Raw genomic sequence first — 72089 nt, 5'->3', positions numbered from 1 at the left:
TATAACATCTAAGGCTGAGCGCGGTGGCTCACACCTGTAATCCCAGCACTTTGGGTGGCTGAGGCGGGCGGATCACCTGAGGTCAGGAGTTCAAGACCAGCCTGTCTAACATGGTGAAACCCTGTCTCTACTAAAAATACAAAAATTAGCTGGGCAAGGTGGCAGGCACCTGTAATCCCAGCTACTTGGGAGGCTGAGGCAAGAGAATCACTTGAACCCGGGAGGCGGAGGTTGTAGTTAGCTGAGATCGTACACTGCACTCCAGCCTGGGGGACAAGAGTGAGACTTCATCTCCAAAAAAATAAAAATAAAAATAAAACATCTGAAAAATGGGAAATACTTTGAGAGAAATTTATTCCCTTAAATACGTATACTAGAAAAGAAGATTGAAGATCAATGAACTAAATTAAGAAGTTAGAAAATAACAAAGCCAAAGGAATGAGAATAAAATGAATAATAAAGAAAAAGCTAGAAATTAATATAATAAAAAGCAAACAAAATAGAATTGATTTAAAAAGTCCAAAAAAGATTATTTTAAAAGAATACAATTAATAAATCCCTAGCAAGCATGATCATTGAAAAAAAAGGAGAAGCCACGAACAATTAAATCTCAATGATGAGAAAGGAGACATAAATACAGGTCTTACAAAAGATAAGAAGTGGATCTTATGAACAAATTTATTCACATGTATTTGAAATTTTATATAAAATAGACTCTTCACATAAAAGGACAATTTACTTAAACTAGACAAGAAGGAACAGTATATCTAAATTTTCCTAAAGAAAAAGAATCTATAATTTAAAATTTTGCACAAAGTCCCAGATGAAGTCACTACACAGGTGAATTATTCTCACAGTTATGAAAGAATTTGTAGCCAATCTTACACAATCCTCTACTTAATATTTTAAAAGGGACAATAATCCTGAACACATTTTATGTGTTCAAATCCTTACAAGAACACTACAACAAAGAAAAAGTATAGACCAATTGTTAGTAGTGGCAGAGATCTAAGTTATCCCAAGTTACTGGAGGTGTATCCATATGGGTTTGTAGCAACTTCAGTCTTTGTATCCTCAGAAGAAAGGATTTGACTGAAAGGTATAAAGGAGAAGATACCAAGGCAAGTTTCAGTGCAGGAGTGAAAGTTTATTAAAAAGCTTTAGAACAGTAAGGAAAGGAAGGAAAAGAAGGAAAGTACGACTTGCAAGAGGGCAAAGCAAGCAGGCGACTGGACAAACCAAGTGCACAGTCTGACCTCTTGACTTCAGGGTTTTATATGTTTGCATACTTCTGGGATCTTATTGGGAAGCTGCTGATCAGTTTCAGGTGTTTTCTATCTATTAGGCGCCTGCCTTTCCCTGGTGCCAGCTGTGACCAATTATTACTTTAGAGAAACAGTTAACCACCACCTGACCATCACCTGTTGGTTGCCCAACACTCTTGGTGTGTGAGTTATGGAGAGCCCTCTCCTGCCCTGCTCATACCTGACTAGCTACCTCCTGTAATACAGTCTTATTCATGAACAAAGATGAAAAATAATTAAATAAAATATTATTAAACTGAATCAAAAAATTAATTAAAAATAATACATCATGATCAAAGCTTAGCATGACAAGCATGGAAGGTTAACATTTGAAAACTCAATAAATATAAATGTATCATCTTAAGAGAATAAAGAAAATCATATGAGCAACTCAATCATTGCAGAAAACATCTGACAAAGTTCAACATCTATTCATAATGAAAATTATTAATCAGAGTTTTTAGTAGGTAACTGATAATAAAAACAATATACAAAAATGTTACTTGACACTGAATGGTGAAATGTTAAAGTAAGAAAGCTTGCTATCACTACTTCTAATTAACATTTTGCTCTAGATACCACTGCAGTATGTCAACAAACATAAATATCTAAAATATAAGGATTGGAAAGGAAGAAAAATTGTCATTATTTACAGATCACATAATTTGTATGTATAAAGTCCCAAAGAGTCTTTAGATAAACTCCAAAATTAATGAATAAGTTTAGCAAGGTTTGCTGGACACTGATTAGTATGTAAAATCAATGTATTTCCATCTCTCTGCCACAAATAATTAGAAAATAAAATACTTTCAAACACACTATATACAATAGTACTAAAAAATAATATATAAGAATAAATCTAGTAAAAGATATACCCAATTTCTGCAAAGAAAACTAATAAAATTTTTGAAAAAGTGGTTATACTATGTCTATAATTTGGAAGAGTGAGTATTTTAAGGAATTTTAATTCTCCCCAAATTGATTCATAGATTTAAAGCACTTACAATCAAATTCCAGCAGATATTTTTTGAAAACTGAGATGTTAGCTGTGAAATATATGTGGAGAAGATAAGTGACAAGTATAGACAAGATAAACTCCAATAAGAGGAACAAAGTAGGAGAATGTGCTCTATCACATTCCAAAATATATTATGAGGCTACAGTAACTGTGACAGGCCATATTGGTGCAGAAAAAGAGATCAGGGGAATGCAGTAGAAAACCCAGAAACAGGCCAGGCATGGTGGCTCACGCCTGTAATCCCAGCACTTTGGGAGGCCGAGGCAGGCGGACCACGAGGTCAGGAGATCGAGACCATCCTGGCTAACATGGTGAAACCTCGTCTCTACTAAAAATACAAAAAATTAGCCGGGTGTGGTGGCGAGCGCCTGTAGTCCTAGCTACTTGGGAGGCTGAGGCAGAAGAATGGCGTGAACCTGGGAGGCGGAGCTTGCAGTGAGCCCAGATCGTGCCACTGCACTCCAGCCTGGGTGACAGAGCAAGACTCTGTCTCATAAAAAAAAAAAAAAAAATAGAACACCCAGAAACAGATTCACTTCACTTGCACATGGACACTTGACTTTGACACACAAAGAATAATGAAGAAAGAATGGCATATTCATTCAATGATGAGTCAGTTAGGTAGCCACATGGAAAAAAATGAAAATTTACCTCTCCTTTAAACCATAATAAAAATATCAATCTTAGATGGATTATTGATACAAATGTGCAACAGCAACAGAGCTTCTATAATACAATTTAGAAAAACATCTTCATGACTTGCAGTGGGAAACTATTTCTTTATACATATTGGGCTGCATTAAAATTAAAAACATTGGCTATCAAAAATGTCTCTCTCAGACTGAGGAGAAAAGCTTAAAAACTTAGAGGAGTTATTTGTAATACAACCAATAAAGAATTAATATCCAAAATATAATGACAACTAAATAAGGAAAGGAGCAGAGCCTAAAAGAAAAAATGAGCCAGAGACTTGAGTAAGCATTTCACAAAAGAGAATATCAAAATGGCCAATAAACATATGAAGAGATGCTCAACCTCATTAGTCATCAGAGAAACGCGGATGAAAACCTCTATGCGATACCTTCATAAACTCATCAGAGCAGCTGAAGTTAAAAACTCTGACAAGACCAAGGAATAGCAAAGATATGGAACAAAAGGAACTCTAATTCCATGCTGATAGGAGCATAAATTGGTATATCTTGGAAATACGTAGTGCCACTTGAAGATTTGAACATGAATATAACCTATTATCTGACAATTCTTGTCTCTTAGATACATACTGAATAAAAATTTGTCCATACTTACGCCAAGAAACATGTATAGAAATGTTCATGCCATTGTAACTTATAATAGCTAATTACCAAAATGTCCATCATTAGTTTAGTGTATGTATAAACATTTATATCTTCATATAACAGAAAGCAACACAACAGTGATAAAAATGAACAAATTCCTGGTATGTAAAACAACATGGATGAATCTCATAAACATGATATTGACAAAAACTAGACACAAACCAGTATATACCATATGATTTCAATTAGGTAAAGTTCACGAACAGGCAAAATCATAATGTTAGAAATTCAAGAGACTGTTTATTTTTAGGAAGGGAAGAAATTGTTAGGTATTAAGGAAATAAAAATGTATAAGATAGGGTCTCTTTCCTTAATCTCACAGTATAATGAGCTTATGTACGTAAAAGTGATCATGTACATAAAAATCTGAAAACGAATAAACCATTATAATTTAATTAGTGTATAGTTAACCAAGCTGACACCTAATGTTTATTCTGATATTTAGTCAAACAGACAACAAGTATTTCACTAGCTGAAATTCATTAAGTAAGTAAGTAAGAGTTGAGTTTCTATCAAGAGTCTATGGCAGGTGGGACAGAATGAATTTTCATTGTATCTCATTTCTCCTCATTTCATCTGAATGCAGCCTAAATGACTTTTTCAAGTCAGCAGGAGGAAATTACAGAATAACTCTGATAATGGGAACTCGATGTGTTTATTTAATCATTGTTCTGTGTCTTTGTCTGGGAAAAAACTCAAGCAGCCATAACTTCATCTCTGAGACCAGGAAAACTATGACTTATTTTTAAAAAGCAAATTGTACTAATAACGACAAAACCAGTAACAGAAGCAACAATAACACCCTCCTAATCAGTTTCCGAGTTCGTGTCCCATTAGTAAAATATTCATAGAAAATCATAAGCACACTAATAGGAAATTGTGCTTACCTTCCACAAGTGAGAAAGCAACTTGTCAAACTGAAAACTTGAAAAGCTATGACTTTGCAAATACTTCATTTGTAGCACAAAAGAGCTATAACATTACCAATAAATGCAAAATCTTTTCTTTATGTCTTAGTCTGCTTTAAATTTGCCTGATTATCTTTACAGGGCAATACATCGTTTTTATTTATTTATTTATTTTTATTTATTTGTTTTTGAGATGGAGCTAGCTCTGTAGCCCAGGCTGGAGTACACTGGTGCAATCTCGGCTCACTGTAAGCTCTACCTCCCGGGTTCATGCCATTCTCCCGCCTCAGCCTCCTGAGTAGCTGGGACTACAGGCGCCCGCCACCATGCCCTGCTATTTTTTTTTAAGTTTTATTTTTTATTTTTTATTTTTAGTAGAGACGGGGTTTCACTGTGTTCGCCAGGATGATCTCATCTCCTGACCTCGTGATCCGCTCACCTCGGCCTCCCAAAAGTGCTGGGATTACAGGTGTGAGCCACCGCGCCCGATCCATCGTTTTTATTTTTAACAGGGTATGTGTTGCCATCTGGGTTTTGTTACTTTCATATTAAGGTAATCAAGATTATAATCGTACTAAAAGGGTTTCCAAAGGACCATGCATCCTTAGCTGGAAACATAGTATTACTTAAATGGAGGTTCTAATTCTGTAAAGTTCAAAAGAGTATGAAATACAAAGATACCAAATGACTGAAAACTAAAGAACTGTTTTTTCTCCTTAATAGTGGTTACTATGTCGTGGAATACAAACTGTATTTCAGTCAGGCTGATTTCCCCTTTTGCTTCTAGGCAAACAATATTCCATCTTTAAGGACAGAAAAACAAGAAGTACCTCTACTTTTTCACCATTTCCACCCCTCAAAGCCTAATTAGCCAGTATACTAAGATTTTGGTCAATTGCATTTGAAAGATGGTGTCTTCTTTTCTGATTCCTGGAATAGTCCAGGAAAAAATCTTTGGAGGTGACAAAGCTATTATAAATAATAATGCTGTGAACATTCTTCTGCACAAGTTTTCTGGGGTATTTGCAAAGAAATATTAATAGAATTATGGGTTTAAGGGTGTGCCTGCTATGTGAGCTTTAGCAAATAGTGCCTGGATGTCCTCCAGGTTGGTTATGTCAATGGACTCTCTTCAGGTCTATTTCAATTATTTTTATCTTGATGTTGTTGTCGACTGAATGGTTGTGTCTCCCGAAAATTTGAATGTTGAAATCCCCAGGGCGATGGTACTGGGAGATGGGAGCGTTAGGAGGTGAATAGGTCATGAGGGTGGAGCCCTCATTTATATAGGATTAATGCCCTTATAAAAGAGACTGCAGAGAGATCTCCAGCTTTCTTTCCACCATGTGAGGATATGAAGAAAAGCTGGCTGTCTGCATCCTGGGAGAGGGCCGGCACCAGAATGGAACCAGGCTGGCATCCTGATCTCAATCTTCCAGCCTCCAGAACTGTGAGAAATACGTGTTCATTGTTTAAGCCAACTAGTCTATGGTAATTTGTGATAGCAGCCCAAACTAAAGTAGACATTATTGTAAATGGTATACATTTTTTAGTTTTTATTTTATAAGTATGACTAGTATAAACTGCAATTACTTTTGCACCAACCTCATATATAGAAATACTACTGATTTTTCTGTATGAACCCTGTAGTTCATGCTAAATTTACATATTAATTTAATCAGTTACCTACAGATTTTAATGTTTTTTTCCCTAAATATATAATCATACCTTCTGAGAAAAAAAAATTTATTTCTTCCTTTCTAATCATAATAACTTTTAACTTTTTTGCCTTATTGCATTGGCTTAAATCTTAGTACTGGTCTTGAAGAAAATGTTTTTAATCTAATATCATTAAATATGATATTTCTATATGTAATTTTTTGTAAATCCTAAGTTCCCAGTCCTAGGTTGCTGAAAGTGTTTATCATGAATAGATGTTACATTTTATCAAATGCTTTGTATAAATAAATTGAAATGATTATTTTTTTTCTCATTTGTCCCAACAAGATAGTGTATTATATTAATTGATTTTCTAATGGTAAACCAAACTTTCATACTTGGAATAATTCCAACTTACTCCTGATGAATTATACTCATTAAATATAGTTAAATTTACTAGTATTTTGTTTAAGATTATTATATCTATGTTTATGAGAAAGATTGATCCACAATTTAAATTTCTTATCATATCCTTGTCAAGTTTTGGTGTGAAGATAAGACTTGCTTCATAGCTGGGATTAATTCTCTTTGTTCTATTCTTTCAAAAAAGTGTATAAAATTATTTCATTCTTAAATATTTGAAATATTTTACTAATGAATCAGTTTAGGACTGGAGTGTTATATTAGATTTTCATTTTTTTTTTTTCATTTTTGTCTTGAGGGGAAGAATTTAACTTAAAATTATTTAGTATATATAGTATTATTTAGATTTTCAATTTATTCTTGGTGTTCTTTGGCAAGTTTTGTTTTATCCAATTTATTTATTTATTTTTTAGATGTTCAACTTTATTGGCACAAAGCCGCTAATAATTTCTTGTTTTATATTTTTAATTTCTTTAGGTTCTATAGTAATGTCTGGTTTTTTTTTTGTTGTTTTTTTTTTTTTCATTTCTAGCATTGATTATTTGTGCCTTGGCCTTTTCTTTTAATCAATCATACCAGAAATTTATCAATTTTGTTCATATTTTAAAAAATCAGCTTTAGCTTTGTTGAATTTTTCTATTACACAGAATTTTTTATTTCATTGTTTTATACCTTTTATGAATTGTTTCTTTTATCTGTTTCAAAAATAATGTGTTGTTTTTCTAGCTTCTTGAGATGGATGCTTATATCATTGTCTTTCAGTCTTCATTCCTAATATATGAATTAAAGACTATAATTGCTTCTTTAACCACAGTTGTGTCTAAATCTCACAAGATTTTATGTATCATGTTAGTATTACCATTCAGTCTAAAACATGCTCTTATTTTTATTGTAATATCTTTTTGAACCCACAGGTTATTTACAAAGAAATTCCTTATTATTAATAAGTATTAATTAATGAATTAGTATGTCGGGATTTCCTAGGAATCATTTAATTATTCCAATTCACACCTAATATGGCCAGAACTCAAATCCAAATTCTGTGTAATTTGTTGAAATTTGTTGTATGGTCCTTTATTAATAAGCGATCCACATGTACTTCAAAATACAGAGTGCTCAGAAACCTGAGGCAGAATGTTCTGTATATACATTTAGGTCAGGTTTGTTAATTACCTGTTCAAATTCTCCATGGATCTTGCTCCTTTTGTTTGTAACTGAGAAGAATGTGTTAAAGCATTCCATTATGGTTGCAGATTTTTTTCCTTTTAGTTCTGCTGGAGATATACATATATATACACACACATATATATATGTACACACATACTTTTATATACACACGTATATAGCAAATATGTATGTGTGTATATAAAAGTATGTATATTTATAAGTGTATATGTATACAATATATAATACATATATATATTTTTTAGACTATGCTATAAGAAGCCTACCAATTATGAAATGTTATGTCTTTCCAATATATGACCCTTTTATTATTATAGAATGTATTTATCTCTAGTATTATTGCTTTCATTAAAGCCAGTTTTGCCTGTTAGTATAGTTTTAACAGCCTTCTCTTGGTTATTTTTTATGATTTATCCATCCTTTTATTTTCAACTGTTCTATGTTTTTATATTTATGTGACAAGCATCATATAGTTGGGTTTTGTATTATTATCCAATCTGAAAATATTAGTCTTTTAATTGACTTATCTTTATTTTTTTATCTTTCATTTGCCTAAATAATGTGCTTTATTATTTCTTTTAAAGGCTTAATGACGATGAATTTTCTCCTTTTTTTAATTGTCAAAAATATCTTCACTTTACCTCTATTTTTAAGAATCTTTTGACAAAGCAAAGAATGCATGATTGACAGTTGTATTATCTTAGCATTTTAGTGATATAATTCCATTGTCATTTGTCTTCTTTTAATTCTGTGGGAAAATCAGCCCTTGATCTTATTGTTCTTCCTTGGAAGGTTTTATCATTTTCCTCTGCATGCAAAAGAAAAGATTAATCTTTTCTCTTTGATCTTTAGCAGTTTACCATGATATGCCTATATGTGGATTTATTTGATTTATCCCAGTGCCGTTTTATAGAACTTACTAAATGAGTGGTTTGAATCTTTCACATCTTGGAAGAATTATCTAGTATTTCCTCTCGTTTTGCTGTGTCCTTCTCTCCTCTCCAGTTACACCTACTTTCGATTTGTACTTACGTCCTACATGTCTATTACATTCTGTATTTTTCATTCCTTTGTTATGTGTCCTTTAGTTTGAGTATTTCCTCTTGACCTAGCTTCTGCTTCACCAAATACTTTTCCTGCTGAGTCAAATTTCCTCTTAAATTCATCTCTTATTAATTTCAGTTAACGTGCTTTTCCAACATAGAATAATTACCATTTGACTTTTTTTATGGATCCCAATTCTCTGGCTAGTCTTCATTGTATAGTTTATCTTTTGAACATATTTGTCACTGCTATTGCCAGGTCTGAATCCTAAACTTTAATATCTAGATCACATGTAGGTCTATTCCTAATAGATTTTCCTGCTCTTGGTTTTGGTCTTTTGGACATTTCCTGACACGTAAAATTTTTGCTTAAGTGTTGGACATTATGCAACATTTCAGGGACTCTGACATGATCTTTCTACAGAAAGGACTGAATTGTCTTCTGTTAGGCAGTCAGGAGTTGTAGGGCATGGATTGATCTATTGATTGAGATGACTCAAGACGGATTCCGTCCATTGTCAGGTTTTGTCCATTTTGGTTTTCCCAGAGTTTATCCTTTCAAGGGTATCTGCTGAAAGTCTGGAGCGATTACTAGAAATTCTCTTTTTGGCAAGCTATAAACTCAAACTTTTGTGTCCTTGTTCCCATGAGATGACCTGAAGCTCTGCTTTGGGCTTTGCCCCTTCACGGCTACCCTCTACCTAATTTTGTCCTCCCATCCCATGAAGTATAGGAACTGGTGAATGCTTCAAGGGAGAAAGCAGTTGTAAAATGATGGACTTAATTCTCCAGGATCCAATTTTGTACAGAATTTTGGTCCCTCAAGTCCTGGCTGCCTTTACAACTTTGAACTCCCATTATTTTCTTCCAAGGTCACCGAGACTATCAAATGCTGAGCTACTTTCTGCTCAGCCACCATGATCTGTGTGCTTAGGAATCAGTAAATCTGTTAAATAGAAAAGTAGAGTAAATATCACTCAATGCACTTTCTGGACTTGGTCTTACAAAGCCTGGTGTCCTTCGTTGTCCTCCGGTGCCTTCAAACAACTGGGTTTTTTGCTTGTTTGTTTTATTTATATTTTATTCAGCATTTTTCCTTTCTCCTGGTGACAGCATTGATAGGTTGTTTAATAGGTTGATAACCTAACCAGCTACTCTGTCAAAGTTAACAATAGAAGTCCTAATCATTCTCTTATAACATGCATTACAAAATGTGACCTTCGGAGGTTAATGATATAGAACTGATAGCTGGCAACCTAGTAATGTTTTCTTTGTTAGGGAAAGACTTCCCAACTAAAGCAACTCACAGTAGAAATCAAGTGGAGAGAGGAAGAAAAACCCTATATGGTGTCTGTGTGTATATTACCCAAGAGAGGAATGGATTTTATAAATCTTTAAATTTTAATTAAATTCCTGATGTCTTGTTGCATTAGAAAAATAGTGGGGCCACTGAGGCTGGGATATTTCATCTACATCAAAGAGATTGCCTTGAAATGCTTTCTGTATAGTGTTATTTGATATTCATGTTTTTCTTTCCCTCAAAGGTACGTTGAGCTCAAATGCAGTTCTCTGCATTTAAACTGCATAGACTTAGGAAATGAAAGTTTTCAAATAACTTGAAATGGTTCCTAAAACTGCAGTTTTATTTTGTTTAGAATGGGTGAAGCTAACACAGTTGGATTTCATTTATTCTTTTTTTTTTTTTTTTTAACACGGTGTAGCAATGGAGATTCAGGTTATACTATTATTTTAGAGACAGTAATAAACTGAATGTGACATTTTCTTCCCTAGGCATTGATCTTCTCATTTGAAATAAAAATTATTTCTCATGAATTAGATTTTAGGACATGACACATTAGCTGCCTCCTGGGGACTCTGTACTCAAAGTCTTCCCCTTGATCCATTCTCTCAAATGCCCCTCATTGATCCAGGACCCAGACAATTTTCTCACTGAATCACTGCGGATAACAGCCACCCACAGATTCTCTTTTTGTATATTCTGTCAATTTTTTGACTTTTTGAGGTAATCTAAAAGACAAATTGAACAATGTAAACTGAAAATTTTCGGGGTAGTGGAAGAGACATAGGAGTATATAAGCCTTTTGCATAAAAGCCAAAGCCAAAATCCCCTGAGACTTGAACCAAAGAAAAGCTCCCCAAAGTGAATAAACAGGTTTGAAGTGTTTGCAGTGCTGTTTATTTATTTACAGACTTGGCACAGAATAATAATACTGAACATGCTTTTGCAGCTTATATATGAAATGGTGTACGAAGTAGACATTGACAAATTTTATTTAAGAGCCTATTGATTATAAATTTAAACTATTTTAACACTATAAGCTTGATGGACAGCTATATTACAGAAAAAAATTGAAAAATGAGGGATTTCAGGCAGCAAAGAATCACTGGCCTGGTCAAAATTTGAAATCTACAAAATTTTAGGCAATATGATTTGATTTAAATATCTGAATTGTTCTGGTACATAATTACTGAACCATGAAACAAGAAAAATAAAGTGGAAATTATTTTCTTTTCTAATACAGAAGATGGAGGAAAATCAACCCTAGTTTCAGTGAAGTTTTGCAGTGCACATGCAGGCTACATTAATGTCACCCAGGAGCTTGATTGATAGATGCCCAAATGCCCAGCCCTATCCCTGCCCCATCTACTGAGGAACCCAAGCACATGAAGGTCCACAAATGCTGCAGGTGATTTCTATTTATGCTGTCATTTGAGGAACACTGATTTTATGTGCCTCTCTATTAAAGTTTTATGCAAATTGCTTCTGTAAGTTTATTTTTTCTCAGAAAACTAATTCAGGAAATAACTTTTAAAAGCCTAGATGATACTCAGTACCTCATCGGACTATGTTTTTGTATTTTCACTTACTGGCTTTGTTTTTAAATAGCCATAGAGTAGGTATGGGATACTGGGGGATAGAGAGCACATGACAGGAAGTAAAGGCAACTGAAGTTTCCACTGAGGTTGGGAGGAAATGGCCCGTAACTGCTTCCTATTCATCGTTTTGTGCAGATTGAGTTCTGTTGCCTTAGCGTGCTGAAGAGAGCCAAGGGACAGCCTGAGGTTGTAATGGGTTTTATGCACATATTTTTTTGTTTTTCTTTAACCGTATGAGTCTAGTTTGGGGAGTATTTATAAGAAAAGCTCTAAAGGCAGTTAAGCACTTTTAGATTTCAATCTAAGTAGCCTATAAATGAATGTTAAAGGGCAAAAAGATTCCTTCAGTTACTCAGTTAACCTCCCAGCACTGTGTTTGTGTTATGGATTAAAAAAAATAATAATAAGTTAAGGGTCCTACTCTCAATAAATTTTGTTAATTTAGGAGGAGAAACCAAAAGTCAGGCAAGCCAGCAAGCAGTTACAAAAGTATTGGCAGTATCACCATAAGAGTATAAGACTGATGCTGGGAAAAGGACCTAAGTCAGTGTGGAGGTTCAGACAGAGCAGGGTTCCCTAAAGAAGTATAACCAAAGCTGAGACATTGAGGTCGAACAAGAATTAATTCATGAAAAACTTCAGGAAGACCAAGAAAAAACATTATTAATGGCGATACGCATTCATTCATTTGTTTGATCATTTTATTCATTTCATGCATGTATTCATTTAGTGACTGATGCATGTGCCACGTGAAAACTACTGAGCTAGACCCTAAGGACACAGCTGTGAAAACGCCAGACCTGGCAGCTGTCCTCATGCAGTAGGAGAGATAGGAGACATCTTCCATTTCTGTTTTCCCCTAGAACTGTCTGCAGCAAAAGAAAGGTTCTCTGTATTGCCTAGTACTGTAGCCCTAATGGCTATTGAGCATTTCACCTGTGCCTAATGTAATGGAAGATATAAATTTATAATATCATTTTAATATACACATGGCTAGTGGCTACTTCTTTATCTAGTGCAAAAGTGAAAAATTTCTGATCTGGATCCCCAGAGGAACTCAAAGATAGGAACAAGTGGCATCTTAAGAATGAGCTCAGATGAAAACGGGGCTGCCATGAAAGGATGGAACTTGGGAGATGGGATACTTCCCAGCAAAGGGTGGTGGCATACATGCTCCTTGTAGTCAGGGTGTGACTAGCATTAATGGAGCCATGTCACCCATGGAAGGTAATGCTGTGCTGTTATTTTGAAGCATGGATGAACTCATAAGTCAAAATATTGCCAGAGGTGAGCAGGCACCTCTGCTTACCTCTATTTTCATTCCTAGCAGGATAAAATTCATATTTGTATTTGCTGAGCAACAAAGGTGTTTAAGAAAAAGCTGTCATTCAGATTGATGGTGCTTTAAAAAAAATCCATCAACATAAAAGGAAAAATATTTGAGGTGGAGAGTTGACTGACTCAGATTTAATAGCATAGCACACGAGACCACTGTGTTCCCTAGTTTTTTTAAAAAAATGAATTATTGCCTTTCCCCTGTAAGCCTAGCAATATGGAAAGAGGGAAAGGAGGCTTTTCAAAGGAAACTGCTCTTTGGAATATTAATGCATTTATATCATGTATCCACTGATTTGTCTAACTAGTATTTCTCCAATATTTTATCTTTCGTCTTCAAATAGTTCTATCAAAACTGTATTGACTTAATTTTTCTTCTATTTTTAAAAGCATTATCTATGAATTTTTACTCTATAACTTGGGGAATTGATTTTTCATACAGTAAGATGGGTTTTCTCAGACTATCAAACTTTAAAAGTGGTATTTAGAATTTCTGCTAGACTCAGCAGGTAGTAGGCTATAATGACTTTCTCCTAGATCTTAAATAAGGGGTAAAGAATCTCTGGGTCTTGAGAACACCTCAAAGGTGAGCTCTACACTTAAGCCACAAAACATCTCTGGAATAAGATAAGGAGACGAGGTCCCAGGGAAGGGAGGGAGGGAAGAAATGAAGGAACAGAGAAACAGGAAGGAAGAGTAAAGGAAAAGGAGGAGGAGGAGGAGGAATGGAGAGACAGAGAAGGAAAGAGGGGGAGAGTGGAAAGAGAGAGAGCGAGCACATCATCAAAACACAACATCAAAAACTCAGGCTATCTTCCAACCATCTAGAAAGCTACAAAGAGTCATCAGATGATTTCCTGATTTGGCTGAACTAATCCCCTTAATATGTTTTTAGTATTCACGATCATTTCTGAGTATCCTGGTATCAGCAGGAGGGTACTTTGGAAGCCAGATGCAAATAAGTGTCTCAGAAATCGAAGACATTTTCCCCCACTGGATATCAATAAATCAGTATCCTAGAATTACTATTCTAGTAATATGTATTCTTGTTTCATAGACTTGGTTAGTAGTCTGACCCCAAGAGGTCAGTCAGTTCTGTGTGGACAGAAAAACCAAATCCAGTTTCTGAATGGAAAAGCTAAGGCCCACGGCCTGCAGGGTGATGTTATCACCCTGGCTATTATCACTTGTGGGGACAGACCATGTGACCATGCAGCATCAATCTCAGACTGTTCTCATTCTCTCTCCTTGACTGCAGTGTCCTTTGCTCATCTTTTTATTTTTAAAAATTTCAGTCATTTGAATTACAGCCTGCTCATTATAATAGTTCAAAAGGCAGCAATGTATTCAGAAGGAAGTTAATAGTATCTATTGCACATCTCCAATACCAATTCACCAGTGGCAACCTGTGCCTCTCATTCATACCTTTTCTTTGCTGGTACATCTGTGCACCAACATAAAGGTTTTGATTTAATTTTTAATACAGATGAGATTCCTCTGTACACGTTATTTTGTGATTTGCTTTTGTTATATTGTTGCTATGAGTTCCAGATCAATGCACATATATCTACTTCATGCTTTTAAAGACCTTCACAATAGTCTCTAGTAGGAGTTTATTAAAATGTAGTAACTCTCTCCCTGATTGAATATTCAAATTTATTTTATGTTTTTGCTACTCCAAATGCAGTGAGATAATACTTTTGAGATACTTATGCCTGATTTCCCTTTCTCTTCCCTCTCACATATAGTTAGGGCCCCTAGATTGACTGCCTCAGCAAGAGTATAGAGATGTGAAGCAGAAATGGCCCAGAAGAACTGTTATAGACTGAATGTTTGTGTCCCCCTAAAATTTACACATTGAAGCCTTAATCTTTAGTATGACTATGTGTGCCTCTAAGAAGGTAATTAAGGTTAAATGAGGCCATAACAGTGGGGCCCTAATCCCATAAGACTAATGTCTTTATACAAAGAGATATCAGAGAGCTTTCTCTCTCCAAGTGCCTATGAGAAGCTGGCCATCTGCAATCCAGGAAGACAGCCCTTACCAGAAACCAAATCAGCCAGAACCTTGATCTTGGACTTCCAATCTTCAGAACTTGGAGGGAATAATAGCTTCATGTTTAAGCTATCCAGCCTATAGTGTTTTGCTACCCACCTTAGCAGACTAGTGTGGACTCTAATTCTCTAATCCCAGGAAGGAAAATAAGACATTATTGTAAATAAAATCTCTTGTCTGGAAAAAGAAAGTAAGGTTTCCATCAAGATGAGGGGAAAATTTCCTAGACAGAGCTGGCTGGAAGGTAAGAACCCCAGAAAGTGGCTGGGAAGACAGACTACACCACAGGCAGACTCGTAATAATGTACGACAGTGGAGAAGTTCTCTTATCCTAATACTTTCATTTTTCCTAGCTTACAAAATGTCAGGTCCCCACCTCCTATCTCTCTATTGGTCATTAAAAGTTTCTGTTTCTCAGCTTTGTATTAGGGAGAGCAATACTTTGATATCTCAGCTGCAGATATTTACTCTCCATTTTCTCTTGATATTGTGTATGATGTTTATTGCTACGCACTTTTTAAATGTTATTTTAAGAAATCAAAAATTATTTCCCCTATGGATTCTAACTTTTTCAATTAAAAAGGTCATCCTGCACTCAGGCTACACAAATATTTTCCTAATATTCTGATGTTTTATAGTTTTATTTGTTATATAGAGATCCCACTGGGGTTCATTTATATGGTGAAAAGTGAGATTCTAATTTTACTTTCTTCCACATGAAAAGGGAATTTTGTGAACATGAGTTATCAATAATTTACTTCTTTCATTGATTTGTAATGCAATCTTTAACAAATAAATTTCCACATATATTTGTTTCTCTTTCTGGAGTAAAGTATTTATTTATTGTTCTGTTGGCACCACAGAATAATAATGACAAGTCAATTTAAAATTGAAACAAAAAGCTTTAATTGGCACTTCTTCACAGAGATATGCAAATAGCCAGTAAGCACCTAAAGAGGTGTTCAATGTCATTAGTTATTAGGAAAATGCAAATCAAAACCACACTAAGATACCACTTTACACAAAATATTATTAAAAAGATGGAAAATAACAAGTGCTGGTGAGGATTTTTAAAATTTCTTTGGCATTATGTTTTTCTTCTTTTAAAATTGAGGTATATTTTTCATATACTATAAAATTCACCATTTTAAAGTGTGCAGTTCAGTGGTTTTTAGTGGATTCACAAAGTTATGCAAACTATCTCCAGCTATCTAATTCCAGAATGTACTCATCACCCCAAAAAGAAACCCTATACCCACCAGCAGTCACTCCCCATTTCTCTTTCCCCCATCTCCTGGTAACCAGTAGTCTACTTTTTGGTTCTATGAATTTACTTGTTGTGGACATTCCATATATTAATGGATGGAATTACACAATTTGTGGCCTTTTGTGTCTGGCTTCTATCACCTACCAAAGTGTTTTCAAGGTCTATTCATACTGTGGCACATATCAATACCTCATTGCTTTTTATGACTGAATAATATTCTATGGCATAGATACACAACATTTTGTTTATCTATTCAACAGCTGATGGATACTCAGATTGTTTCTACTTTTTGGGTAAAAAAATGTTGCAATGAACAGTCATATACTAGTTTTTGCATAAACATGTTTTTAATTCTCTTGGTTATTTGCTTACAAGTGGAATTGCTGAGTCATATAGTAAGTCTACTTTTTAACTTTTGGAGGAACTACAAAATTGTTTTCCAAAGCAACTACAACATTTTACATTTCCACCATCTATATATGAGACTTCCAGTTTCCTCATATCCTCACCCACACTTCTTATTTTCTATCTTTTTAAAAATAATATTTTGTGTAAAGTGACGTTTAATGTTGTTTTGACTTGCATTTTCCTAATGACTAATGATGAACACCTCTTTAGGTGACTACTGGCTATTTGCATATCTTCTTTGAAGAAATGCCAATTAAAGTTTTTTGTCCAGTTTTTAAATTGACTTGTCATTTGGTTGTTGAATTGTAAGAATTATTTATATGTTTTGGATATTAAGCCTTTATCAGATATATGACTTGCAAATATTTTCTCCAATTATGTAGATTGTATGTTCACTTTCTTGATAGTGTCCTTTCTTGATAGTGTCCTTTGAAATACACAAGTCTTTTAAAATTTTGATGAATACCATTTTATCTATTTTCTTTGGTTGCTTGTGCTTTAAATATCACATCTAAGAAACCTTCGTTTGATCTAAGATCACTAAGATTTACACCTATGTCTTCTTCTCAGCGTTCATAGTGTTAGCTTCTTACAGTTAGGTCTTTGATCCATTTTGAGTTAACTTTGACTATGGTGTAAGGAAAGACCCCAGCTTCTTTTCGCATGCTTATATCCAGTTGCCTGTGCACCATTTGCTAAAGATTATTCCTTCATCAGTAAGTTGTCTTGGAACCCTTGTTGAAAATTAATTGCCCATAAATGTTTAGGTCCATTTCTGGACTCTCAATTTTATTCCATTGATCTACGTATCTATCCTTATGCCAGTACTACAGTCATGATTACCGTCATTTTTATTGTTTTGAAATTAAGAAGTGAGTCTTCCAGCTTTGTTGTTTTCAAGATTGTTTGGGCCATTCTGGGTCCCTTGCATTTCCATATGAAATCCTGCCATTTTTTATGCAAAAGTTTAAAGTCAGCCTGACATTTTTATGCAAAAAAAAATCCATCTGAGTTTCTGATAGAATTGCATTAAATATGTAGATCAGTCTGAAGAGTATTGTCATCTTAACAATATTATATCTCCCAATCCATGAAAATAGGTTGTGTTTTCATTTACGTCTCCTTCAGTTTCTAGCAATGCTGTTTTGTAGTTTTCACCGTACAAGGCTTACATTTCTTTTCTTAAATTTATTCTCAAGTATTTTATTCCTTTTGATGCCATTATAAATAGAATTATTTTTCAATTTTATTTTTTGATTGCTTTTTGCTGGTGTAGAAATAAAATTGATATTTGTATTCTGAAAACCTTGTATTCTGAAACCTTGCTGAATGTATTTATTAATTCTAACAATTTATGTGTATGTGTGTATTCCTTAGGATTTTCTATATAGATGATCAGGATATCTACAAATAAAAATAGTTTCATTTCTTTTTTTTCCAATCTGTGTATCTTTTATTTCTTTTTCTTGCTTAATTGCCCTCCAGCTTTATTGAAGTGGGAGAAGTGGGAATCTTTGTCCTGTTTCTAATTTGGGGAGAAAGCTTTTAGTCTTTTACCATTAAATACTATGTTAGCTGTGTGTAATATACTGTTTTGACTGTAGACATTTTAATATTCGTTAGGGCAAATCCCCACCAAGAATTTTTTGAGATTTTTAAAACTTTCCAGCAACATTTATTTTTCCACATAAAGTTTAAAATGAGCATATCACCTGCAAAAATGTGGGGGATTCTGGTTGCATTAAGCAGATACTCAATGTGATAAGAATGTCCATTTTTATAGCGTTAGGGCTGATCATGCAGGAACATGGTATGCATTCTGACTTTCTTTCATGGTCTTAATTACCAGTTTTATACTTATCATCATATAGGTCTTATACCACTATTAAAGTTCCTCATAGATATCTATTTTTTAATTGAGAATATAAGGTTTTAAAACTGTACATCCAATGTATGGAGTTGCTTATTTCTTACCCTCTGCTTTGTCTTGACCAATTCTTGGTCAGGTTTCTTTCTTTCCTATAGGGCCCTGAATTCCTCTTGCTCCCAAAGCCTGAGAAAGCACAAAAACAGTGGAAAGCATCCCCTTTCTGAGCTTCTCCTGGGAACCAGGTAGCCACACAGAGAGCCCTTTTCCTGTGAGACCCCACTGGTCTCTTCCCTTTGCTTGTCCAGCCTTGCCTCTAAACATTCTACTAATCTCCGCTTGCTCCTCCTTTACCCTAGAACAGAAAAATCTTTTTCTGCTTGATTCTGAAGTGCTTGTGAATTTCTGAGACTGGAGCATTCTTCCTATTGCAATACTTTCTTTCTAATTAGTTTCCCTAGTGCATATAAAACCTTGGACCCACCTATCATACTTTTATTTAGGTCAATACATTGTTTTAATGGAATTTCTTATGTTGTCTCAGTTTACAATCAAATTATCTTCAAATAATTAGAATTTGTCTCTTCTTTTTCAATATTTATACTGCTTATTTCTCTTTCTTATCTTGTGTTAGTGAAAACTGCCAAAAACAATGTTGAATAATAACACAATTAGCAGGTATCATGTCTGTTTCTCAATATGATGGAAAAACCTATTATGTTGTTCAATTTAATGTATTAGTTGAGGTTAGGTTTAAGTTGTGCTGAGCTTAAATGTGTTTAAGAAAACGATTTTTCTTGTCTATTTTACTTAGAGTTTTCCAGCTTAATCATGACTGAAATTTTATCAAAGGCTGCATTAATGAAATGTTTTAATAATTTTACATTTTCCAATAATGTGTTAATATAAGGATTTTTATTGATAGAATCCTAATGGTAAAACCTTCTAGTATATCTGAAATAAAACATATGTGTTAATATGCTGCTAAATTTTGTTTGCAAATATTTTATCTAGATTTTTTCCATATTTACAAGTAAAATGGACCTATAATTTTTATTTTTGATATTGTATCTTTATTAGATTTGTGTGTGGGATATAGCTCTACCTTGAGAAGTAGATAAAATGTACTGTAAGACCATGTTTTAAAATCTTTCAAATTCTGTTGCGTGTATTGATATTGTTCCAAGAAAAAGATCTTAATAAACCATGACAGCAGTGTCCAAATTGTTTAATGTCCAGGATCAGGAGAGGCATTAGATCCTGAGAGGCCATTTTCTTCACCTCCTTTAAACAGCATCCTTCCTAAATCCAGAGCCTGGTTTTCCTACTACTTCCTGACTATACCGCCCATACTTATTATTCTTCTACTTGAACTCTTTTTTATTTCAGCATTATGTTAGTAGATTGTACTACATTGTTTATCACATATGTATATCATCTCCCAGAAGATATTACTGTCATTGTAATTGTATTTGCAAGGCCCCATTTCCTCCAAAGGGTTGTCACCACATGTCCTCTAAATGCTTTACTGAACTGAAGAAAAAAAAAGTATTATACAAAAATAATTTATGTTTCATATTCTGTTAATACTAGACCACCTTTCCAGGAAGCATTTATTACCATCTTAATTCTTCCAATATCATTTTTCAAATGTATCTAATGGCATTTATTACACTGTTTTGTAATTAAAGATATGTGTGTCTCTCTCCCAAATTCAAGGGTGAAGGCCAAAGCTTATTCATGCTTGTGTACTCCATATGCAGTGCAGCACCTGATTCACAATAGGGGCACATTAAATGTGGTTGTGCAAATTAATAAATTGTGTCTACAAGCCTCTATCGTCAATTAACTCATCAACATTCATTAATAAATATTAAAAAGCTGGTGTGTTTGAATACAATGGAAATCATTTACTTCAAATAATCACTCAGCAACTGGCATCATGAGTCCTACATTAGCGACTCCTCCAAAGCATTGTTCAACATTAGCACTAAACTTTCTCCCCTTAATAAAACAAACATTAGTGAACTCAAAATAGCATTCATGTAAGCATTCTAGAAAGATTAGGCTTGTTGACTTTTCATTAAATATGTCTGATTATGAAGAAACTAAGAATATGGTTCATTTTGTTTTAGAACCTCCATGAACGACATATTGTTCTACTTTTACAAACAGACTTGCCAGCTAACACTTGAAATTTGCTTCATTGGCTACATAAAACAAGTTTAAAAGACACGTAGTAATGTAGACACACTAGCTTTTTCCAACTTGGAAATTTTATTATGTTATTTTATCATTTAATCTTCAAATGCTAAGTGACAATCACAGTCCACATTGCTTTGTCATAATAAATGCTAATTCCAGTGACAATTCTGAGGTCTCTGCTCTTTAAAAAGGGGCAAAATTCTTAAAAATAAAATTGTAATTCATTTTAAGGAGCAGTTAAACTTGTCATTCTCTGTATAATCCCTTACAAGGTGTGAATAAAGCATTATTCATGGTTAAAGAAAAAAAGTTAAAAGCCACAAGGGGGAAAAAAGATTCTTGTTTAAGCAAGAGGTAGCAGAAGTTGTATGGATACAAAAAGATGACTCTGTTTCCCTGTATAGAAAGAATCACCTACAATAAGAGGCCATGAGGTCTCCTGCCCTTGAACTAACCTCACATAGGACGGATTCCTACGTTTCTTTGAAGTCTTAGCAGCCATCGTGTCCAGCCTTGTGGGGAAGGCCTGAGGAAATCCGAGGACCCTATCAACTATTTGTCCTGTGAAACACATATGAAAAGCCAACAGCTCTGAGTATTTTATAACTGATAAGATCCTGGAAGTGCACAGAAGACACAAGATTCCAAAATCAGAAATTGTAAAGTCGAGTCTGTATTTCCCTCCTTACTCACCTTAAATTCCATCCACTATCAAACAATCAAATCACTTCCTAGCACACACTCATCCACCATGCCTCTCCCCAAGTCACATTCCCTGAGCTAAGCCACCATCCACCTCCTCTATGCTCCCACCCTGCCACTGGATGTGGCTGGAGAAAAAAACCACAACCTTGCGCCAGATCACTTTCAACTCAGGACCACTCACCACTGTGGCTGCCTCATGGCTGCCTGACTCTTTTTTCATCCATTCTTTTCACTCTTTTTCTCTTGCAAGACGAGTGTCACTCTCTGCTAATGACTTCTGCTCCTTACCCCACTGAGAAAGTCTTCCCAAGCATCCCAACCTCCTACTTTTGTGCTCACAGGCCGGAATTCTCTCCTGCTGCACAGTGCACCTGCCCCTGTTCACTGACATGACTCTGGCAATTCTCCTCCTTTCTGCTGCATCAGCAGTTCTCCTCTCCAGTCCTCTTTTTTTTTGATCACACTATAAATATGCTATTATTTCTTCCAAATTCAAAAGAGAATCATTTTGGTCCTATTTCACTCCCCTGCTGATACTCCATTTCTCTCCTTCCTTAAACAGCAAAAGTCTTCAAGAGAGTTACCTATATTTGCTGTCTCTGATTTATGACCTCCCATATTCTTTTGACCCTGCTCCCACCAGGCTGTCACCCCCACCACTTTAAGCTGACAACTCTGGTTGAAATGACTAATGGTGAATTCTCAGCACTCACCTTATTTGACCGAAGACCATCTGAGACTACGTTTGACTCCTACAGCACTGACCGCCACTTCTCAGTGTTTTCTTGGCCTCACGCTATCTCTCTGACCCCTCAACACTGAGTGTCCTAGGGCTCACTCCTTGAACCTCTTCTGTTTTCTTTCTGCGCTCATGCAACCTCATTCTAATCCTGTGATTTTAAATATCATTATATGCCGAGGCTCTATAATTTATATGGCTATCCAGAAGCTCTTCCTTGAATTCCTGGCTCCCATAGCCAACTTTTACACAGCTCCACTTGGGCACATTTTGACCAGCTCAAACTTGACATGTCCAATATTAACCTCTTAATTCCTTTATCCCAAATATGCTCTCCTATTGTTTCCTCCATGTGTGATAATAAGTAAATTATTCCTAGTGCCCAAGCCAAGCACCATGGAATCACCCTTGATTATTTGCCTTCTGTTATATTCCCCATTCAATTCCTATTGAAATTCCATTAGTTCTACCTTTGGATAGATCCAAAACCCTACCACTTTTCACCGTGTTTTCTGCCACTACCCTGGTTCAAGCGACCTTCATCTCTCACCTGGATTATTGCTTAAGTAACACAAAGGACTGGTTTATCAAATCAGGCCACCAAATCAAAGGTGTTATTCAGTGTCAAGCTACACTAACAATAATAATATAAAGGGTACAAGTACTCATGAGATGAAACAGAGAGGCATTCAGTATCAATGTCTCTCTCTCTCTGTGTCATCTCATGATTACTTGAGATTCCCTGATCCTTCCTTCTCTTCTCAGAAGCACTCTAGCCCAGTGTAGCAGATGAGGTTTTAAGTGAGGTCTGCAGTAACCAGATTTTTACAGATGGGAGGATTTTGATCATGAAAAGTAGCATGCATAACACATTCAAGGGAGGCTATGCCTCATAAATCTACAAATGCAGGTTTGTTTACCACAAGCAATGCTAGAAACCAGATATATCCTGGTGAAAGCACTCCAGAGATGACGACAGTTCTGCTAGTACAAACTACTTTGCTTTGCGGCCAGGGAGTCTGCCATTACTCTGTTTGCAAGGAGAACCGATTGAGTCAATGCCTTCTTTCTTTTCCAGGAGTGTGGTCCCTAATTCCTACTTCACATAAAGGAAGTGAGTGAATTATAGATTTCTTGTTTTATATAAATAAGATCTATTTATTTCCCAGCAGTAATAATCTTTCTCAATAAATTGATTTTCCTGTTCTTTTCTTGGCCCCTTACTCAATCTACTCTGAAGCAGCAACCAAACTGATCTCTGTAAAAAGTCAGTCAGATCATGTTACTTCTTTGCAAAAGCCTTCAAATGGCCAGACCCGCTTCTGTCACAGGGCCTGAGGATTGCTTTTCCTTCTGAGTTGCATCACCTCCTCCAGATGCACACTGAGCCTGCTCCTTACCAACCTTAGGTCACTCTTCAAGTATCATTTCCTTGGCCACCCTATGGAAAATTACAATTCTCCCCAAAACAATCACACAGCATATCTTACTTTCCTGTGTAGTTTTGCTATTAGAACTTATCAATCTCGTGGGAATGCAGGCTTCATGAGCTATTTTTTTTCTGTCTTATTCTCCACTATATACTCAGATCCTATCTAGAAATATGCCTGGCATACTGGCATGTAAGAAGAACTCAATAAACATTTGCTGAATAAATGAATACATTGTCCCACTCTCATTTTTAATTTCCTTTAAATTGTGAGTTTTTAACAAATTTTAATAAGGTGAATGATATAGTTTGGATGTGTGTCCCCACCCAAATCTCACATTGAAATATAATCTCCAATGTTGGAGGTGGGGCCTGTTGGGAGGTGATTACATCATGGGGGTGGATTTCTCCTAAATGGTTTAGCACCATCCCCTTATTGCTGTCCTCATGATAGTGAGCAAGTTCTTGCGAGATCTGGTCATATAAAAGTGTGTGGCACCTCCCCCCCTTCTCTCTTGCTCCTGCTTCGCCGCTTGCCTACCATGAAAGCTCCTGCCTCACCTTTTGCTATAGTTGGAAGCTTCCAGAGGCCTCCTCAGAAGCAGATGCCAATGTTATGCTTCCTGTACAGCCTGCGTCACTGTAAGTCAATTAAACCTCTTTTCTTATGAACTACCCAGTCTCAAGTATTTCTTTATAGCAATGGGAAAATGGCCTAACAGCTACTAATTTAATAGTGCGATTCCTTATTTTCTCAGAGAAACACCTCTTGGTTTATTCAAAATTTTTTGTTTGTTTTCTAGTGCATTACATTCCATTTCAAATTTTATTCTTTTTTTCAGACCTGTTTCTTAATTCTTAAGATAAAAAAATTAATATATTGACATCCCTTTTTAGGTTAAATAAGTAATTTTGTAATATATATATTATACATATACAGTATAATACACCCATTTCTCTGAGCTTAGCTTTAGCTGTAGACTCTTAGGTTTATATATATATACACACACACACACATATGTAGATATATGTATTTATATGCACAGTGTTTAACTATCTATTTTTCTCCAACATTAGTTTTCATTTTCCTTTTAACCAAGAGTTAAGAGAGCATGATAAAAATTTCTAGCTTATAAAAAATTTCATTTTTCCGTCATTAATATCATACAAATAAGGTCAAATGACCAGAGAACACATACACCACCCAGTAGAGGGAATACCCACTGAGGAAATCTCATGGAGACAGCAGCAGAAACAGGGGTGCAGAGGTTCTTTTGCCACTGCATTCTAGGGCATAATACATGGATTTAGAAGGTTTGGATGTTGACTCTGGGCAAGTGACCCCAACCTTTAGATCTGGAGCTTTTCAGCTTCCTGATAAGGGAAGTACTAGCACCTCCCCTACTGTGGCCAAGAACCAGGACACAATAATAATACAAAGTGGCAGAGCTTTGGCTCCAGGCCTGTCCTGCCAGCTCAGCTTCAGTTTGGGAGACTCACCAGCCTGTCCCTGGCATGACTGGAGCCTGGGGTCCAAACCTTGGGTTGTAGCTGTATGGTGTGCAAGAATCAGCGCATCAGCATTCATGGTTAGGAAAACATCCTGGCATGATTGAGGACAAGTTTTCAAATGTGAGAATGTCCGGGATTGCTTGCCTGGGTACTGGGCTAAAGCTGGATTCCATGGATCTTTTTAGAAGGCCAATCCTTTTTCTGGAATGTTAGGCTGTAAGAAGTCAATCTCAGCCAAGTTAACCCTTACATTTCAATTTGTAGTTCAATATTAGTGATTTAAATTTTTGCCTGAATTTTTCCTCTCTTTGTAATTTACTTAAATTCCTTTGGGGGCTATGTATGTTAGGTCAAAATTTAATGGCATTTAAAACAACTTAATTCACCAATTTAAGTGTGTAAAGTTGGATAAGTGTATGTGTGTGGTCAACCCTAATAATTACATTGCTTAGATTAAGAGCCTTATTAATTTTTTGACTACATGATCTTTTATGGAATAAAAGAATTGAGTTAAACATTTTAACTATTTTCTTCATTGCAGATCTTTGTATATTTTCCACAGTTTTGCACTTTCAAATGCTGTGTTATTTAGTAGAAATAAAATAAATGAACATTAGGTCTTCATATGGGTTTGTATACATTATTTTAAGCATTCTTGTTAGGAATTAGTTAATTTTTTATTCCGACTTATCTAAACATCATGACCCCTACTTTATTTTGTTTGCCTTTGTCTAACATATTTTTGCCCTTTTAATCTTTCTATGCCATTTTGTTCCAGGCGTATCTCTTGTAAATAGCCTGTAGTTCACAACTTTTAAAGTCATTCTGTGAGTATATTGTCATTGGTGGTTTATTTATATTTATAGTATAATAGTTTAGCCTTAATGCTGTAAATTTATTTTATAATATAAATTCTTGATTTTATTACTTCCTTTTCCCAGCTATAGTTGCAATGTGTTCTTTGTGTTCTTTTTTCTTTTGTTTGGTGTATTTCTGGGTTTTTCCATTATGCTAATAGGGAAGATTTATAATTACTTTTGGTACTGTTGGCAAGTTTTTTCCTTTCTTTTTTAATAGTGACACTTTATGAATTTTTTCTCTTTTTAGAAATTAAAAAATGACACTAGGTACTTTATTTAAATGTCTCTGTGATGATTCATTAAACTTTTAGGCAGCATTTATTTACTCCCAACTATAAAAAGGAAAATGTGAAGACACTTACAGTTCCCACTATAACCAAAAAATACACTTAATCATCCTAATAATTATTTTTCTTATAATGCAGACCTGTACTATTACCTCATATTACGTAATGATAAGCTCCACAGTGGTTTGACCCTGTTTCTATTTCTCAGTGGTCTCAGGGTTCATTGCCATTCCCCAACTCCTTTTCAGCTTTTCATTCTCTATTTAGTTCCATTTTGTGTTTGGCTGTATTTTATCTTATCTTCAAGGATTTTCTTTTCAAGAGATTCCATGGTCATTATATTCTTCAAGCCTTTACAAGTGGAATAGATCTGTTGCGGTCATCTATCAACAACAAAGTAACCACTCGGCCATGTAATCCCTGGGTCACACTGCCTTTTCCCCTTCTGGGCCCATAGGTACTGCTCTACTGTCTTCTGGCAGTGACTGCTGCCCTGGAAAACTCAGTGGTCTGTGAGGTTGCGCCCCTCAGAGGTGACTTCCTCCTACCATTGTGTCCACAGAAACTTTTGTTGAGTTCTTGCTGACATTCACTAACTTTACAAGGATCTATTTCATTCTCTATAGTTTTTCTTGGAATATCTTTCCATGTACAAATTTAATTCCTTATTTTAGACATCTTTTCCTCCTTAATACCACTGAACATTTGGGAGTTTTATATTATCTCTTCCCATTTTCAGGAATGCAATTCTGTTTATGAGGATTTCTTTGTTTCTCTAGTTTCATCTTTTCTTGAAACATTTTTATCTTATTTTTTTCCATTGTATTTTATATAATATTTTCGTGTTTATTCTCTGTATCCCTGATTCCATTTTCAATTACTATTTTTTTCTTTCCATCTTTAATTGTAGATTTATTGCTAAATTCTGTGGTAGTTTTATTGCTAAATTTTAGTTTACTGCCAAGGTCTGCCAGCTTACTTTTCAATTTTTTACATGAGCTTTTCTTACTTTATTTAATCAATATTTTCCTTTGAAAAATTGTTTTAATAGTTATCATTCCTTTAAAATATTTTGCAAGTATAGAAATAGTCTTTCTTCTAAATTTTATTTTTCTGTGTCCTGGAATAATTCTTCTAATGTGCATTTTCTGTCTGCTCTTTGCTTGTTATGCCTATCCCTAAGTATTGTTTTCAAATAATATCCATGAAGAGCGTTCATGTGGATTCTTTCTACTTGCTTCTCATTTTTAAACTAAGACCATTCCTTCTAGGGCTGCTGTTCACTCAAGGCTGGGATGGGGGACTTGGTTGAAAAAGAGATGTCAGTGAGCAGAGAATGTGAAATGTTCTTCTTTCTTCCTTCCTTCCTTCTTTTCTTTCTTTCTTTTGTGGCTTGATGTACCACATCTGCTACTTCCTGTGACTGGGTATATCTCTCTGCAAGCATGTTATACTGCTCACTTTGGGGTGAGCATTTCACTCAGAGACATCTAAGTGGCTCCTGGTGTTGCAGTAATAAACATATAGACCTATGTATATTAAACACTTGAGTGTTGTTTTCTCCTGTTTCCATTCCCTTATCTCCAGACTATTTCTCATTGTAAAGAGTATACTTTGCAGGACATTAGGAAAACATGGAATTCCTCTTCAGAACCTTCCCCTCTGCTTTTCTGCAGTAGGAAACTATACTCATCTCCTCCCCGCCTCACCCACCAAGGATATGCCCAGTTTTTCCCCTGGACTGTCCACCTTCTCCAAATGGTAGTTGCTGCAGTCTACTTAAATTCTGGAACTATATGGCCTGGCTCTCAATGTTTTTCCCCCATTGGGTCAAGGTTCACCATATTTGGATGTATTGTTCAAAGGCTGTACTTTGGAGGTTTAGCCAGTTCCTTATTTCTCAAAGATGTGGGTTTGTAGTTCTTGTTCTCTCTTTTTTTTTTTTTTTTTTTTTTGAGGCAGATTCTTGCTCTGTCGCCCAGGCTGGAGTGCAGTGGCACGATCTTGGCTCACTGCAACCTCCGCCTCCCGGGTTCAAGCGATTCTCCTGCCTCAGCCTCCTGAGTAGCTGGGATTACAGGAGCCCGCCACCACGCCCGGCTAATTTTTGTATTTTTAGTAGAGATGGGGTTTCACCGTGTTGGCCAGGCTGGTCTAGAACTCCTGACCTTATGATCCACCCACCTCGGCCTCCTAAAGTGCTGGGATTACAGGCATGAGCCACCGTGCCCGGCCTGTAGTTCTTGTTCTCTTTGTTGATAACTGTGTGTTTCAGAGAAGAGAACAGAAGAAAGAGCATGCTATTTCTTACCAGAAGCATTCCAGTTGTTTTTTTTCTTAAGCTAATAAATCATTGTCATTACGCTTGACTACACTTCTAGTCTCTGGTCACATGTCACGTGGGATGGCATCTGCGAACTCTGAGGTGTTCATGAGTTGCTTAGCAACCAGAAGTTCTTTTATTCCTCCCAACAGCCTGCCCCAACCCTATCCCTACATGGCCCAGCCCACCCTGCCTTAAAATAGAATGTGTGGTACCATGAGTCACTTGAAAAATGGTTCTCTCACTAAGAGAAAGCCCTCAGCTTCCAAAGGGCAGCACTTATCAAGAGGAGATTGAGAGGGGGATGTGTTGAATAGGAGGAGGAAAAGACACCAATATTGACAGTAGATATAAAATGAACTATTAATAAATTAAGGAAATGTATATAGGTCAGCAAGACCTTGAAAGAAAGGCAAGACAAGAAGGTGGAAACAGAATATATATATATTTTTTGTGTCACAAAAGTGAGATGATCGTAGCACATATTTGGAGTTTCTGCACATAAAGCAGAGTCCAGATGAGAGGAAGCTGCATATGCCCAGACACTCTTAGTTGCCTTAATCACATAATTTTCCATACATTAAAAATACTAAAAAGAGAAAAAGTACATGTAAATGAGGTGAATAGTAAATAGGAGGTGGAGAATCACACGGTCTAGCCAACTCACTTTGGTGTAAGGACTGGAGGGGGTTTGTGCCCAGAGATGATGTCATGAGGGCCAACTTTGACCTGCGTTTAAATGGATCAGGTGGGGTCTATGCACACAGGGGCTTCTAGGACCGTGCAGATGGTGCAGGCTGTCTGGGACAGAGTAGTGGCGTGAGTATGTGGTCCTGGTGCCCTCTCCATGCTTTCTGAATATATCGGTCTGCTCTGTAGGCACAGTGGGAGTAGGACAGGGACTCACTAGAAATGTTTATGCCCCAGAAGTGACTATTAATAGAAAGGAATGGAAATAAGAGCACTTGGGTGAGAACACTGTATTTTTAAAATGCATAATCATTTTATATGCTATTTTATACACAAAAAGTAACATGTTTTCCAGATATAAAAGTAGCTTGTTTCTCAGGCATCAGATAACTTCTACATGGGATATGCCAAGATTAAGAGATAAATCTTTTTTGTTTCCAAATTAATAAACATTTTTGTGAGATTTATATAAAACCTGTAAAATAAAAACCAACTACAATGCACATGGGAGGTAGAAAACTTTTAACTAGTGCTATTCAAAGGGAAATAGTTACTATATAGAGATAATTAACAAAAATATATTTAATACAGTTACTTTAAAAGTACTCCTATATGTGAGACTTTAATATTGGCAATTTTCTGAATAGCAGTAATCTGATGATTTATTAAGTGTGAATTATAGGTGAAATTATCAACATCTCTCAAGTCAGGCAGGATAAATCAAATTTTAACTAAGCACATTGTTTCATTTTATAAATTTCTTGTTAAATTATTTTTTAGAGATAGATGTCTCAGTACATTGTCTATACTGGTCTCAAACTCCTGGCCTCAAGTGATCCTCCCATCTTAGCTGTTCCGGTAGCTGGGACCACAGGTGCGCGGCACCTCTCCCAAATTTTACACACATTTTCAAGATTGCAACATACTCCTCAGTGATAAACCTAAGCTAAAAACAGAAATCTTGCCCGTTATCTTCATAAACATCCATCTCCAATGAGTGAAATTTCTGTACATCTCTTTCACAAGTCATGGGGACTTCCCACAGTTGTCTGATTCACAAATTTAACTTCTTTTTAGTTAAAAAAGTGATTATTGATATTTACAAACAGACTGTATGTTTTCCTGGCTTTTAATAAAATAAGAACACTAAATATAGAGTAGTTAGGTGGAAAAATATAATGGTTCATAAACCATGTCCAGGTTGGCATACCACTAATTGCCACCTGGGCAGATGAAACCCTCAGGGCTGGAAACTGAGGCATGCTGGACTGTATCCTCCAGGTAATGCATCAGCAATGCCAGTCAAATCCCACTCACATTTTAAAGAAATTTACATTATTTTTGCTCTGCGAAAAAATAATTGTAACAGGTCTTCTGTGCTCTAGACAGAAACGGAAGAAATAGACCTTTGGCAAGCTGCTTTTAAGCTGTACTCAAATAGAGATATTACCTATTAATAAAAGCTAACGTCCTGATCAACAGAACTAGAAGACGATAATAATTAATCATAAATATCATCAAAAATAGTTCCTTACATTTGACAATATAATTTCGCCTGTATTGTCTTGGGTTAGTATGCTTTAAATTTCTGTGCACAAGTCTCTTTAGCATCCCTTGAAAAAAACTGTTTTCTAATTACATGTCATTTAATGCTAAGACTCTATGAGATTTCTCTCTAGCCTCTGAAACAGCGAGCTGTATTAGCTTCAAGATCTATACCAACTCATATAAAGGGCCAAAATTACAGACAGGAAAAATATATACAGAAGGGGCCGGGCGCAGTGGCTTATGCCTGTAATCCCAGCACTTTGGAAGACCCAGGCAGGTGGATCACGAGGTCAAGAGATCGAGACCATCCTGGCTAACATGGTGAAACCCCGTCTCTACTAAAAAAATACAAAAAAATTAGCCGGACGTGGTGGTGGAGGCTTGTAGTCCCAGCTACTTGGGAGACTGAGGCAGGAGAATGGCGTGAACCCGAGAGGCGGAGCTTGCAGTGAGTCGAGATCGCGCCACTGCACTCCAGCAGGACAGACGACCTGCCTTGGTCGTATGTCAAGTTTCCTCATATACCTGGGCACATTACTAAGCCCTTTGAGCTGCTGCATTTTCACCCTGCAGATCCTAGTGCTGAGACATGTTGTGCTCATTGTGCTAACTATAAAATAATTCTTGATAATTGATGGGGAAACTCCCCTAACTTCTCAGCAAATGTATCTTAGCTCTTCTTGGACCATTGTTCTTCCCTGTAAATTCTAGAGTCAACTCTGCTGAGATTGGGAGAGGGATTGCTTGAATCTGTAGAAAAATGTAGAGGAGATGTGATATTTTAATGATATTGGGTCTCCATAGTGATAAGCATGGTGTGTTTCTTTATTTATGTAATTGTTAACATCGTCTGATAAATTTGCATAATTTTCACCATACAGGTTTCACACTTTAGTTAAATTTGTTCAGTTAAATGTTATATTTTCTGTGGCTTCTATAAATGCTATTTTTTACTTTATCATACACATTTCTAATTGATTTTTACTGGTGTGCACGAATACAATTAATTTGTGTAATTTCATTTCATAACTAGGCAGAGAGGTAGACAATCTTATTATTCTATTAATTTATTTGTAGATTATTCTGGAGTTTTAGGTAGGTAGATAGAACATCTGTAAACTATATTTACTCATTCTTTTCAATACACATACATTTTATCTTTTATTTCTTTTTATTTTTCCTTACTGCACTGGCTAAGGTCTCCCGTACATTGTTGAGAAGTCTCCAGTACATTACTGAATGTACTGGAGACATTTAACCGTGTGAAAGTAGTGAGCATGATTTTCTGCTTTCTAGTCTCAAAAGGTGGTGCACTTTAAGTTTTTAGCAGCTACCCTTTACTGCGTAAAAAGCAAATCCCTTCTATTCATACTTTGTTTACAATTTTGTTAATTTTACCAAAAAAATTTTTTAGCAGCCATTGAGAATATCATATGTTTTGTTTTGTTTTTTGAGATAGAGTCTTGCTCTGTTACCCCACACTGCACTCAGGCGGGAGTGCAGTGGTCCCATCTCAGCTCACTGCAACCTCGGCCTCCTGGGTTCAAGCAATTCTCCTGCCTCAGCCTCCTGAATGGCTAAGATTACAGGAGCCCACCACCATGCCTGGCTAATTTTTGTATTTTCAGTAGAGATGAAATTTCACCATCTCAGCCAGGCTGGTCTCGAACTCCTGACCTCAAGTGATCTGCCCACCTCAGCCTCCCAAAGTGCTGGTATTACAGGCATGAACCACCAGGCCTGACTGAAGAATATCATATGAATGAAATAATGAGATGATCACTTTCTCTTCAATTTGTTTGTGGAAAGAATGATATATTAATTATCTAATGCTAGATGACTTTAAAATTCTAGGGAAAAAACCTGAATTTGATCACTATGTATTATATTAGCAAACTGAATTCAGTTGCTAATAATTTAAGATTTTTATCAATATTCACGAGATTGGCCTATATTTTTTCTTTCTCATACTATTCTTCTCAAGGTTAAACTAGCTTCAAAGAGTAGAGAAATATTCCTTCTTTATCTGTAGTCTGGAAAGATTTCTATATCCTTTGAAAGTTTGGTAGAATCTGCTTGTAAAATCTCAGGCCTGGTGCTTCGCTCCTGGGAATATTAAACCACTGATTCAAATTCTTTAACGGTTATAGGAGTGTAATGTTAAAATTTTCTATTTTTTTCTAGGTAGAGTTTGGTGAGTTATATTTTTCTAGGAAGTTGCCTATTTTATTTATGTCAGTGGTTCTCACCCAGGGGTGATTTTTGTTTCCCAGGGACATTTAGCCACATTTGTAGACAATTGTGGGTGAGGTCTGGGTGCTATTGGCAACCAGTGAATAGAGGCCAAGGATGCTGCTAAACACGCTACAAAGTACAGGACAGTCCTCTGCCACACCCCACCTTCACACACACACACACACATACACACACACACACACTTTCTCTCTCTCTCTCTGTCTCTCTCTCTTTCTGTCTCTCTCTCTCTTTCCAAGAATTATTCAACCTAAACAGAAACATGACTGAGATTGAGAAAATTGGTTTAAGGTTTTAAATTTGTTGGCTGAGTTATATAGTAATAGCCTTCTTTTAAATTTCGGCTAGACATTTTTGTGTTCCCTTTTTCATTCCTAATGTTAATTTACACCTTCTTACTTCTTATTTTCCAATTAACATCACTAGTGTTTTTCTGTTTTATTTATGTTCTCATAGTACCAAGTTGTAGCCTTGATGGTTCTCATTCCTAAATGTTTGTTTGCTCCTTTTACTTTCCGTGTAATTACTAGGTCATCTGATTTTTCTTTCTTCTTTCCCTTCCTTTCTTCTAACATGAAATTTAAACCCATATATTTTTCTGTAAGAATGTATTTGTTGCATTCCACGCCTTTATGAACCCTTTAGGGTTCAGACCTAGGTATTTTTAACCTCAGTTGCAACTTCTTTCGATCACAGTTGTGTAGATTTGTAATTTTTAACTCGAAGTGTATACAGATTTTCTCTTTGATTTGCATAAAATAATTTAATTCATCCTCATGGCATATGGCACTGATTTTTTTGAAATTTGTTGTGACTTGCTTCAGGGGCTCTTTATATTGTTATTTTTATAAATATTTGATGTGTTCTTGAGAAGATTGCGCATTGTTAAGTTCATGGCTTTATGCATGTGCAATAAATTAAGTTTGTCTGTTGTATTGTTCAAATAGTCCATACTCCTAGCAATGTTTTCAATATTTGACATCTCAGCAGCCATGACTGGGCATTGCGATTTGTGATCCCGTGGAATAGCTGTCTCAGAACTGAAACCTATTTCTCTTCAGAGAAAACAATGCAGTGAGGTGGGTGGGAAACTCAGAATCCCCAAACTTCAATTTAGTTTCCATAGCATTGAAGATGCCAGATCTTGGGGAAATGATGATGACCATAATCATTATGAACAAATTATGCTTACCCCAAATCCAATGACTTAGGTGGAGGGGAAATGATGTTGATCAGAGGAACATGGGGGCAAAAACAGAGCTGACCTCTGCAGCCCAGGTTGTCTTTTTTCTAACTAGTGTTATTCATTAGTGATTGACGAGCTGGAAGGAACATTTCCTTTCTTCTCTGGGGTGCACAAATACCGGAATGAATAGCTGCTATACATACATACATACATGTACACACACACATACATATCAGTTATGTCACTCTCCTCTAATTAGGGAAATTTGCTTTTTCATCCTCAAATAGAAGTAAAAGATGACTTCTATAGGCATGTAACTATCTCTGGAGGAGTATAAAGGGACATTATGGCCTTTGGGGTGACATAACTTTTATAGGCATTTTGTAAAACAAACAAAAGTCTTTCCTAGTCTTTTTGTCTATCATTAAAACTTTGCTTGAGTGAAGATAAATCTCAGAATTCATAGGTTAGTTGGTTAACTTTGGTTTACACAATTTTCTCCTTTTGGAGCTTTTAGATATGTTTTCTTTTTTATACTCATTGGTTCACTGAGAGGGAGTTAGAGACAGTTAATATTTATGAATCATGTGTGTTAGATGTGCACTTTAGAGCATGGGTGCATTAAATTCTAACCAAGTAAAATGGTAAACCTGGGTCCAGAAACCCCAGCTCCCTAACTCTGACCCAGATCCCATCTATTAACTCATCCATTCTGCCCACTTTAACACTCTCTTCAGGCTTCGGTGATTTCACAGACTATACTTGAATGATTCCATAATTTTCAGTAGTTGTCTTGAAGACAACAAGCAGTTTCATCTGAAAACATTTCTAATTCTTATCTCAAACTGCCAACACGATTGAGCTATTTAAGAAATGTCCATAAGTGATTGTAATTTTCCAACTCCATTGCATTACTTGGAGTCATAAGCACTAGCCATAACTCAGACATTACGTTTGAGTTATGAATTTTAAGAAAGATAAATTACTATCATAATTGTCTTCTAACACTTAAAACATTTTCCTTATTTATAGCTTTTTTCTAAAAAAAATAGATCTATTACAGAAGAGTGACTGGGAATTAAATAATGGCAACTGGGAAACTTGGTCATTGCAATTAAAATGCCTTGAAGATATAGCTGCATATTCTTGCAAAGACCATAGAAGACAAATGGGAGCCCTTCCAATGAGCTGCTGTTGTTCCTCTTTCTACCCAGCCACAAGTTTCCTGAAGTACCTAGGAGTCATCCCTAATGCAGCTGTGAAATGCCTGTGTATGGAGCAGGAAGGTAAGTGGGAATGTGGCAATTAATTTGAAATATGAATAAATACTCTTAAGTAAATTTTAGTCAAAACTCCCCGATACACTTTTGTTGAAACGTGAATCCAATGTAGTGTCTAAACGGAACAAATGACTGCCAGATGTATGTTTATTTTGTATTGGAAATACATAAATGAATATATTAGTTTGCATGTAGGAGCTCTAAACTAGTTGTCAAAAGGTGCTGATGAAACAGGACTAACTGGGATGGAGACCAACACTTTGTTTTACATATGTCTTCAGGTGTGTGTGTAAGCGTTTGTGTTTGGCTGAAAATCTGTATAGAAGCTGTGCATTAGTCTGTTCTCATACTACTAATAAAGACATACCCGGCCGGGCACGGTGGCTCATGCCTGTAATCCCAGCACTTTGGGAGGCCAAGGCGGGAGGATTACCTGAGGTCGGGAGTTCGAGACCAGCCTGGCCAACATGGTGAAACCCCGTCTCTACTAAAAATACAAAAATTAGCTAGGCATGATGGCACACACCTGTAATCCCAGCTACTCGGGAGGCTGAGGCAGGAGAATTGCTTGAGCCTGGGAGGTGGAGGTTGCAGTGAGCCAACATCATGCCACTGCACTCCAGCCTGGCCAAGAGAGCAAGACTCTGTCTCAAAAAAAAAAAAAAAAAAAAGACATATCTGAGACTGGGTAATTTATGCAGTAAAAGAGGTTTAATAAACTCAGTTCCACATGGCTGGGGAGGCCTTACAATCATGGCGGAAGGCAAAGGAGGAGAAAGGCACTGTCTTATATGGTGGCAGTCAAGAGAGAGCATGTGCAGGGGAACTCCCTTTTATAAAACCATCAGATCTTGTGAGACTTGTTCACTATCAAGACAACAGCACAGGAAAGACCTTGTCTCTAGGAGCATGTGCAGGGGAACTCCCCTTTATACAACCGTCAGATCTTGTGAGACTTATTTACTATCAAGAGAACAGCACAGGAGAGACCTGCCCCCATGATTCAATTACCTCCCACAGGGTCCCTCCCATGACATGTGGGAATTATGGGAGCTACAATTCGAGGTGTGGATAGGGACACAGCCGAACCATATCAAACAGAAATCCCATTTGGGTTCTTCAGACTACGAAATGATAATCCTGTAAAAATGTGTAAAGTTGTAAAAATGTGTAAAAATATGTTGATGCTTCTTTTGTCTTGGTATCCTGTAGAGGAATTTTATGTTTATTTCTTTCTCCAGCATTCTTTCTCCCTTCTTCTGGGAATGAAATTTCTTATTCTTTTAAAAGCCAGTCTGTCTCCACTCTTCATCATGTAATTCTGCTGGAACTACACCACCACCACCCAGGGCCACAAGTGAGTGTAGATCTGGGTTAGGTCTATAGTAATTGAATCGGGTAACATAGAGTGATTGTCTCTCTAGTAATTGAATCAAGTTGGTTATGTGAACCATGCTGGGCACACGAGTAACCATGATCTTCACTGGAGCCATTGAGAAAGAGAGGCACACACTTATTTAAGGTTTAAGACACGGTGAACAGTAATGCTGTAGCTATTGGTGACCCTGTCTCTTATTATACAGAAAGTCCTGGCTCCATTACGCACCTGATAGGGTGGAAAGTAGGCCCCAAAGACAGACAAGTTCATCTTACCAAGACATCATTTGAGCTTCCAGTTCAAACCATGCATGAGCCATTAGATTCACACTTTCTTTTCAGCTATGAATCATGAAATTCTTTTTTTAATGAAATTTCATTTGGGTTGTATTTCTGTTACTTGCTACAGGACATTTTCAGAAATACCAGAGTTAGTACTAGGGCTAGCATATTTCAAGGGACAGATTCAAATACTTAGAATTAGGTGAGTCAAGATAGGATCAGTTAGTGATGGTCCCCTCATTCTCAGATGAAAAGTAAGCACTGAACATATCTTGTAGCATTTCTGAACATATTTTTAAGTTTGGAAGAGTAGATTCCAGTTTTGATTAGTTTTGTGGAGCCAGCTTTCGGACATGTTTTTGACTGTAAGAAACTATTCTGATCCTTATTCTCTTCTTTTCTTATAATAATTTTATATAGGATTTCACTTTGAAAGTTATCTGTTTGATGGGTGCAGCACACCAACATGGCACAAGTGTACATATGTAACAAACCTGCACGTTATGCACATGTACCCTAGAACTTAAAGTATAATAATAATAATAAAAAGAAAGTTATCTGTTGTTCACTTTTATGTGAAACTAGTTTTTCTGAACTTTCAGCATGCGCCAACATGTGCACACGTGTATGTCTAGGAGTGGAAACAAAGCCTCTTCTTAGTTGACAAAATCTGAAGCTACTAGATTATTTGCCATTAATTATTTTTTGCATTCCCTTATCACATAAAGAGTGTACTTTTTGAAAAAAAACTACATGTCTAGTCTTTTCCCTTTTTAGGCCCAGGTCTTTTGCCAGATAAGGAATGCTCCAACAGCCATAGTGCTCCCTGATCCTCATGTTACAAACAAGCGGTGACTTGCTTCAGTGCACAGTGTAGCCACTTGCTTCAGAAGGCTCAGCTGTCTACAGGCTCTGCCTCTCAGACTTCTTTTTCATGGTTTAATTGCCACTGCACTCAGTAGTCGTTCTCCATATCTTGTGTTTACTTTCATGGAGAAGAGGAGGGGCGATATATTTATTCTACTGTCTCCAATAGGATGGCTGCCTCTGTTTTGGGGAAGAAAATATTTCTGAAGTGTCTCTAGCCTTGGCTCTATAATTATGCATAATTTAACACTTATTAAATTCATAATAAAGCCTTCTCTAATTATTATTTGGAAACTCATATCAGGAAAAAATCATTTTTCTCTAAGATTAAAGAATGTAATTTGGTAAATACAGCATTTCACAATTTTATTTAGAAACCATTTACAGCAATACAACAAATTAAGTTTTCCTGAATCAATTTATAAACACCTGACCAATATTTATAAAGTTAATTTATTATTACGTTGGAAATTGTATATAAAATTTATCTAAAAGTAATGATTAAATGTTGAAAATTTACTACATATAAATATATAATTTACACAGATTGTTTTAAAACACAAACTTTACATTTAAAATCAAGTACTATTTTTACTCCACTTAATGACTGCATCATTTCAATATTTTATTTTAAAATGTCTATAATGTATTTGCATTAAATCAGGTTCACTATTTATGCACAGGTGTGTTCTTTTTTAGAATCTTTAAAACTACCTGGTATGAAAACCAATTTAACATGCCTAGATTACTGGGAATTTTTCTTAAGTAAATAAATATATTAAACATATATATAAGATTTATATATTATTATAGATGTATAAGCTGTATTTGTTGCACGAATGAGTGAACAGAATATCCATCTATGATTCTTACTGTACCTTGGGCTATCATATCATCAAGAGGTAATGTCTTGTTCTTCATGCAACAAAATTTTAATTGGATAGTAGACTCACATTTTCCTAGTTAAGTGAATATTTTGTTTTAATCAAAAACAATGAGAAAATATTTTTATTTCAATGTGTAAGCCAAAAAACTCTTTTGGCAGTGTATACTGATTTTCATTCCTGCATTCACTAACAGAGAATGGAATAATAGATTATGCTATAATATATATAATATACTATACACACACACATACATATCCTGCCTGCCTAGCACAGTAGCTAGCATATGGTCTTTGCTCCACCATTCCCTCCTACATTTCACCGCTGCCTCTTCTAATCTGACATTCAAGTAAGAAAAGGAACCAGCCATACAAAGTCCAGGGAGGATATTCTAGGTAAAGGAAAGAAAAACAAAGGCCTCAAAGGTGGAAAGCGCTTTTGTTTGAGAAGCTGATTGGAGGCGGTTTGAGCAAGAGGTGAAGGGTTTGAGAGAACATGGATAGATAGGTAAGAAACGGATCATGCAGGGCATCATACATCTGGACATTTTTCTCCAAGAGTAACAGAAATCCCCCAAAAAGTTTTAAACAGAGGAGTGACATTATCTGATTTACTTTTTAGAATGTGGTCACTATGTAGAGATGGCTTTGGGGAAAGAAGAAGGGGAGCAGCAGGGGCCAGAAGTAGCAGCTGGAGCTGGGTTAGGGGTGGCTGTGCAGCTCAGAGAAGTAGAACGAGTGAGACACTTGTCACTTAGATGTGACTGAGGTATAGCAAGAAGGAGGGAAAGAGAAGAATCAAGGACACCGCATGATTTCTGGCTGGAAAAACTTGACAGGTTTATGAAGGCAGTCAACATGAGAAAAATAGATAAGGTGATTGAAAACTTGAAAGTTATATTCAGTCTAACAGATCTGTAAGCCATTTAAGCATTAATGTCAATATCAAATAGTCAACTGGCTATGCATGTCTAAAACAAGTATATCGACAAGAGTATTAATACAGTTTAGAAAACCCATTTTAGTCCTGATTGTATACATACATATCATATGATTTAATTATTTATATTGTGATTAAGTGATATTTTCCGCATTCATTTGAAGAGATTTGAGTTCCCTGATAACTTCTCACAAGTATTTATAGAGAAAGTAGAAAGTGATAAAATCTAATCTAAGATTTCAAAATAATTTCATGAGGCAATATCCTTTATTTAATCTTAATCAAATGAAGGAATCACAAAAGTAATTTGAGATAACAGGAGCCTTTTATATGCAGATGAAGAAGAAAATACTGGATTTCACAGGGGTTAACCAGCTGGAACGGGTGAAGATGTTAATTGTACTCTTTGCCTGTCGTTTTATCTGTTAGCTATCATTCCTGGTGTCTTGAAATAACTCAGGGAAGAAATGAGATAACTTTTTTTGGCACAGTTATAAATAATAGCTGTTTTGTAAGAATGTTCATTTTTGACAGCAGCTCATTTTTTCTGGAAGATCCTTTGACTTCAAAAAGCTACAAAGTATTCACTCTTGTTTTAGGGAGAATTAAATGTGGCAATTGGCATATTAAAATTTTCTCATGACTGGACCTTAACTTTGAGCAAATAAATGAATAACTCATTCTGAAATATCAACTGAAAGTCAGGAACTAAAGAAAGATGAATTAGTTGCAATCATTTTGTTCAGTGTTGACTTTAAGATTGTCAGTGTACTTTGATTTCTCGACAGTTTAATTTTATACTACAAATTATTAGAAAGTACAATGATGAAAAATTGGACTCTGCTGTACTTCCAAAAAATCCATAAAAATTATCAAGCTCATTCAAATAAGTTGGAAGGTAACACTACAGAAAAGGGAAAACTGATTAATTTTCTCTCGAAAAGTAGTGCTATGAAAGTAACTAACTTTGCAAATATTTAGTCAAATGTGCATATTTAGTAAAAGAAAAGCATGTATTACATAGAGATAAAGCAGTCGCACAAAAGTAATAATAGAATACCAATCAGTGTATACATATAATTATATACTTTATATATAACATATGTCACCAATCATTCATTCATTTATTCAAGAAACCTATTAAGAGTTTCTTCTGTGCCAGGCATGCAAGTAGACAATCTGTACAGTGGTTTTAAAACAAAGGAAGGAAGACAAGAAGGAGAGAAGGGAGGAAGGGAGGAAGAGAGGAAGGCAGGAAGGCAGGAAGGCAGGCAGGAAGGCAGGCAGGCACACCACAATCTCTGCCCTTAAAGTTATGAAAATCTAGTGGATAAAAGCAGACATAAACTAATAATCATACAATGTGGGAAACGGGAAATAAAGATGTAGGATAGGACCAGAGAGTGGCAAAGGCTGCTGGCTTCACTTTGAAGACTCATCTGAAAACGAATCTAGGATGGAAACCTAGAGTGTCTCATCCCAGTGCAGAAATCACACTTCAGGTGCTGCAAATCAGCACGTCCTGCCCCATTAGCGGCCCACACAAACCCTCTGGGCCCCTCTTCATCATTCATCTACAGTAGCTTTTCAGTGTTTGGTGCAGATACTGATTTCTACAATCTTTTTGTGCTTCATTTCTCTTCTTTTCTCTTTCATTATATAGAGGATTGAATTTAGTAGTCTCTGTTCAACAGTTCCAAGATTTAAGTCCAGCTTCATTGCAAATTAGAAGTTATGGCATGCAGTGTGTCTACTCTTGTATCTTCCTAAATTTGACTATATTTTAACAAATTGCAGAGAACTGGTTGACTTTACAGGCTAACCTCACTTCTTTTGTTAAAGATCATCTTTATTACATAAAAGCTACACTTCTATGTGTACATGGAAACAAACTTTAATTAAAATATCTCTCTCTCACACACACACACACACACACACCCCATCCTGATCTTCACTCACTAAATATATACACAATAGATATGGAAGAAAAACTAATTCTACATAATGGAAAACTTCAACTGATGTAAAGGTTTAGAGCCTGCTTTGGAATGATGTAAACAGAGACAATACAATATGCTTGTGAACTTGATATTTTCCCCCTCTTCTGCATAGAATGGCCAAGGTCGGTGGTTTTAAGTCCATCAAAATTCAGGTACAAAGTGAATTCAAAGATAGAGATAATGAGCAGGGCATTTTTAGGAATTACTAGAATTTTTTAAATATTTGGAAACAAGTTTCTTTTACTAGTTCCTTTACAAAAAAAACAACTTGGTTGAAGTATAATTTATGTAAAATAAGCTACATCCATAAAATATTCAACTCAATGAGTTTTGAAAGATGCATCACATCATTGCCAAAATCAAAATACAGAATGTCTCCATTACCTCTAAAGTTTTTTTCACGCCCCTTCACAATCCATCCCTCTCTCAGTTCCTGGCACTAGACAACAACTTATCTGTTTATGTCACTGTAAATTAGTTTTCCTTTTCTAGAATTTAATATATATGGAATCATAGTGCATACTATTTTGTATTTGCTTCTTTCACTCAGCATAATGATTCTGATATTTCTCCTGATCATTCTACTGATCATTGCTGTATCAGTAATTTATTCCTTTTTATTTCTGAGTCATATCTATTGTATGGATATACCAACTTCGCTTATCCATTTACTGGTTGACAAAGGCATCAAGAACATACATTAGAGAAAGGACAGACTTTAATAAATGGTGCGGGGAAAACTGGATATCCATATGCAGAAAAATAAAACTAGGTCCTTATCATTCACCATATACAAAGATCAACTCAAAATGGATTAAAGACTTAGATGTAAGACCTAAAACTATGAAACTACTGGAATAAAATATTGGGGAAAATACAGGACATTAGTCTGGGCACTATTTTTAGATGAAAACCTCAAAATCACTGGCAACAAAAGCAAAAATAGACAAATGGGATTGCATTGAGATAAAAAGTTCCTGCACACCAAAACAATCAATAGAGTGAACCTGGCGAATGGAAGAAAATGTGTGATGGATATTTGAGTTGTTTCTAGTTTGGGGCTATTGTAAATAATGCTATTGTAAATATTTGGTTTTTTTTTTTTTTTTTTTGAGACGGAGTCTAGTTCTGTCGCCCAGGCTGGAGTGCTGTGGCCGGATCTCAGCTCACTGCAAGCTCCGCCTCCCGGGTTCACGCCATTCTCCTGCCTCAGCCTCCCGAGTAGCTGGGACTACAGGCGCCTGCCACCGCGCCCGGCTAATTTTTTGTATTTTTAGTAGAGACAGGGTTTCACTGTGATCGCGATCTCCTGACCTCGTGATCCGCCCGCCTCGGCCTCCCAAAGTGCTGGGATTACAGGCGTGAGCCACCGCGCCCGGCTACTGTAAATATTTGTGTACAGGTCATTACATGTTGTTAAATTTTATTTCTCTTGACTAAATACACAGAAATGAAAAGACTGAGTCATATCTGAGGTGTATGCTTAGCTTCTTAAGAAACTGCTAAATTGTTTTCAAAGTGGTTTAGCATCTTTCATTCCCACCAATGGCTAAGAGTTGCAGTTGTACCATATCATCACTAACACTGGGTACTGTCAGTCTTTTAAATTTTATTCATTCTAATGGATGTGTAGTGGTATCTCATGTACATTTTCTTGATAAGATGCTCAATATATTTTCATAACTTTAGTTGACATTCATTTCTCTTCTTGTGTAAAAGTCTGTTCAAATATTTTACAATTTTTCAAGGATTTTTTACTACTTCTTATTGAGCTTTACCAAATCATTATATGTTCTGCATACAAGGCCTTTTTTAGACACATGTATGTAAGTATTTTCTCCCATTCTGTGGCTTTCATTTTCCTTGTCTTAAAAAGTGTCTTTGATTTTGATAAAGTCTAGTTTTCAATTTTTCCTTAATGGTTAATGTTTTTGTGTCCTAAGCAGTATTTGCCTATAGAAAAATTACAAATATTTTACTTTTCTCCTAGAAGTTTATAGTTTTAGCATTTACATTGAGGTTTATGTGACATTTTGAGTTAATTTTGGAGTCTGATGTAATGTAAGGCTTGATGCTAACTTTTCTTCCATACGGATATCCAATTGTTTCAATACCACTTCTTTTTCCCATTGAATTCTTTGGCAAATTTGTCAAAAATCATTTGATCATATATATGTAGGTTTATTTCTGGACTCTATCATTCAATTTGATCTATGTTGATCCTTTGATCATTCTTCATTGTCTTGATTACAGCAGATCCTCCAGCCCCAGTCCAGCCTTCATATGACTGAAGTCCCTACCAACACCTTGATTGTAATCTCATGAGAGATCCTAAGCCACTATTGCCTCACTAAACCACTCTCAATATTTTTTGCCTGTGGAGTGAGGGTGATTATGGTAGAAAAGGCTACTTAGAAGCCACTGGAACTGCCTCTATCTACCTAAATAATAAACAAAAAGTGATACCGTATTTCAACATATTGCAGAGATGAGCGCCACCACTGAGGACTTGAAATATGTAGGGCTGGTGATTCCTAGCACATCCCCATTTAACTCACTTACTTGGCCTGTGCAGAAGACAAATAAATCCCAGTGAATTACAGTTATCACCAAAAACTTAATCAACTTGTGACTCCAATTTCACCTGCTTTTTCAGATGTGGTTTTACTATTGAAGCAAATCAACACAACCTCTGGGTCCTAGTATGAAGCTATTGATCTGATAAATATAGGGTGCCTTTTAATATGCCCATGTCCTTCCTGTGATTTAAGTCCATGAAAAGACTACAACAATTGAATACAGGAAAGATTTCTTCAGGAAGAAGTTTTAAGTCATCCTACATGTAAGAACCCAGAGCTTGCTGGAGGCAAAGGAGATACAGATTGGGAAGTGGAAGGAGGAAGTTTTTAGTCTTAACTATGACCACACGACCATTTATAGAAATGCGAACTAAATAGTTAGAACATTTTCCTTATTTTAATATTAATATGTTTGCAGTTACTAATAATTTTTTTCCATCCTCTCTCCCATTCCTCTACCAGCTATCATAATGTATGTTAACAGCAGTTAAGCTTTATATCTCAGTGTTACTGGATATCAGAGAAAAAGCATGATGTAGAAAAACAAGCATCATCCTTTTTTGGAAGGAAAGACTAGTATTTTTTCTAATGTACATGAGACAGTTGTAATAAGTTTGGGGTGGCTTTGTCATGTGTCACCTTGATTAGACTAAGCTATGGTTTCCAGAATTCCCATCCCAGTATCTTTCTCATTATGGTAGAATAAAAGATATTTCATGCAATATTTGGAATATGGGAGAGAAGCAGGACCCATATGTGCACCAGGTACCCCTGTTGCCCACATGTTTTTGCTGCTCTGGTGGCGCATCTCTTTGGAATGGGCAGCAGCTGGGCCTGCAGTTGTCCCCCCGCCCACCCTGGTTTCTCCCTCAGCCTCTTCAAGGTTTTGTATGTTTTAGTTCTCTGAGAGAGCCCCATTTTCTCATGAAGGACATCTACAAAGTTGAAGTTAGAGTTATCAAGAGACTGACCCAGGGTCCAGTCCATCCTCGTGGGTTCCAACGCATGTACCTGGGTTCCAGCTCCATCCTCTCTCTCTCTCTCTCTCTCTCTCTATATATATATATATATACACACACACACACACACACACATATATCTGTCCTTCCTTCCCTGCAAAAGTCAAGGTCCAGATCAGGCGTGAAGACAGCAGCCTCACCAACACTGCTTATCCAGCTCTCACAGCTGTGTGAGGTCAAGTCCCTGGAATAAATCTCTTTATATACATGTTACACATCATCTGGCTTTGTATCTTATATTATCAAGTATTATATAATCAATAGTGTATATATTAACACATGTTATATATATCTTAGTGGTTTTTCTCTGACTGAACTCTGATATACTACTTGATACAAAAGATTACGTTTCTATAAAATACGATATCGAGTAAGAGTTTGGGCTTAAAAGTGTTTTTGCTTATGTCTATGTACAAACAAGATAAGATAACTAGTTTTCCATTTGTTATAGCAAGAATTGGTTTTAAGGCATAATTTTCATCTCCAATTTTCAAAAGCGCAGTTTGTATTTCTATGTGTGAAGTCTATCTTTATGCATTTTGTGTGTAGGGAGATGCTGACTCAGTGCTACCATCAATCCAGCCCATCAACTTTGATATTTGATTGTTTGCACTTGTCATTTGTCGATCCATTTTAACAGGTGAGGTGACATTTTCAGATGTAGAATTGCAGATACTGAGACACAGCCTCCCCCATTGTGCCATATCCTTTTCCGTTAGTGTTCCAATGAGCTCTGTGTTCCCTCTGACTCTAAGGGGCATACCATGTGCAGATGCAAACCTGCAGTGGAAATGCGTCTGGCCTCATAATCTTCTCTTTGAAACTTAGACACACTGATATTCCACTGCGAACCGTCTTCCACCATCCCATATAATTCAGACCACAGTGCAGATAAGCCATATACATTTATAGACCTTTTAACTCAATCAGTACAAAGTGCATTTGAAAACAAATTGGCATATTATTGATTGTGGACTTGGCAGGGCCTTTTGTGGTTCGCAGCATCCATCGTGCTGCTTACGTTTCTCCCCACTAATTTCCTTTCTTGAAGACAGGAGATAAAACACCAGCTGGAATCAAGGAGACAACATGTCTGACAAGTTTCTTACCCAGATACCAAGACTCAGAATGCAGACAGTCATCAGAAAACACTGGCTCTTTTACTAAATCATCTGAAGGTATGTTCCTTTAGTACCACGGGGGCAGTTTTAATGGGCTGTTTTTGGTACTTTTAAGATTTGCATTTACTGGCACTGCTTTTGAAAAGGCTTAAATAGACTACATCAAGATAAATGCCAAGAATGCTTCAAATGAGCATTCAGTTACCAAAAATGTTTCAATATTGCTATTTAATTGTACAATGATCTTTGTTTCAAGATCATTGTACAATTGAATGATACAAAGCTGCTAGTTTTAAAAAGTCCTGACCACATTCTTTGAAGGAAAAGGAATGGTGACCATATGTGATGTTTCACTGCATAAGTTGCATTACATCCCTTTATGCTTATTAGGCAAGCTCAGGTGGTTCTCTCTCTCTCTTTTTTTTTTTTTTTTTTGGTGGTGTTGTTTTTGTTGGGTTAATACTTTTAATTACATGATTGTAATTATACAATTTCCACTCTTCGATATTTTGTAAAAAACCAGTTACAACTCATAAGATTTTCAAATGTGACAATATGCATCAAACTACATACATATGCAAAGTTTACAGGCCATTAGGAAGGTTTATCTTAAAAATATCTTCAGGGAAATATTCATTCAACCAGTTCTCTTGGCTTTAAAAAATATGATTGGAAATATACACTGTAAAAAAAATCAAGACAATGATTGATCAATACTGATCAGTTACATTTTAAAACTTTTAATAATCTGTACATGAGTGCACGTTAGATAAAAGTCTGCAAATTATTAATAGAAAACTGCAGTACTATCATCGGATGAACATGTCTGCTGACAATTCTACCAGGTAATTAAGGAGGTAATTTCCTACACAGTATAGGTGAATTGTCCAGTCTTTAAACACATCTGGAGTCATCTCCGCTCAGTGATGTGGAGAATACCCTGATGTGGGGAAATAGAAGAGCAGCAGCTAGCCTCTCCAGGGCAGTTTCAGCGGGAGAGAACATTTAAAGGAACAATAAAATACATTCTAAAAGTGGCTTTTGATGAGCACTGCTTTCCAAAATGCAATAATGATTTTTTTTTTTTTTTTAATGTAGAAAGAGAAGCTATGTTAAGAACAGACATCCAATGAGTGCACTGCTTCTGTGGCTCGGAAGGTGACTGGGAAAAGGGAAGGCCCCAGGAGAATCCTCGGGCCACGCAGAAGCCCAGGCCATCCCGCCCAGCGAGCACACTGGCCTCGAGCACACTGGCCTCATGACAATGCTTGGGAACTCCTCTAAAACTTGCCTAGGCCCAAGAAAAGAGAGAGGCAGCAATCACCCCTGTGCAGCTCAGGTGGTTCTTATACACCTGCTATGGGTAGCTTTTTCAGGCCAACCCTCTCCTCTTCTACCACCTCCATTCCATAGAAGCTTCATTTGGCAAGAATGCTGATTTTCAAGTCTTTTTTGAATCTCCCCATTCTGAACTTTTTACTATTTATCACTGCTTACTTCTCATGGAGGTGAAATCTCAATTCCAGGAAGCAGAACTGCATCCCTCTCTCTAAAACTCCTTTACTCTCCCCTGTAGAAGGTCCCCAGCAGTCAACTTCCTCCTCAGCACCCATGGCCAGGGCACATCTATGCTCAGGTGCTCTGTTTGAGAATAGATGTCACTCATGTCCATTGTACAACCACTGTTGGCAGTCAAATAACATACTTTGTCTATCTATCCCTAAAGGTTTTCTTCATGGCCTTATGTATTATACTTACCATGTGATTTTATTTTATTTATTTATTTATTTATTTTTGAGAAGGAGTTTCGCTCTTGTTGCCTAGGCTGGAGTGCAATGGCACACAATCTCGGCTCACTGCAAACTCTGCATCCCGGGTTCAAGCAACTCTCCTGCCTCAGTCTCCCAAGTAGCTGGGATTACAGGCACCCACCACCATACCCGGATAATTTTTATATTTTTAGTAGAGATGGAGTTTCACCACGTTGACCAGGCTGGTCTCAAACTCCTGACCTCAGGAGGTCTGCCCTCCTCAGCCTCCTAAAGTGTTGGGATTACAGGTGTGAGCCATCACGCCAGCTGTGATTTTAAATATTAGCACTCTCCCAGTCTGTGATTTTAAATATTAGCAATATTCAAATATTAGCACTATCCAAATGCTTTTTGGAAAAATTACTATGAACAGATTCTAGCAGTCTTCATGTCTGAAGTACTTCTAAGCTATCAAGAGGCTACATATGCACTCATAAAATGACTTTCAAAATAACCAAACTATGTTTTAAAATATGACCCCTGAAAAAATCACTTTATATTATTAGTATATAGATTACTCTTTTTCTTTGCTTACTATTTCCATTTCTGCTGCTTCAGCAAAACCAACACCATTCACTATTCTTCATTTTTTTTTGTTCTCTAGAGGATTTTTGATTCTGAATGATCTGAATACTTATTTCATCCTTTTACTCTGCCTGCATTTATCCCCTCCCCCCACCAAAATAATGCCAGCTTCAAAATAAATGTATGAGGTTAAAAGTCAAGACAGCCATACGGGAAGGAAGGTGGGGGATGGCAGCTTAAAAAGGGGCCCAATGGCAAGGGTCTGAGATGCTAGTAATGTTCAGTGACTTGACATGGGTGGATGGGTATTATCTGTTTGTGAAAATGTATCAGTATATTTGAACATAATTCATGTACTTGTATATACGTTCAAAACATTAACTTAAAGAAGAAAATTAGTTCATCTGATCATCCTTAAACCTTCATGTACTCCATTTCTCAGTCTATCTTTCCAGTTTGTTCACGAATTTAGCAAATAAAAAAATACTGAATTCATTATAAACAATCTGAGGCAATCATTATTTTTATCATTGATTTCTTCCAACTCTACAGTCACAATTACATTTTTACCCAGGTAGGCAATGTGAATATTTTTCAAGCAGAAGTAATTTATCCTAAAGCTCTTTCCATTGATCATCTTCCCAACATGCTGCCATGTCACATGGTCTGATTAGATGGTCTAAGAAACCATCCGATGAGGCTGCATTTGAATTTGTGTTGCAGATGACAGACACCAGAGCACTGGAACACAGTAATGACTCCCACAATTAATACCATTCAAAAGAAGTTACATGGGTGGTGTCATATCCTTCCTATCAAACATAATCAATAGTCCTCAGCCACTGTAGATGATTCATCCTGGTGCTTCTTCACATCAGAAAAAAATTGGAAAAGTAACTAAAGATGCAATTTTGTTAGGAAGTCTTTCACAAATCCATATGTATTTGCTATACTTCTGTGGACACACACATACACCATACATGCATGCACACATACATCATGTCCACACACAGCCATGCATGCACACACACATACAGTATACATGAATGTGCACACACTCCCTCTATTTTGTTTTTGGAAAAGCCATAATATTACAAGCAGCTAGGACAAACTGTGTGACAAATAGATAATAATAGATAAAATAATTAGAATGAGTAAGCTATTCAGTCCTAAATAATCACATTTCGTATGGCATTTTCTTCTATTACTTTAACAGTATTCTGACGAAGAGAAAATATTCAGGCCAAGAGTAACATTTCAGTGGAAATAGAATAAATGATCCATGGGAAAGAAACCTGTCATATATCTGCCCCACAATACAGATGGACTGAATTTAACAAGGATAAGCATTTAGAGAGTGCTTCTTGTGGACTCGGTCCTGCGTTACGCACAAAGGAAACCAACAGGCGAAATACACAGCTTATGTCCCTAAGGACTGTATAGTCTAAAGAAGAAGGCAGATTTGTAAATACTTAGTTACAACATGGTATTTGGCAGGTATTTGTTGATATGTACTTTTACCCTGTTTCTAGATTAGTCAGCCTTGTTAAGCACCCGAACATAGCAAGTTGAATCACGTATTGTCATCTTAGCAAGCAAACCTAAGAGCCTATGTTTATTTATTGAAATATGTACAGAGAGAGAATTCTTAGGCTGATACCCGTAGAAAACTTGTCTGGGCTTCACAGATGTACTGGCCAATCTTTTGGTAACTAGACCCAGTCATTACCTTATTTCCAGTCTACCTGGTTTGCTAATAACAGCCCCTGATGACATTCTCCTGTTCTAACTGGCCAGCCGCCATCTCGCAACATGGAGGATAAATTGCAAGTGGAGCCAAGAACAAAATACAGCTGCCTCTGAACAAATCCTTTGTGACTTCTGGATAAAGGACACCTCAAGCCCCTCGTTCCAGTGGCAGTGGATTGATTTCTTCCTATGTGAAGGCAGAGCACACGTCTGTCTCTGGAGCTTCCTAGAGTAAAGATGCAGTCAGGTGATCAGCCAGTAAAGGAAATGGCATTTAGCTGTGGGATTTTCAGAATAAGGAAAAGGTCCTGCTCCTAATGCAGAAAAGGGAAAACCTGGAGGAACAAGAAAACCTTCCACTTTTCTTTCTCCTTAAGGAATTGACCAACAGAAGCATAGGATTTCTTAAAGCAGTGAGCACTAGAATATAAGCTGACAAATAAGCAACAATTTTTCAATAGCGAAACATTTTATAATTTTTATATATTCTAGATAATCATAACGTAGTGCCCAGTACTTCATGAGCTCTTAACAAATATGTCTTGATTGAAGAAACAAATGAATAACACCTTTGGTGCGTTAGATAAAAGGAAAGGAAATATATATCAGAAAAAGCTAGGGAACGGGTCACGCCTCTTGAATTCTACTGCAGCTCTGTTATCATAGTAGTGTGATTTGGGTTGTCTCATTTGTAAAATTCGGCAATTGGTTTACTCTTAGGAACCTTTCTACTTAAATGCTTCACGGTTTTTTGTTTGTTTGGTTGGTTTTGAGACGGAGTCTTGCTCTGTCTCCCAGGCTGGAGTGCAGTGCCATGATCTCGGCTCACTGCAAGTTCCACCTCCCAGGTTCACACCATTCTCCTGCCTCAGCCTCCCGAGTAGCTGGGACCACAAGCGCCCACTATCACGCCCAGCTAATTTTTTTGTATTTTTAGTAGAGACGGGGTTTCACCATGTTAGCCAGGATGGTCTGGATCTCCTGACCTTGTGATCCCCCGCACCCCGCCCCATCGCCTCGGTCTCCCAATGTGCTGGGATTACAGGCATGAGCCACCACACCCAGCCCCCAGTGGCTTCATGTTTTTCTTGAGAGAAGCAACTATGTATACAGCAGGGAACTGTAGAATACAGTGTATATGAAAACATAAAGGATTTTATGTTGGCAAAGAGTAGACTAAAACTGTGGCTCAGATTATGGGTGAAAAAGTAGGCAGTCCTCAGAATTGGTAACTTACTATGCATAAAACTTGTATATTTTATTACCTCAAATGTGTAACAGGTAGGTAACTTATTATATAGAATTGTGAATTTAAAGAGAAAGCATTTCTGCATTTGGTAGATGTGTAGATTAAATGGTGTCCATCTCCTAATCCCTGGATCCCTTACATAGCAAAAGAATGAATATCACCTTACATAGCAAAAGATATGATTAAATTAAGGATGGAGAGGAGATTATCCTGGATTACCTAGGTTGGTTCTAAATGCAATCACAAGGATCCTTACAAAACAGACACATGGAGAAGACAGACACAGAGAAGGCAATGTAAAGACAGAACAGAAAGAGATACGGTTAGGAGCCAAGGAATACCGACAGCCACACACATTGGAAGAGATAAGAAATACATTTGCCCCTTGAGCCTCCCAGGTAATTTGTTGTAACAGCAACAGGGCTGAATGAGGTGGACTAGGCTACAGTTTGAAGAGGAACTATCTAACTACTATGTCACTTGGACACCTTCTACCTGTAACAGAGGCAGGATGGGGGGCGCCCATCAGGCAGTTGGTTGATACCAGTCGGAAGGGAGTCTTTCAAAAGGGCTGGTTTCTGACCAGGTGCGGTGGCTCACGCCTGTAATCCTAGACCTTTGGGAGGCTGAGGCAGATGGATCACCTGAGGTCAGGAATTCGAGACCAGCCTGGCCAACATGGTAAAACCCCCTCTCTACTAAAAATATAAAAATTATCCGGGCGTGGCGGCACAAGCCTGTAATCCCAGCTCCTCGGGAGGCTGAGGTGGGAGAATCACTTGAACTCGGGAGGCAGAGGTTTCAGTGAGCCTAGATCACGGCACTGCACTCCAGCCCGGGCGAGAGAGCAAGACCCCATCTCAAAAATAAATAAATAAATAAATAAATAAATAAATAAATAAATAAATAAAATAACAAATAACAAACAATCTGGTTTCTGCTTAACCCTTAAGGAAGCAAGTCTAATGGCGTTTAGCAAGGGGGTTTAACAAGGCATATTTGACCTCCTATCTCGTCATGGCCAGAAATCAGTTTTTAAGGTTTACTCTGGGGTCCCCTTGGCCAAGAGGGAGTCCATTCAGTCAACTGGCGGGCTTAGGATTTTATTTTTATTTCCCAAGATTAATGATTTTATAGTCATTGATTAATCAGTCACAGAGTGCATAAAGTAAAAAAGAAATTATATGATCACAAGTTTAAAGGGAAAGAAAAAAATAATTTTTGACTCAAAAATTAGTAGTCCAATTCTGAATTTACCATTCTGTGTGTTACTGACTATGGGTTCTCCAGCTTTCATGTAACCGAAACTGACACAAGTCTGTGAAGGTTTTCCAGATAAGGCTTTATTGCACATGCCCCAGCACAGGGGAGCCAGCTGAGGAACAAAAATTCTCAGCTGGCTCCCTGCAGGCAGGTCTTTGTAGTGTTTTAAGAAGGGCGACTTGAGGCCAGGCGCGGTGGCTCATACCTGTAATCCTAGCACTTTGGGAGGTCGAGGCTGGCGGATCACCTGAGGTCAGGAATTTAAGACCAGCCTCGCCAACATGGTAAAACCTCGTCTCTACTAAACATATAAAAATTATCCAGGCGTGGTGGCACGCACCTGTAATCCCAGCTACTCCGGAGGCTGAGGCAGGAGAATCGCTTGAACACGGGAGGCGGAGGTTGCGGTGAGTCAGGATCGCACCATTGCACTTCAACCTGGGCAACAAGATCGATACTCTGTTTCAAAAAAAAAAAAAAAGTGAGGGGCGACATGAATAATTGCGACGTACTGTGCGGGACACAGCTGCAGAGTGCGCAGGCGCAGTGAGAAATAATGTTAGTATATATATTGCAGGGTGAGGATGGAGGTCAGGATCGTCATTTTTCTGGTCTTCTGCGCATGCCAGTGGTTGAGTTAACTCCCTTGGTTGAGATTTATGGTGGGCTGCCGCTTACCTTAGTGTTCCCACAGGGGTTGCAAGGTTTTGTGGTCAAAGGGAATGGCGCCAGTGGAGGTGGTGCAAGGTCTGATGGTTAGCGGGTGTGTATGGAAAAATATATTATGGGGTGCTTAAGGCTGGGTCCCATCCCTACTCTGTCTCATATGGAAAGAAAAAAGATTAAAAGTGAAATATATTGAAAAAATATTTTCCAAATAGTAATTCTTGTTTGAAAAAGAATACATTGAAAAATATGTTCTTTCTGATTCTTTAATTGGGGATTTAAAGGCCAATTTTGTGATGTGATCCCATGTCCCAGGCCCCTAGTTCCTCTGCTAATGAGGTTGGCAATAGTTCCTGAGCAGAATTGGGACTCCTTACAGAGCATGCCCAGCTGGTCCCCATGTTGCCTCACCCAGATAACAGGAATGGACTAAAAACATTGCCCTCTATTCATTTTCAAGTCCAACATAACAAAGGAACACTAATTAGGTGGCTTACAATCACAGAAATGTTTTCTCCCACAGTTTTGAGGCTAGATGTCACAAATAAAAGGGATGACAGAGCCAAGCTCCATCTGAAACCCACAGGAGAGAATCCCTCCTTGCCTCTGAAACCCACAGGGAAGAATCCTTCCTTGCCTCCCCCAGCGTGTTTGTCAGCAGTCCTGGCACTCCCTGGCTTGTGGATGCAGCACTCTAGCTCTGCCTCTGTGGTCACATGACCCTCCACTCCCTGCGTGTCCCTGTCTTCTTCCTTTATTATAAGAACAACTTTTATATTGGATTAGGACCCACCCTACTGACCTCATCTTAACTTTATTACCTTTGCAAAATCTCTATTTCTGAGTCATGTCACATTCACAGATGCTAGGGGTTAGGACTCCAACATATCTTTTGGGGAGACACCCTTTAACCCATAGCATGCTCCATTGCCCACATTGCTAGTTTCTGCTTCCCTCGGTATTCCTTTTGCCTCTAGCCTCTCCCAAAGACAGGGACAAAGATGGAATAGAGAAATTTTTTTTCTCTGGGCTGTGAAATCTCATCCCTCAAAGAGCCCTTCTCTTGGACTCTAACGAGAGCAACATAGCTACAAATAGGGCCAATTCCTTGCTTGGCGAAAGGCTCTACCCCACCATGCATGCACTGTGGCCCTGGAGACTGCTTTGTGCTGGAAATGGCCTTCGGGAAAATCTGCACTGCCCCTGCTCCTCAACCACTGCCATGGAGAACTCTGCCTGCTGCTCCCCAAAGAGCACTAGCTCTGGCTTGGGAAATGAACAGTTCCATGGGGTCAGTTTTCTGACTAAAGGGGGTGCAGCTAACCACTAAAATTCAGTTTTCAATCTAGAATTACCCACTGAGTTTTTAAAAAGTCAAAGATTCTAGACCCATCCCAGACCTTCTTTTTCAGAATCTCTCAGGCATGTGTATTTTTTAAAAGCTCCATCAGTGATTCATATGTTCAGCCAAGGCCCCATCCTTTCTAAAATGGGAGCCACACAGGAGCCAGCTATCCTTCCACCTGCTCACAAGATTGCCCAGTATCATGGATTTCTCCCTGGGGGAATATGGTCCAAATTACTTTCCCATACATCTAGCCCTCACATCCTGTGGCACTGGACACCTGCCAGAGCCCCAGCCGAGCTATGTCCCAGTGGACTTAAAGGTATCAGTTCCCCTAAAGGGATACTCCTTCAGTGTCGGTGGGACTGAGGGCATTCGGGCCTTGCCTCTCAGTGGATAGCAGGCATGTTAGTGCAGAGCAACCACACAGCAATGTTATAGTTTGGTTTATTTGACCTTTCCAAATCTTATGTTGAAATTTGACCCCAACATTGGAAGTGAGACTTGATGGGAGGTGTTTGGGTCATGGAGGCAGATCCCTCATAAATGGCTTGGTGCCCTCCTCGTGGTAATGCGTGAGCTCTCACTCTATCAGTTCCTGTGAGAGCTAATTGTTGAGAACAGCCTGGCACCTTCCCCCATCTTTCTTCCTCTCTCACCATGTGATCTCTACACATACCAGCTCCCCTTTATTTTCTGCCATGAATGGAAGCAGCCTGAAGCTTTCACCAGATGCCCAATTTTGAACTTTTCCAGACCTCAGAATCATGAGCCAAGCAAACCTTTTTTCTTTATGAATTACCCAGACTCGGGTATTCCTTTATAGCAACAGAAGTGGACTAAGGTAGGTCAGTTTGTTCACTTGGGCACACCCATTCAGCAGGATCGTGTGTAGAATGAAGAATGTACAGAATGGAAGCGTGGCAACTAGAGTATTCCTGAAATACTGTAGGTATGAGGTGATGGGATCGGGAAAAGGAAAAAAAGCAGTCGACTGAACTGAGCAAAGTGTAAGCCTGGAAAGATACTGTTGAGAAATGATTGGCATGTGTTATGGACTGAATTTCTGTGTCCCTGAAAAATATATATGCTGAAACTCTAATCCCTAATGTGATGGTATTTGAAGATGGGGCCTTGGAAAGGTAATTAGACCATGAAGGTCTCATGACCTAACAAGATGATAGGATAAATGCCTTTTTTTGTTCTTTTCGAGATGGAGTCTCACTCTGTCACCCAGGCTGGAGTGCAGTGGCGCCATCTCAGCTCACTGCAGCCTCCACCTCCCGAGTTCAAGCTATTCTCCTGCCTCGGCCTCCCAAGTAGCTGGGACTCCAGACACCCACCACCATGCCCGGCTGATTTTTGTATTTTTAGTAGAGACTAGGTTTCACCATGTTAGCCAGGCTGGTCTTGAACTCCTGACCTCAGGTGATCCACCTGCCTGTGCCTTCCAAGATAAATGCTTTTATAAGAAGAGACACCAGAGAGCTTGATTTCTCTCTTCTCATTGTGAGGACACAGTGAGAAGGAGGTGTTCTGCAATCCAGGAAGCAGGACACACCAGACACTAAACCTTCGAGCCCCTTGTTCTTACATGTCTCAGCCTCCAGAACTATGAGAAATAAATATTTATTGTTTAAGCCACCTAGTCTCTGGGATTTTTGTTATTGCAACCTGAGCTGACCAAGCCTGCAGGACATGAAGACAGACCATCTGTGCAAGGCAAGATAGTGAAGCAGGGAGAGAAACTGACTGAAATGTGGAAACTCAGATGCAAATCTGGTCATAAGAAGATGGTGGGTTTAGAGTCAGACACATTAAACTTGATGGTGGAACTCTGAAATGCAGAGTGTCAAGAATGTGATTCTGAAATTCAGGAATTGGACCTAAGCTTTTAATACATATTTTGAAAATCATCCATGAAGAAGTGTGAAGAATGGCTAACGTTTCTAAAGGAAACATGAAAACCAGGTCAGTTTCAAGTATCCACTTTGGAGCCATAAGGTTCAAACTCTGAACAATAAGTAGTATCAGAAGAAGTGTCAGAGGACTATTAAATGATGGTCCAAAGGCTTCTGAACTTCAGTACTGGAAGAGAGAAGAGACTAGGGGCAATGAGTGGGTAGTGGATAACGTTGACAGAAGCACTTATTAGAATGTTCCATTCTATTCCTCAAGAACTTGGTTTTACGCTGAAGGAAGCTGAAATGACTGATTAATCCTTGACATAGACACCATAATTTAAATACATCCCAAACTCCACACTTAATATTCCTGCAGTGGGTAAACAGATGGGTCCCGAATGTGTGTTTTTGTTTTTGTTTTTGTTTCTGTTTTGTTTTGTTTTTCTGAGATGGAGTCTTGCTCTGTCGCCCAGGCTGGAGTGCAGTGGCATGATCTCCACTCACTGCAAGCTCCACCTCCTGCCCCCCGGGTTCACACCATTCTGCCTCAGCCTACCAAGTAGCTGGGACTACAGGCGCCTGCCACCACGCCTGGCTAATTTTTTGTGTGTTTTTAGTAGAGACGGGGTTTCACCGTGTTTGCCAGGATGGTCTCGATCTCCTGACCTCGTGATCCACCCGCCTCAGCCTCCCAAAGTGCTGGGATTACAGGCATGAGCCACCGCACCCAGCCTGAATGTGGTTTTTAGACCAAACTCAGCATCAGAACATCCCAGATAAATGAGAACTAAATCAGTATGAGGGGGAAGGAATACACAAAAAGAGGCTCCGCAGTGCTGCCCAGCTACAGGAGAGAGCTTATTCAGGGATCCTTGAGTGTTGACCTCACTTTCTTGCCAAAGATTAGGAAGAGGTTTGGAGATGCTAAACTGAGTCAAGATATAGAAGCTTTCAATATTTGCAACCATATCTTATGTAAGTACGTTGATAATTAATGTCAGTTCTTCAAGGGTGAGGAACTAAGCCTTAAGCACTGTATTAGGGTTCTCCAGACAAACAGAACCAATAAGAGAAATACAGATGTTTAAAAGGAAATTGATTATGGGAATTGGCTCACGCAGCTACAGAGCTAAGAAGTCCCACAATCTTCTATGTGTAAGCTAAAGAACCAGGAAGTCCAGTGATGTATTTCAGTTTGAGTTTGAAGGTCTGAAAACCTAGAGCTCTGATGTCTGAAGACAAGAGATGATGGATGTCACAACTCAAGAAGAGAGAGAATTTACCCTTCCTCCGCCTTTTTGTTCTATCCAGATCCAGCCAATTGGATGATGCCCGCCACATTGGTGAGGGGAGATCTTCTTTACTCATTCTACTTATTCACATGCCAATCCCTTCTGGAGACACCCTCACAGACACTCCCAGAAATAATATTTTACCAGCTATTTGGGTATCACTTCACCCAGTCAAGTTGATGCATAAAATTAAGCATCGCCAGTGTAAAATGATGACAATCGCTAACTCACCAGCTGCCAGCCACTGTTCAAAGCACTTTGCTTACATCCTCATCTCATTATCACACCATCCCTATGATGTCACCATTGTTATTATCTCCGTTTTACAAGAAGAAAATAGGCCCAGCAAGGTTGAAAACCTTGCATGGTGTTTCACAGCAAATGAACAGTGGCTCTAGGACTCCCATACAGGCTACCTGACTCCAAGGCCTGTGCTGATGATAAAGAAAGTAATGTTCAGGAAGGACTGAGCTACCTCATTTAGCAAGGCCCACCTCATGGTCACAGTGTGGTCCTTGTCAGGCACCCTGGGGCACTCTGTGATGTCCCTGCTCTGGCCCAATGTGGCCACCTTCTTCCAAGCAAATGTTAACCTCCTGGGTAGTTCAGCTATGAGCTTAATGCAACCTGCAGTGGAGGCATAGCATACCCGAGCACTGCTCTTTCCAAACAGGTCCCTTTTCCTCTGCAGTCGTCACCTGCTGATGGTGCTAGTCTCCTCCCAAGAACCAAGACACACAACTGGCATGTTTTCTCTCTTACTCTTGCCCCATTCTTCAAAGTGGCTGCCTGTACTACAGACTTCATTTCCCTGGTGTTGACATCCATTCCTCTCTTCCCTCTTAGATGCCCCCTCCCTGATGGGCCAGACCTTCCTAAATGCCACCTTCTTAAATGCCACTCTCTCCCTGCTGCGGTCCTACCATAATCTGCTTTCAGATGAATCTTCCTAAAGAACAGGCTTTCTCATGCTCCCCTACCCCAAACTCCTCAGGAGGTCTCCACTGGAAAACATCCAGTTCTATAATCTGGTCCTCAAAGATCTGTGTGGTTTTCAGCCTAAATCCCCAACCTTATTGCTGCTGCTTCTTTTCATATGACTTGTATTCTTACAAATTGAAGAAATTGCTGACCCTAGCCCAATACTTCCTATTTCTGTGTCTTTGCATTCTACTTTTCTTCCTGAAATGCCTCCTCTTGCACTAGTTCTCTCACATTCCCCTCTTCACTTATCTAAAATCTAGCCTTCTTTAAAGGATCAATTCAAGTGCCTCTTCCTCCAGGAAGTCTTCCCAAATTTCTCCTAATTGTAGGTAATGCCACCTCCCACTTTTTAGTTATTCCTCTGAGGCACGGTCACTTTCTCCTTGTTTTGTGCGTACTCATAAAGCGATTGTATCTCCCTAAGTGGATTGGAATTCATCTTTTTATTCAGATAATTTATCTGTTTCCTATACTTTAGTTATCTTGTTATTTCATATTTATAAAATCCTATTGGATTTGTTTATTGTGAGATATTGTGTGAGGTTTTGGAGAGAGTGAAAAAGCAGAATGTAAAATGTGGAATCTAACTGGGCTGTGTCCCAGCATTACCACAGAGATATACTTGCACCTGACTCACCGATAAGCCAAAACTGCAGCCAGCCAAGAACTGCAGCCAGCCAAGGTCAGAAAGTGAAGGAGGATGTCCTGCATAGAAAGAAAAACAGTGGGCATGAAACTTCTGGACAGGGAGCATTGGTGAGGGCATCCCAACAGGTGCTTTTGCCCTGCAGCATGTTAAAAATACCATTCAGTCCATGACCCTGAAACTTTAACCTCGGGACATCCACAACTGAACACCTGCTCTTTCTTTTTGTCTCTTCACAGGAACTCCAAGGCCAGTTTCAGGCCTTCACTCTGACTGTGTCTTCCTTAAAGTGTGGTGTGAATCCACAGATACAAGAATCAGCTGGGCAGCTCTCTGACAATGCAATTTACTGGGCCCTATTTCAAGCAAACAAAATCAAAACCTTCTCTCTGGAATTCAGAAATCTGCATTCATGACCATCTCCCCCAAGAATTACGATGAAAAAAGCGAAACGTTGAGCATTCCTGCTTCAGAGCAGAAGTCAGATGGCTGCCTGTAATCTGTGGCCTTCAAGGCACATGCTTACAGATGAACATTTTCAATCAATTTAATGAGAGGGAGCGCTCACTTTACAACCTAATGAAGTGAAATGTTATAGCCTGAAAAAATTATTTCATTCTTCTCACTAATAGACCTGTATTGTAAAAGACACTGTACTCAATTATGATATCTTGAAGTTGTTCAACAAAATTACTGTAGAAATTTATTTTTGAGGGCCGGGCGCGGTGGCTCAAGCCTGTAATCCCAGCACTTTGGGAGGCCGAGACGGGTGGATCACGAGGTCAGGAGATGGAGACCATCCTGGCTAACACGGTGAAACCCCATCTCTACTAAAAAATACAAAAAACTAGCCGGGCGAGGTGGCGGGCGCCTGTAGTCCCAGCTACTCGGGAGGCTGAGGCAGGAGAATGGCGTAAACCCGGGAGGCGGAGCTTGCAGTGAGCTGAGATCCGGCAACTGCACTCTAACCTGGGCGACAGAGCGAGACTCTGTATCAGAAAAAAAAAAAAAGAAGAAAGAAATTTATTTTTGTATTGTTATGTAAGTACACACAGAATATCCTTGATTTTGCCTCTTTCTTGTAAAGGCTGAAATGTTTACTATCTGGCCTTTTACAGAAAAGTTTGTCAAGGCCTGCTTGAAAGTTTAATATCTTAATACAGTAAATCTGTGACAATCAAGGCTTGAAAAATATATCTTACCCACATTGTAAAATGTTTAAAATCTGTGGCCTTGTAGGTATACATAGTTCACTTCATTCCTCTTAAAGAAAAAAAAACAACACGTGTCATTTTTCTCCTCTGGCCTCTAGATCAGAGAGTTAGGTGAGTCTGAGGACATAATACAAAGCAGGAGGGGGAACCTTCATTCAAGCTCTGCTAGTCCAACATAGAGATGAAAGCCAGCCCCCAAAATCTCACTTTGAATATTCTAATAATTCAAAGAAAGACTCAGCATTTATACAAACATTTTGAAGAAAGTTGCAATTGGAAAATATATAAATGCAAAAGACTTTATTTTTCAACAAGTAAAAACAAGTTTGAACAACTTTAAAAGGTAGATAATCTATGGGGAAATCTACCCTCTGACCAGCGCTTTCCTTCATAATCAAAAGACTTGATTTTGATTCTGGAAAAATGGTACTTACTGAAGCAGGATTTTAATATCCAAAATGTGACTTGTTTTTCAAAAGATGCATGTTTATTACCGTTTTCGTTGTTTTTAAACAATATGTAATCTGTGGTATTTGCATTGATTTGCACCACCTTCCCCCACTTCCTGTGAGAGTTTGATCTCCAGGGCCTTGGTTTTGCTAATCAATGCATTTTTCTTTTGTTTCTTTGTTTGTATTTTTTATTTCTGGTAGGCTAGAGTTAATTGTTGAAAATAAAAGTCAATTCTGCTCTTCCAATGTGATTTATTTTGTTTCTCAATGGTAATGTTATTTATAACTATTTAAAACTATTTGTTATAGCTTTATTAATGGAAGAGAAGAAGCACTATGGAGAAGATAAAAAGTTTGTGTTGCTAGGAAATGACACCCTGAGGACAGATTATGGCTAAGATGAGAAAACTACAGGGAGAAAACTCAGCAGTGGGATCCATTTAATGAAGAGCCAAATAGTCTTGACTCAAAAGGCCTTGTGAAAATTCCTGCATAAAATCTGACAACGACAAATTACCCAAAAAAGTTAGATTATATTGGTATATTCTTTTTGAAGGGTATTGCAATGAGCTTTGCATTTTAGAAAGATTCTTACAAAAGTTCTCCAAGTAAAGATGGTTTGGCACTCCAAGGTGAGGCGTTTCAATTATCTCTAATGAGAACAGTCAGTGCAATTTAGCAAGCATTCTCTAGACAAGTGAATACCCGAAGAAGAGTAGCCTCCCCTTGGATGTGCTCAGGACAATCCACTGGGGAGTAAGAAAAAAATATTAGAGCCTCCACTTGTGTTTACTTTCCTCTCACCCTTTCCTATTCTGTTTTTATATATTTTGTATTGTATACACCGGTGGCATTATGTGTATCAATTACAAATACAGCGATTAGCAACACAGAGGTGCATGTTCAAAAGTTTTTACAAGTATTGAGGATCATATGTTTGGCTCTGTGTCCCCACCCAAATCTCATGTTGAATTGTAATCCACATGTATTGGAGGACAGGCCTGGTGGGAGGTGACTGGATCATGGAGCGGACATCCCCCTTGTTGTCCTTTTGCTAGTGAGTGAGTTCTCATGAGATCTGTTTTTGTAAAGTAGGTAGCACCTTCCCCCTCACTCTTTCTCTCCTGCTCTGCCATATGAGGACAGTGCCTGCTTCTCCTTTGCCTTCCAACGTGATTATAAGTTTCCTGAGGCCTCCCAGGCCAGTTTCCTGTACAGCCTGTGGAACTGTAGTCAATTAAACCTCTTTTCTTCATCAATTACCCAGTCTCAGGTAGTTCCTTATAGCAATGTGAGAATGGACTAATACAGAGCATGATCAGAAATGTTTGGAAGCCTCTGCTATGCATATATCAAAATGCAGAACTAGTATTAAGTTCAATCTTACATTGTTATTGTAAAATGTGAAGCAAAGTTGCAACTAAGGACCATTGCTAGCAGAATGGATTCTCCTTTGCTCCTAGAGAGCTGTACATTATTAACACAGAAGTAAGGAAACAAGGAAATGCCTCCTAATGTGTAAAAGAAACAAACAGTAAAGAAAATCAGGCTTCTCCAAAAAGACTTTTCCATCCCTTTTCAGTCCAAAAATTGATGCCTTGTTTTAAAAATTTTCCGATGTACTCAAATCAACATAAACAATGACTATAATGCCAAACTCTTGCCATTATGTCTGTGTGACATATAAAGGTGACAGATGGTATTTGTGAATGGAGAACAAAATGGAAAAAAGATAGTAAAATATAACATACACTCTCTCTTTTTAAAGCTGTGATGGTTAATTTTATGTGTCCACTTTGCTAACCATGGTGCCAGTTGCTTGGTTCAACACGAGTCTAGATGTTGCAGTGAAAGTATTTTTAGATGTGATTAACAGTTAAATCAGTAGATGTTGAATAAAACAGATTACCCTCCATAATGTAAGTGGGCCTCATCCAATCAGTTGAAGGCCTTAAAAACAAAGAATAGGTCCCCTGAAAAGGAAGGAATTCTGCCTCCAGAATGCAACATAGAAATTCTGCCTGAGTGTCCAGTCTTTATATTCAAGACTATAGACTGCAAGCTCAACTCTTACCTGAATCTCCAGCCAGTCTATGGGTTTTGTACTTACTAGCCCTCACAACTGCATGAGCCAATTTGTTAAAAATCTCTCTTTCTCTCTCTCTATATATATACACACACATAATATATATACATAAAATACTTATATATGAAATATATCATTGTTATTGTTGTTCTGATTCTCTGGAGAACCCTGACTAATGCAATAGCTGTCTCCCCCAACTCCCATTTCTTAAAGTTGAGATAAGGTATTTTTACTTTACATGTAAACAAATAAATCTCTCAAAATTAATCAAGCTACAGAACAATAGGAAGTGTAGAAAATACACTTCCCCAATTTGAATTTGTCTCAACTAGAGATAGGTACAGAAACATATTCAAGAGTACTTTATGTGACACAAAAGCTTAACTTGATTAGGATATATATCTTCCCATTTTCTTGACCAGTAGTTTGTAGATGAAAAGGATTTTGTCAATCAGGAGAACTGTCAGTCAGTCATTCAGTCTAATACATAAATTGAGTTGCTGGATGACTCTCACCCCAGAATTTAGTAGAGCCCCCAGAATAAGGTTGTATTCTTTCCTTGAATGTCTTTTAATCTAAAATAGTTATCTGTCCAGGTGTAGTTTATCTCCGCCCAGTTAATGAGATCTCCATGACGTGGTCACTTGCCTGGTGATCACAATCATATCTGAGTGGAGTTTCCTAGTGCTGCTCGATTTTCTCTCTGCCCACTGTGTCATTACTGTGGAGAAAACACATCCACCCTGCTCATTAATAATCAGTGAATTTATAAATTGCAATTTCTACTTCACAGTGATCTTTACTATATCCATGCTCAATAACACTGCTCTGTTCTCACCACTTACTCAAACGCTGAACACTATGATTCTATGTTAAAAATCATGGGTTTCCCATCAGAGATGTGCCTTCTGGATTCCTATATGGGAACATGAGGCTTATTACAGGTTGATACCATTCGTGTGACCCTTGAAAACCTATACCTCTAGACTTCACTTTCTTCATCTTTAAAATGCAAATTATGATTCTTTGATTTCCTTTAAGAAGGATTGAAGATGAAATATGATGATAATGTATGTAAAAGAGATCTGACTATAAAAAGCTCTAGCTACATAATTTTTGCCTACTGTTTGGGTTTTTTCCCCCTTAAAAGTATTCTCAGGTTCTAGTCAAACATATTTACATATCAATGACACCTCAGCTATCATATTGAACTCTGTGTGTTTCTTACCTTTACTTTGGACATTGGTCTATAGATATTTGAACTCAATTAATAGTCTGCTTAACCTGCTTCCTCATTGTTTTCACTTAAAAACTACTGGGAACTTCCTCAGTTATGATTATTAAGTCTGTATTATTTATTTACTTTAATCACAGATTTTCTGGACAGTGTAACTGACCAAAATAAAAAATATTTTGATCCAGTGCAAATTCTTGGCAAACAGATTCTATCTGAGATTTATAAGTCCAGTATGCATGTAGTAAGTATTAGGAACTTTTAGCCATGATACAAAAACAAGAACAAGTCCCTGTGGGCTAAACAAACAAACAAATAAAACCCTAAGTAAATAATTTAACCATTTTTTCCTCCCAGAATTGAAGTTTCTAAAGGCAATTTTGTTCTTTTCCTTCCCAAATAGATGTTTCCCAATTTCTTAATTGATGGTAGAGGGCTATCACTAGAAGAGAAAACCTCAATGGCTATACCTATTGGCATTATAGGGCCTGTGGCAGCTCATTATCCTGGGCATGGCTTTTGTCTCCTTTGACTTTCATGGTAACCAAAAAATGCTGGTTCCAACCATGTACCATGTGGTGAATTTTTTGCTTCTTTATTCCCTTGTCTTAATTAAGTACCAATCTAGGATGCCATGTAACCCCAACCAATGTGTTTTATTTAGCCATGGGAATCAAAATGACCACAGGTAGCAAAAACCTGTGATATTTTATATACATGTTTCTCTTTACAAAAATATATACTAGATAAATCTGCATATCTATAATATTTTTGTATAAATGTTTCTTCTTTGTATTTCCATAAAAGATTTGAGGTAGTTACCACAATTGTTAGGTTTCTTCCAAGGAAATTATTAATTGAAAAAACTTTTGGAAAACTTAAGACTAGATATTGGCATATCTCTCTATATATCTGGGCATATAGGGTTTTTAAAATGAGCCTTAATATCAAAAATACATTGGCACAAACCTCAAAGCTGGTTTTCTGTCTGTTAAAAGGATAAAGTTTTCTTGGAGTATTGCTCTTATTTAAAACTTTTTTTTTAATAGCCCTTTGAATGATCTGCCTTGTAAACAAAGTTTTTTTATCTTATAAAATAAGTTCCTGTATTTCATGTTTTCTTTTATCAGATATTTGATTACTTAAGAAAATTGCATCCTCTTTATTAAAACAGATAAATTTTTTCTACAACTGTATAACTTTCTGTATTTGCTTTTGAAGTCTTTAAATTATCACTCTGGATAAATGAATACTGCTTCATAATGACCTGTGATTCTATTTGATCAAGTGTCTTAAACCTTTAATATTTCTGACAAACTTCCCAAAATCAAATTCTAAATTAAATATTTTTGATCTCTAACTAACTATGAGATATTCTAGAGGGCTCCTTAAAAATTGCAAAGGACTTGTCTCTCACCTTGCAAATAAGGAATATTAAACTAATTAGGTTTATTTAATATGGTAAACCAGTGCCAAACAAGTAATGCTAAACCTTCTTTAAGTTATATCTATGGGAATGTTAATGATATGAATATTCCAGAGATTATATAATAATCCTAAATGTCCTGGTATAATATTATCAGTTGTAATTTCTATTGTGTTAAAATGCTGTATGCCACAGAAATAACCAAATTTCCTTATCAATTACATCATTATTATAATGAACTCTCATCAGATTGTTGACCATGGCCATTTTAAGTCTTGTCATCCACACAGAGTTAATTGTTTTACTTTAGTACTTTCCTGAAAGCTTTTGTAAGCAACTATCATCCTAAAGTGTTTCATCTTTAATGAGATTCATGAAAGGGACTCTGACAAGTACAGCTTTTTGATAAGCTTAAGATTATATCATTAGACTGGGTAAGAATTTCCAGAATTCTGATGAAGAAACTGATAGGCTCATGGAACAGTTAATCAAGATCAAGCAGAATAAGAATTAGTTACATGAGACTGAATAAACTGATGAAGAATTATGGATTAGGATGGCCTTTTTATTTGAAATTTTTTTGGTCCTTTAATGTTTCATTTTCCAGATTTAAGGGAACCTTTTTTTTTCTCATAAGCTATCTATAGCTTATAGCAATTTGGCAAATTATACCTTTGTAAACAGAATTAAAACAATTACTTTTTCTTCTCTCTACCTGATTCCCTCCAGAATTCAGAAACTATTAGCAAGTATTCTTATTTTCATGGTAATATAGTTATTTGCATAAGTTCAAAAAGAATCTATTCTCTTTATAAAAGGGCACAATAGAACATTGAACACATTAGAACACCATAACATTGATTATATTACCCATGTTTAGATTGGAATGTCATATTTGAGAATGTGTGTAGAATACCTGCCTTCAAGGGATTTTAAGCCTTGTGAAAATTATGTCCAAGAACCTTAAAAATATTTGGGGGATCTCAAAAAGAGAGGAGTTCACCTGCATTTATAGATATTGCAGGCAAAATCTGATGGTGAGTCCTTGGTGTGGCTTCCTGGTCTCAAGAGGCTTTTAAAAGTCTAATCTGAGATACTTCATCAAAAGTTCCGGAAGACTTAAAGAGTCTCTATGACAATCACTATTCTTGTTATACAAAAAATTAGGCCAAGTTTAATGAGACTAGACTTACTTTACAAATGATTTAGATTTACTGTGATTATATTTGACAGAAATGGGAGCAGCTGTCGAGAGAAAAAATATGTTTCAGAAGAAAATTAAAATACATCTGTTATTAGATTAGAGCCCTGTTTATTGTTTTTGAGGTTTCTATTATCTAGCTGTAGACAGGACTAGATCCTGTATCTTCTAATTTCCTTCAATATCTGGCTGTGTCTTTCCAAACTCATGTTTCCAATTTTCTCCTAGCTTTCTAACTTGGAATCACTAAGGACAAAAACGTCTATATTCCTGAAGCCCTACAAGCTGGAACTGGACAACTTGATGTAAATTTCAGGAGACAATCCCCATGCCTGATGTGTGGGCCACTAAGGGAGTTCATCACAATGTCCAATGCCACAACCAGAGACATTCAAAACTAAACCAAGAAAATATGTTTCAAGCTCAAATCCAGAAATCTTGTCAACAAACTGCCCTCTGGATTCAGAAACTGAGTTTATAATTTGTCCTAGGCCATTAACCTTTGTTAATGGCTTGTTTTTTGTTTGTTTTGTTTATCTGGTTTGGTTCATGAGGGCATTTGTTAAGAAGCATACTCTAATCCCTTGGTATATTCTCCTGATCGTTCCCATTGTACTCTCCCAGGTGCATTCTCTCAAGGGTTTTGAAGGTGTATTTGCAGCAATTAGTGGTATACCAGGTTGTTTCACTGTGATTAGAGCAACAAATGCAAGGCGAACAAAAGAATGTGTCTTCCACAGGTCTGACTCTGACTTATGAGTTCCATGCTAAGACAAAGACAACCTAGCCATGATGGTGACTGAGAGCAGTATTGATGCCATAAATTTTTATCAAATCCCTCAGTACAGGTTGAGTCTGATCAAAAGGGGAAAACTGTTCAATAAAATATGTGGGAGGTCATTGTTTTGGATTAAGCTCCTGCACTAGGCCCCAACAGACCAGATCAAACCAGAATGGAGTCACTCATGCCAGATGCCACATTGTCAAACTGAATGTAAAAATAGGCCAATTGTTAAAAAAAAAAAAAAAAAAAGAGAGAGAGATTCACAGTAGGGGCCCAGTCAACCTAAGCTCACATGATAAGGACGTCTCCTCTAGTTTAACGTATGCATGGAAAGTAGCGTTGAAATGACCAATCCACTTTTTGTTTCTTTCTGCTTTCTTCAGTCTTTTCCACTATAAAGCCCACCCACCTGCTCAGCTCAGTAGGGTGCCTTTCTATTTTATAGATAGAATGTCACCCGATTCATGAATCATTAATAAAAGCCAATTTGATGTTTAAAACTCAGTTTGCTAGAACGTTGTTCTTTAATAGTCCTATGGACTGAATTATTTGGTGTCAGATAATGTCCAGGAGAATGTCACCTCTACACCAAGTTCTAAGCAAGTGGCCATAAACACAAATGTAATGTTGAAATCAAATAACACTTGATTATTTGTAGGTTTATTGTTTATCTTTTAGCTTGTTGACATTTAATAAACTGTACACAGCAATATGGTATAAACGGTGGGGGGACCAAACTGCATGAAGTGGAGTGTGAAGTGGATTTGGTGAAGGAGGGCAAGAAGGAGGTGTTCTGAGCACTGGACTGTGCAAGATGACAGATGGCACAGGACTGGGTGAGACACTAGGGGCCTGGAGAACAGAGAAGAGTAAGAAGGCCAGGAGGGGGTTTCAGATGGAAGTGGGAGCTGAGTAAGCCATCTAGGCAAAAAAGAATCGAAGACACAAATGTGGGAGGAAAGTCTATGAAAAAAAACTATAAACAGTTCAAGGTAAGGATTTATTCCAGATATACTATCATTAAGGTATACAGGGAAAATCAGGCCAAAAGAAGTGATTTTTAACGAAGTTTGCTGATGTTATTGATGAAGAGCAGGAAATGAGAGATTTGAATATCAATTCTCAACTAATTTTCTACCCTAAATGCCTCCAAATTCCACCTTCTTGTTCAGGCCATTTGAAAATGAAAAAATATACTGTTCACATTTATTTCTTAGATAAGTAAAAATGTTTAATTGATAGCACACAAAATTCTAAAAAGACTCTGTTCAACCACTTGTAGGTAGTCCATATATACTTGGAGTATAGCCCATACATACTCCACAATTTTGCTTTAAATTGAATGAATGATTCTTGCAGTAATAGGAATATTTCCATGACAAACAAACTAAATTAAAACTGACACTCATTTTACTATGTGGAAAATGTAATTTTCATTTTGTTCCTTTGCAAAATTTTGAAGTTATGAATTAAATAATATAAATTAAAAGCCTGTCATTTGTAATTTATCCAGATTCAACTAAACTATGAAGTCCCTTTTTCTATGCCAAAGTCACTTCCAACTTGAGAAAAACTTAGCAGTTTCAGTCAATTGATTATAGTTAACTTCTACAGCACTTTAAAAGACAGACATTTTGAGACCTGAGAAGCTGGCTGAATAGGAAGAGCTCCGGTCTGCAGCTCCCAGCGAGATCAACCCAGAAGGCAGGTGATTTCTGCATTTCCAACAGAAATACCCAGCTCATCTCGTTGAGACTGGTTAGACAGTGGGTGCAGCCCAGGGAAGGCGAGCCAAAGCAGAGTGGGGAGTCACCTCACCTGGGAAGTGCAAGAGGTCACAAAACTCCCTCCCCCAGCCAAGGGAAGCCTTGAGGGACTGTGCCGTGAGGGACTTTGCATTCTGGCCCAGATACTATGCTTTTCCCAGGATCTTCGCAACCTGCAGACCAGGAGATTCCCTTGGGTGCCTACACCACCAGGGCCCTCGATTTCAAATACAAAACTGGGAGGCTGTTTGGGCAGACACCCAGCTAGCTGCCGGAGGTTTTTTTTCATTCCCCAGGGCCTGGAATGCAAGTGAGACAGAACCATTCACTCCCCAGGAAAGGGGACTGAAGCCAGGGAGCCAAGTGGTCTAGCTCAGCGGATCCCACCCCAACCAAACCCAGCAAGCTAAGATCCACTGGCTTGAAATTCTCGCTGTCAGCACAGCAATCTGAAGTCGACCTGGGATGCTGGAGCTTGGTCGGGGGAGGGATGTTCACCATTACTGAGGTTTGAATAGGCGGTTTTCCCCACACAGTGTAAACAAAGCTGCTGGGAAGATTTAACTAGGTGGAGCACAGCACAGCTTGGCAAAGCTGCTGTAGCCAGACTGCCTCTCTAGATTCCTCCTCCCTGGGCAGGGCATCTCTGAAAGAGAGGCAGCAGCCCTAGTTAGGGGCTTATAGATAAAATGCCCATCTGTCTGGTACAGAGCACCTGGGGGAAGGGGTGACTGTAAGCACAGCTTCAGCAGACTTAAACGTTCCTGCCTGCCAGCTCTGAAGACAGCAACAGATTTTCCAGCACAGCACTGGAACTCTGCCATGAGACAGACTGCCTCCTCAAGTGGGTCCCTGACCCCCATGCCTCCTGACTGGGAGACACCTCCCTGCAGGGGTCAACAGACACCTCATACAGGAGAGCTCTGGCTGGCATCTGGCAGGTGCCCCTCTGGGATGAAGCTTCCAGAGGAAGGAACAGGCAGCAATCTTTGTTGTTCTGCAGCCTCCACTGGTGATACCCAGGCAAACAGGGTCTAGAGTGGACCTGCAGCAAACTCCAGCTGACCCGCAGCAGAGGGGCCTGACTATTAGAAGGAAAACTAACAAATAGGAATAGCATCAACATCAACAAAAAGGACAAAATCCCATCTGATGGTCACCAACATCAAAGACCAAAAGTAGATAAATCCATGTAGATAAGGAAAAACTAGCACAACAAGGCTGAAAATTCCAAAACCAAGAATGCCTCTTCTCCTCCAATGTATTACAACTCCTTGCCAGCAAGGGAACAAAACTGGATGGAAAATGAGTTTGACCAACTGACCAAAGGAGGCTTCAGAAGGTGGGTAATAATAAACTTCTCTGAGCTAAAGGAGCATGTTCTAAACCAACGCAAGGAAGCTAAGAACCTTGAAAAAAGGTTAGAAGAATTGCTAACTAGTACAACCAGTTTAGAGAAGAATATAAATGACCTGATGGAACTGAAAAACACAGCACAAAAACTTCATGAAGCATACACAAGTATCAATAGCTGACTTGATCAAGCGGAAGAAAGGACATCAGAGATTGAAGATCAACTTAAGGAAATAATGCGTGAAGAAAAGATTAGAGAAAAAAGAATGAAAAGGAATGAACAAAGCCTCCAAGAAATATGGGACTGTGTGAAAAGACCACACTTACA

Source organism: Mandrillus leucophaeus, unplaced genomic scaffold (assembly GCF_000951045.1).
Source record: "Mandrillus leucophaeus isolate KB7577 unplaced genomic scaffold, Mleu.le_1.0 Scaffold542, whole genome shotgun sequence".
Lineage (NCBI taxonomy): Eukaryota > Metazoa > Chordata > Mammalia > Primates > Cercopithecidae > Mandrillus > Mandrillus leucophaeus.
The sequence above is the reverse complement of the archived record's forward strand: the minus strand, read 5'-3'. Positions refer to the sequence as shown.